A 72,089-nucleotide genomic window follows, 5' to 3' on the forward strand; every position below is an offset into this window, starting at 1 on the left:
TAGCCCCTTATCTGCCTTCCTTATTGGAAATGAATAAATGACTTGCACAGTGTGTGGCATTGTGTGGATTTGTAGAGAGGGAGGGATGGGAGCTAGGCAGCTGCAGATTATAGCTGGAGGTTAAAGCTGAAACTCAGTGGCCCTGCTGCTGTTTTAGTTCCATGTGTCAATGGGAAGAGTGGTCATGGCTGTACTATTTTTCTTACATTCTCTTAACTTAAAAACTCCCTTGCTTTTCATGAACTGCAGTATTCTTGATTTTGCATAGCGTGCACCATAGTCTTCAAAATACTACGGTTGTTTTTTATACTTTATCTCTCTCCTTTATTTTGTCACTGTTAAATATCTGTCAAAATTATTATGCCACAATGATGATAACCAAACCATAAAGTAGCTTATCAATAAGGTCCCCTGAGCTGCAATGCCATTGGTAATGCAATGCATATACTAAATCAAAATGGAACTGGGTGCCAGTAAATGATTCCAACATTTACACCTCATGTTTTTTGTAGGTCAATGGACTATTGTTTCCAAAGTGTAATAGGAAAAGGTTTAGTAAAAGTTAATACTTAGCTGAGTTAGGAAAACAGCACATACAGCAGTAACAGCTGTTGACAGAACAACCATTCTAGAAAAGTTGCAGTATGTATCTGTCAAATTTAAAGGAAAAAAATCTGAGAAGGCGTTCTGAGAAAACATGCACATGTCAGGACAAACTTGCTGAAAAATGTCAGCGAAACCTAGGCAGTAACCACAAAAGCAGCTCTAGAAGGAATGTGAGGGTGCTTCTCCTTAGCTTCTGAAATGATACATCATATGTAAAGCAGATGGAAATATTTTCTTCTTTATTTCAAGTATTTGTACTAAAAAAACAAACAGTCCGCCTAATCCCCACCCCCACTCAAAACCAGACCATGTTTTTTCCACTGTAGTATAAACATAAATTACTTCAGAGCCTGCTATTATTGTGTAACTCTATGAGATGTAAATGGAAGTCAATTGGAGACTTCAGTAGAAAATGAAAAATGCTTAAGCTGCCTTCTTGGTTGAAGGGAGCAAGAGAAGAATTATTTTCCTGTGTCCCAGTGGAGTTCTGCACTATTTAAACCCAGCTTCTCTCGGTGGAACCAGGGAGTATGGCTTTGTCTCTTCTCAGTGTGAAAAGTCTTGAGATTCTCACTAAAAATTGAACTGAAACTGTTTTGTGAACACCATTGAAATGCTGGGTGTGGGTTGTGTAATGTTAATCGTTACATCTCATCCTTATAAATCAGCTCTGTCCGTTTTCCAGTAATTTGACTACTGTGAAGAAAAGCACAAGAAAATGGTACGCAAGCCTTGGGAGATCAAAAAGGAAATGCAAAGAGGATCCTGAAAAGGCAAGGACTGTTGCTTTTAGGGAAACCAGACATGACAAAGATTGCGCAAGAAATGCAATAAATAGTGATAATGTTACAGTGTTACAGCTCGTGTTTACTTCTCAGCTCAGGTCTTTCTGCAAAGATAGGTCAGAAAAAAAGATACGGTGAAATTCAGAAGTGGGATTTTTTCAGTTTCTTTTTTGTGTGGGGTTTGGGGGGTTTTTTTCCTTCCAATGTATGAGGTGTGTCTGAAGGAATATGGAAGTGGGTGTAAGGAAACAAAAAGCTTAGCCTGGAGATTGGGTTAATTGGCTTTTGGATGAGTTACTGTGGCTCATGAGTATAGGAAAGATAAATTAGAGGTTGAACTGGAAAGGGCATGTCCCTTGAAACCTTTGTTGAACCTGTGTATGAACCAGTGACTCAGAGAGCCCTTCTGAAAAGGTTAAAAGTAAGTGAAGGAAATAGGCATGGAAGAGACCTATTTGTTTAAGAGATGCCATAGAACATAAGAGTTTTCAAGCATCCCCAAGTTAAACAGACTTTTCAGAATGAAGTACATATATCAAATAGTTTTATATAATAAGAAAAGGCATCTGATATTCATACAATATGTGTGGTATGTTCACTAATGAGAAGTGCAGCCAGGCTATGTTCAAATGCTAAGAACAGTGGTTACTGCACTTGGAGAACTTTGTACTACAGAAATCAAAATTCTTGCAAGTGGTATTGGCTGAAAATGGATTTGAGATCAATTCTGAACCTGAAAAATAAAATAAGCTGGATATAGCTTTTTGAATAATAGATCCTTTGACTACACTTACTGATTTATTTTTTGTTGACCTAATTAAAGTAACTGTATTGAATTACAAGAATATATAATTGCCTTATTGGATATTTAGGAAACATGCAGCCAAAACTGTAAAAACAAAGTCATGCAGTGTAAAATGCCGTATTTGTTTTCTTCATGCCTTTCCTTCTCAATGTCAGTTATGCATCTGTCACCTGTGTTGTACCACCTAGAATGTTTCAATTAATTTTTCTACCTTTATGTTAAAGCATTGATATGCATCTCTTGAAATATTTATCAAGTTACTGGAACAAATGTGCCTACTAAGATTTATATAAGAGATAAGCAAGAGTTTGCACAACAAATGCATGTGGGTGGAGACATACACACAGAGTAACCTACTGTGATATGATTAAAATGAAGAATTTCATTACATTTTTAATGAATTAAAACTTTTCTTAGTTTTCAAAGAACTATGGAGGGGGGAAAAAAAAGTTATCAAACTAACTTCCCTTGATCTTTCTTTAGTAAAAATTACAGAGGCTCTGTGGACTTCACGACAAAAGCAGCTTATAGAGCTACAATAAAAAGAAATCTATGGTGCATCCAATATATTTAGACAGAGAAGATGACCTGATTTTCTCTACTAGATGACAGTGATTAATATATGAAGCTGCTCGGAAAGGAATCGCACAGTGTGCTATAAAACTGAAATGATGTACAGAGTGAAAATCACATAGAGCCCTGAGGTGCAAAATGCTGAGAATGCTGAAGTCCTCTTTCTTCTCTAAGAGACTGGGACCTCTAGCACCAGCTTCAGCATTCAGTCAACAGATTAATTCACATCACAAAAGGATAAGGAAGGGAGATGGAGTATCAAATTATGTGAACTTAATTTAAAACAGTTACTTTGGGACTCTGGCTACGGTGGAGAGGAGTCAATGGTTTGTGTTGAAAGTTTTAAAACATGAAGCAAAGGAGGGCATTTTACTTTGTCTGTAAAGTCAAATGCTGGAGCAACTTTTGGGACATACTTGTTATGAAATAGGGACAGGATTCAACCTGTAGGGACCAGAGAATTTGAATTAAAGTCCTACAAATTACTTTATGCAGACTTGTTCTGCAAAAAACAGAGGCAGGAGTCTGGAACCAGTAAACCCAGAAAAATTAGCCAGATTTACTCTGGCATACTGAAAGCAGGAGTTACCACATAGTTTAAGACCTTTTTTTTAAAAAAAACCAAACAAACTCATAGCACTACCAAAACTGTCCTTTATGCTGCCCTGTGTGTCTAAAGTATTGATTCACTACAGTTATTCTGAACAGGAAATGGCATCTATCATCAACTGCAGAAATCTGCTCTCTTTGTGATTTCTGGCCAGTTTCAAGTGTACAAAGGGAAGCTAACTTTTCTAGTTATAACCCTTGGTCTGCTTTTTCTATTTTGGGCAGAGTTGTCTTACTCTATAACTTGGAGAAATCCTCTCCAGCTTCGGTGTGGTATAGCAATCACCAGCAGGTATAGAAGAAAGTAAACCAGAAGCAACTAATCTGAGCTCTGTATCCTGACTGAGAGAGTTATAAGCAAGCTAGTTGCAAGTTTGAGGCATTTTTATAGCCAAAGTTTTGCTTAACTCTTATTTGAGAATGTGCATCTGGGGGTAGAGTACAGAAGCTCAAGGAGAGCAAGACTACTTCTAAGGTTCTTATACTAATCAGCTTAGAATTTCAAAGAAGTTTGGAGCAGCTAGGTTTTGTTAATCCTTTCCCACTGTGCTACTTCAGACAAGTGAGCTGAGAAAAGGACTCATGATTCACCCTTAACTGTTCAAAAGCAAGTGCTCTTTCCTCCATCCCACAGGTCACTCAAGACTCCCGCTTTGAGGGCAGTTCTGCAATACTCACGAGAACATGCTTTTACTCTTTATAAGAAAGAGATCATTGGCACAATGGGTGTAATAATTTTTAGCTTAAACCGATGGAAAAGCATGAAGGAACAGAGGTGGCTTTTGAAGATTAGAAGTAGCTTGATTGTTAAGTGCTACCTTCAATTAGTCTAATCTTCCTTATTCATAGACATTGTTGCATTCTGGGTGGTAAAGTTTAACATCTTGTTGTTTGTTAGCTGGCCTTCGCGGAAACCTTTTCTTTGCAACTTTGCTGAAAATGGGCAAACAGAATATAATAGAACTTGTTGGATGTTTGTAAGTATAGGGCAACACTACCTAACAGCTACATTTAACAAGTATTTGAAAAGTGAGTTCTTGATAATCTCATTGAAATCAGAAGGGTTCTAGGATGGAGCACACAGAATAGCAGTATCCCTGGAGTAGCAGAAGTATTGGAAGGAACAAATATAATAGCGCAAACTAGATTATGTTGCTTAGTAGGTAGGAAATACTATGTTGTCTGTGAATAGCTGAGCAGGTACCCAATATATATGAGAAGGCTTGAATTATCTAGATTTTCAAAACAGCACAAGTTCTCTCTTCTTACAGAGTTTCATCCATCATTCAACCAAGCAGAACTGTGTGATTTATTATTTATTTGGAGCCGATTTTTACATTTACTGCGTTCATGAGATTTTGCTTGGTTGCTGACAGACCTGAAAGAAAGGCAGATGATCTAATGTTTTCCCATGAGTATGATGAATCATTAAAATGAGTTTAAAAAAAAGAAAAAAAAAAAAAAAAAAAGCCCAGCTAATGGATACAAATTACAATGAAGCCATAACATCTCTGGTTCATCAGTTACTTAATTAGATGATTAAACTAGCAAAGTGTTTTTCCCTTTCTCTTAGGAATGAAAATCCAGTCTACTGGTATCTGTGTTATTCACAAAAGTGGTGGGGTTTTTTGGGGTGGTTGGGGGTTTTTTCCTTAAAAAACCAAAAGAAAATAAAAAACCAAAACAGCTACCTACAAGCAAACTACCAAACTGTATAATTCGGTGTTGTGATCAAAAGAAAGTGTTTAAAACTACAACAATGGTTACCAGGCTTGAGTTCAGAGACTCTAGAAGAAGCAAGCTTCAGCTGATTTTGTAGGTACAAGTGCTCGTCTCATTACATCCATTTGGTTATTTTGCAGACTAGCATTATTTAATGCAAATAGTAATCTTGTATTGATCTAAAGAAAGAGAAAACCAAGTATTTTAATGGTTCAGGTTATAGTACTGTTGCCACACAAAACAAATTTGAATTTTGAGGGCAAGGAATTTAAAGAAAAAATTCTTAATTCAAAATTCTTTTTCTGGCTTCAACTTTCAAATGCATAAGCATATTATTTTAAATAAGGACATCTTTCAGTGCACGTTTTGTGGCATTAAATATCTATAGTTTTATGTTACCCAAGTTTTGGGTAGGGGGAAATGAGTGTGAATAGAATTTAATAAAATAACAAAAAATTGGTTTTAATATATTTTCTCTGGACTATGTAATGTGCAGTATGAGGTGCATTGGAACTGCTCCCTACTATAAAGTTATAAGATTAAGGAAAAGCTTTACAAGCCATATTTACAAAATATAGGTGTGAATACTTGAAAAACACCAACTCTGAGTGGTTTGAAGATAATCAGATGTTTAGCAGAACATTAGTTTGTACCATGAAACAGTTCCTTAAAAAATCTAATGCAATCCCTAGTGATCAATATGAGGAATTGCTGAGTAAGAAAATTAAGTTCTCTGTGTATCCTGCTTGTGGTTGTTATGGGAATACTCTGAATGTTTGTGTCTGTGCTCAAATAAAAGTGCTGAACATTTAGAAGGTACAGAGAAGAAGCATGTGTTAAAAAAGAAAAAAAATTAAAGCCTCAAGGAGCTCAGACTGCGTGTTTTTTCTAAAAGAACTCTGCAGGGTGATCAGTCTGCAGGTAGCTCAGTGCAAACAGATGAAACTATTCTTTAGATAGCTGATAAAATATAGTAAGATCCCATATTTGGAAGTTAAATTTAGACTAATACAGAGTCGATGTGAAATATATGATGAAATACATTTTAACTATTAATCAACGATTAAGTATTTTGGTGGATTCTCCATTACTGGAATTCTTGGATTGAAGATGGGATGTTCATCTGCTATGTAGTATTTAGTCCAAAGAGGAATTACTTCTGTTTTATTTCCATTAGAGAAACTCTACTGTTTATCTGTGTACTAAAATAATATTAATAGTTTCTTACAAATATCTCGAGTGAAAGGCAGCTACTGAAACAGGACCAGGGATTACTGAGTCCAATTAAGCATAAACAAATCCATATCAATATTTATAATTAATCTTGCTGATTAGATTTGTGTGAGTTTCTTGTACTGTATTGTCCTGGACAGCTTTCGTATGTTATGCTGATGTTAAGAATGGAGAGAAAGATTGAAAAAAGAAAATAGTCAGGGTTTCTTGTGCCAACATTTTAAATCCTTACAAAAATTTATAGGAACAAGCAGACTGGTGTTCGTTACCTAGAAGGAAGCTCTTCATTTAGATAGAGGTCATGGGTGGATTAGTCATTACATCTGCTTTGATACTTGGGTGTAAAAAAACTCTGCAAACAGAGACACACAGAACAAAGCTTTTAGGTCGACTTTTCTATGTTAAAAGCTCTATTAGAGTGCTTCTCAAGTGCATTCTTAAGAAAAAAAAATAAATTACAAAAAAGCCTTCTGATTAAAAAAATTATTGTGCTGGGTCTTCTGAAGAAATTTGAGTGGATTATTTTGCAAAACTGGCCAATTTCCAAGAAGCAGTTATCACAGTGGGAAAGACTGTAAGTTGTAACTATAATAATATCTCTACAGGCATGATAAATGTATCTGTGATAGGACCAATTGGGATTTCATGGTCTGAAGCATTATGAATTTGTCAGTTCTGTTCAATTGTTTCCAGCAAAGTGACTTCATCATATTGTTCATGTTATTTGGAAAAAAAAAAAAATCAAAATTAAAGGGTTTAAAATTAGATTGTGTACTGACTGCAGGTCCTTGTCCACAATCATTTTCCTATCTGTTGATAGATTCTAGCTGCAATATTCATAATCCATTTGTGGCTAGTCACAGCCCATTAACCATCTGTTCCTCTATTAAGCAACTTTCTTTTTATAATGTAAGTATTTAATTTTAATAAATGTCATCTGATAAGCATTTATCTTATACATAATAAGGAACTGTTTCAAACATGGTCTCTAGGCCATATAAAATTAATATTTTGGATGGACTTCCTTGGATATAAAAGGGAAAGACACTAATAGAATAGTTTGAAAATCTGAAAGTATTTAAAATACAGATTATTGTAAATAAGTACTACTTCTTTAAATTGTAATATGAACAAAAAGTTTTGCTTGCTGAAATATTTGCCTAATTCAACAACACATGAATAGAAAGTGAGCTGTAGAGTGTAGCTTTGGTTTTATAGATTACACTGTACAGCAAAGGTAAGATCTGCTAACAGCAATACTTACTAAACACTTCAAACATGAGGTATAGATGTCTAGTGTGTTTTTACAAATCCATTTACCTGTCTTTTTTGTTTAAGTCGATTTGGTGAACATAATGAAAAATATCAACCAACAGCCGTGAAATTATATCTATGAAGTTTAAAAAGCATAGCATGCAAGAGGCAGAAAATAACAGAATTAAGAATGCTGGAGTGACCTTCAGTTTCAAACTGAACACATGGGCATTTTGATAATCTTTAATTATCTAAACATAAATTATTTCTGACAAATTTCTGAATGAGACAGAACTCCCACAGAAATTCACATATGTGCCAACCTGTAAGATTATGGAGGAACACTTGGGCTTGGCTTGTAATATTTTAATTTTCCAGGAGCAACAAAATTACTAGTTTGCTTTTGTGGCACAATACTTTTTTTTAGTTTAGTTATATAGAATAATAATATAACTCACTTGGGCTATGAATACTGAATATCCTACATGCAATTTGGAATTAAATTTAACAGAAGCTCACTAGCTCTGGTCAGTTTGTGGAGAGCTCTGTCCTATTCGCCCGTCATCTTAACCCAGTCTCTTTTTTGTTTTTCTCAATACCGAAGTCTTCATCTACTTCCTAGTCATCTCTTGGGGGGGAAAAAGTGTTTATCCTATTCTTTTATTCCTTTGTGGTTTGGTTTCCTTTTTTTCTTCCCACTTACTTTGTTTCTTGTTTCTTCATTTCTTTCACTTAGTTTATTGTTTGAAGATGTTCTCCTGCAGCTGCCACTGCAGTTCGTCTGGCTAGTAAAAATCTGAATATTGTCTTCACTCCAGGAAAATGTTTGACTTCCTATTTTACATTCTACACAAAATAGTCAGGCTGTAGAGAAAAATGTCTTGTTATTGTGTTATGTATAAAATAATAAAATTTAGACTAATGAGATCTACTTTAAAGACAAACAATTTGGTTTAATTAAAAAAAATGTCTAAAAGGATTGCTGAAGCAAAGTAGAAAAATTGAACCTTGTAGAAAGGACTGTAGAAAATACGGCATTCATATTCCCTCGGAAGTTCTGAACATACATATATATTTTTAAAATTTTCTCTTGAAACGGAAGAAAAATTTTCTATGGGATGAAATTTCTTTAATATCTTTATCGATGATCTGGATGAGGGGCTTGAGTGCTCCCTCAGCAAGTTTGCAGATGACACCAAGTTGGGTGGGAGTGTTGATCTGCTCTAGGGTAGGAAGGGTGGGCAGAGGGATCTGGACAAGCTGGATCGATGGGCCACGGCCAATTGTATGAGGCTCAACAAGGCCAAGTGCTGGGTCCTGCACCTGGGTCACAGCAACCCCAGGCAACACTATAGGCTTGGGGACGAGTGGCTGGAAAGCTGCCCTGCAGAAAAGGACCTGGGGGTGCTGGTTGACAGCTGGCTGAATATGAGCCAGCAGTGTGCCCAGGTGGCCAAGAAGGCCAACAGAAACCTGGCCTGTATCAGAAATAGTGTGGCCAGCAGGAGTAGGGAGGTGATCGTGCCCCTGTACTCGGCACTGGTGAGGCCGCACCTTGAATCCTGCGTTCAGTTTTGGGCCCCTCACTGCAAGAAGGATATTGAGGTGCTGGAGTGTGTCCAGAGAAGGGTGACGAAGCTGGTGAGGTGTCTGGAGCACAAGCCTTGTGAGAAGCGGCTGAGGGAACTGGGGTTGTTCAGCCTTCAGGAGAAGAGGAGGCTGAGGGGAGACCTCATCGCTCTCTGCAACTACCTGAAAAGGGGTTGCAGAGAGGTGGGTGTTGGTCTCTTCTCCCAAGTGACAAGTGGAAATGGCCTCAAGTTGCGCCAGGGGAAGTTCAGGCTGGATGTTAGGAGAAATTTCTTTACTGAGAGAGTGGTGAAACACTGGAATAAGCTGCCCAGGGAAGTGGTGGAGTCAACATCACTGGATGTGTTCAAGGAACGTGTGGACGTGGCATTGTGGGACATGGTTTAGTGGGAATGGTGGTGTTGGGTTGATGGTTGGACTTGATGATCTTACAGGTCTTTTCCAACCTTAGTGATTCTGTGAATTTCAAAAGCTTCCATGTTTAAAAGTGAAAACATAGCGACCTTGTGATTTTAACTATTTGGACACATCTAGAAAAAGAAGTTCCTATAGCAAAATTTCATGAATAAATGAATCTTGTTCCACTTCCTTTGTGTCATGGACCTTATCCTTCTGTAACTTCTGAATTCATGTATCCAGTCTGGCTGAAATTGAACAAAGGATAAAAGTCTCAAAGACTAAATTCCACCACTTTATATTAAAATAAAGGTCTGGCAGAGAAGAGAAGCTTCCACAAAGATGTTGCTAGAGGATCTTGGTGCTTATTAAAAATTAAATGTTACGGAAGTTTAGCCTTATGCCACAGAGGAAGCCAATCTTAATTTGTTTGTGGCTCATGGAATTACTAGATTTATTCAGCTTTTTTTTTTTTTTTATTGTTGACAGTTGCAGTGCCTTCAGAAAGTCATAGCAAAGAAATCAGATGGAATTTGAAGGAACTATGCTTTCAGATGTGAGACTGTTTAATGGTTTAGGGTCTTTAAATTCTTAAATTTCATCTTGTGTATAAGTGAACTTTCAGAACAAAATCCCAGTAGTTTAATGCTGAATTTTATTTCTTTAAGCTCCTCTAGCGTTGCAGCAGTGAGACATTGGTGTAGTCTGATTTAAAGGTTAATGGCAGCCAGAAAATTCTGGGTTAACAACAATACTAGAAGAAACAAATAATACAATGGGAAAAGAATAGTATGTGTCTAGATTTCAGAAAGCATTCTCTCCTCTGTTTTTCGTGACCCCAGTGTATTGTACTTTTTGGTTTATTAGCATGTCATGTCACCCCCTTCATATTTTTTCATATATACAGTTTTGTGGATGTAAAACATTCTTCTTCCCAACTGGCTGCTCTGGTAAGCTTCAGCTCTCTATTTTCGTGACCAAGAATTTGGCAACAATTTCTCACTGAAGGAGAAAATGTATTCCTAATGAAGCTTTAAAGCTGTGATTTTAATTCTGATTTCAGCTATGTTTATCTTCAACACTGTATTTAAAAGAAAAAGAAAGGAAGTTATCCCCTCTCAGCTATGTTTAGGTAAAGCCAATACATGCAGAAGGAACATGATAAAAATGGAGATAAATATTGCAAATAATTTCAGGTAGGAGAATGAAGTTGGATGAACTCCTGAGTACCCTCCCAGCTCTCTGCCAGTTCAAAGAGGGGGGGAAAAATAGCTGCAAATTGAAAGAACAGAGCACACACAGAATCTGGCTTTAACTGCTTTCGACCTCTGTAAATGTATATATGCTTCTGTTTTCCTAGGCCAGTGAAGGTGGTCTTGGAAAGCTCTGCATTGGAGTTGGGCTGTACAAGCAGTTTGGAAACATAGGCCAAATCTGTAATTGCAGTACTGTGTATTGGAATTAAAATCCATAGCTGATACTGAAGTCCACTTCCTATATAGATTTTATTTCAGAAGAAAGATGTTTTATCAGAATGACATAAAAGTATGTCCTAGTACCAGTTAGAAAGAATGTTGGTTCCAGGCTAAGTCAAGTCAAAATAAAATGTCATATTCCTTCCTTTTTTTTTTTTTAATGTGTATTCAACAATAGGCCTTAGCATCAAATATTTTAGACCACACTCTGAAAACTGAGTATGTAGACATGCACTTATCAATGTCAGGACAGGGACATTGTCTTGAACATTCAATGGAAAAATGGTATGAACCAAATTCAATTTTACATGGATTAATATAGATTTAAACATTTGCCATCTTCTTGCTTTCAGAGTTACCCATTCACTTCAGAGAGTATGATCAAAAAGTTCTCTCATCCTGAACAAAAGTACTATTCATCTCGTACAATACTAAGGGCCTTGGCAGGTGTAAATTAGCTTTGCTCCATTGAATTCAGTGAAACCGTGTCAGTTTTCCATGGTTAGCAATGTGGCCATTTTAACTTACAGAATAGGTTAGGTTCAAAGAGGTCTTCAATCACAAAGTTTAATGAAGAGCTAATCTTTCATCTGATTGCTGCCCTAACTCCAACCTTGGCTGTCCTTCCCCTGAGCTCTATAGGCAGCATCAGTCTCATGATACAAGCAATCGTCTTTTATGGCTTTATATAGCTGTTAAAATCAGGTAGTTAACAACTAAAGAGATATTATTTTTTTCTTCATTTATAGAGTGTTTATAATTTAAGTAGAGTTGCTGTTTGTTGAAGGTTGCTTAATAGACTTTCCCTGGGAGTTGCTATAGTTACACATTGCAATAATTGAACCTTAAAGGTGACATCTCATTTATGTTGAAAGATAATGCATGCAAAGGGTGTGAGTATAGAAGCCCTTTTACTAAATCATTTAAGGTATGTTTAAGAAGGGCCATTAAAAGTGGCAGAATTCCTGGGTTGGTTTTTTTTTTTTCAAGTTCTATTTAAGAAAAACATGCAAGATAAAGGCCTGTTCAATCTTTTTTTGTCTCAGCTATCCAAGTAAAAAGGATCACAAATATTCCTCGACTCCAATACAGAATTTTAAATTTATATTTAAGCTGTGAACGCAATCCAAATTTGACTTCCCAAGAGTGAAGTCTGCTTTCTCTGAAAGTGCTGTTACTCCTAAAGGCTGCACTTCCATGCAGAAATTTGTAGTCATTCACTTGGACACAAGATCATGAAAGAAACAGCTTTGTTGCACACAGTGATGTTCAGAAATAGTTTGACTTTAGCATAGCTGGTATCAGTGACAAGGCTGGAGCACCAGTTGTGTCTCAGTAGGGATAGAGCTGAATTGAAAATGTATATATTTTCCAGGTTTGACTTCTAAGGGTTGCACTGTGTATTATCATCAATATCAAAACTAGGTAGCTGGATAGTGACAAATTGCACTGTCAGTTATTTTTCCCCACCTGAATTGTCGTCATCTACACATCTAGGCAAGTTTCTTTCATACTAAGAAATTCCTGTGCGAACCATCAACTGATCTATTTCCATATTCTCCAGTATTTAGCAGTACCCAACAATACTAAATTATATTTAAGGAACCTGTGTCCTTTAACTTTATACTATTTGCCAGGGACTATGGTTCTTCTCTTGCTGCACTATGCCTGCAGTGTAGCAGTGTCCCTGTAGCAGTAGTCTTAACACCTACTGGTGACAGTGATACTGTGGTACGCTTAATGCTTTGTGTTGCATGTTCGGTTTTGCATGTGATGTCTTCAGATTTGTACGGTGAATTGAATTAGTTATATCCACAAATCAGTTCTTGTAATCTATCTGGCTTTAGTTGAAGTTCTGGTTAAAAACATTCCTGCAAACTTAACAGAGATGACAAAAGAAGAAAAAAATCATATAATGCAAAGAAGCCTGACTTTGTAGGCAACATACACTACTAGAATTTTGGCAGAAGAATGTTGCCTAGAATAAAAGGTTAGGATGGTAAGTATTTCAGTGTATAATTCAGGGCTTGGGGATATAATAAACAGAAAAGTAAGTGGAGCTTTTTTACCAACGTTGCAATTGCTTGAGCCGTTGCTGAGACCGAAATTGCAAGTTTGGTTTCATTTAGCTGTAGTTTGGAAGTGACATTATGGATCTGATGGTGTACTAAAGGACATGACTGTATAGTACACATCATTTAGAAGCACTGTCAGAGCAGTGGGCTTTTCTATCCTTGAAACCTATGAAACTAAAGATAGAAGTTCTGAGGTATGCCAGGTCACAGCTGGAAGGAACAGCAGAGCTGAGATACATTAGATGCTGTTAAAGTTGTGAGAAACATGAAGTACGAGGCATCAATTTATGTTTTTCCGGACCTCTTTCTGCATTCAAAATTCAGTCTCCCACATTAAAAAAAAAAATCATGAAGCTACAACTTGTAGAAATGGGAAATATACAGCTCTTCTAAGAAGAAAATCACAAAGTGTTTTACTGTACTGTTTCATAGATTAAGGGTATGTGTGGATTCTGTGAAGAAGGTAGAAGAAGTAGAAGGAACAAAAGTACATCTTCTGACAGAAGAATAATGGAAAAATAATATTCTTACGTTAAATCTTTATCATTCTGTAAAGTTATTCTATACTCTGAGTCCTATACCTGAACAGATTTTTAAATGAATACAGGAAGATATGAGACTTTTAATAAGGCTGATGCTAAGGTGAAATGATGCACACTGATTTTCAACTTCATTGAGGACTGTTAAAACTCCTCCTTAGTAATGTGGCAAAATCATCTTTTTTTTTTTTACAGCATAACAAAAAGATGGTAATCTATTTTGCTTTGGAATTGGCTTTCATGGATGCTGCCAGAATACAGAGAATATCCTCCTCTTCAGGAGAAGTCTGCAAATAATTTTCTGATTTTTCTGAGTTATGTTTTTTTTGTTACAATTTGAAAACAAATCTAATCGAACATTAGGAGCTCACTGCAAGGGTCTGGCATTTAAAATTTGGCCAATTAAGTTTATGACTTATGTGGAATTGTCTGATTTTATAGAATTTAGGTTCTTGCAGTATTCTGTCCAAAAGATCAGCTTTGGAAATGTTAATCATTGCAGGAAGGTATAGTGATATACAATAAAGGACAAGGAACATGCCTTTAGCATTTAAATCTACCACTGATTCTGTTCAGTGGTCAGTGGAAATTACTTGGGTTTGTTTATTCTTAATCCTCAAAAATCTGAGTTAGTTTGTTTTGTTCAGGGTCTTTTAACAAGTATTGGCAAGTAAGATGCCAGATCTATCAGGATCTATAACCAGGGATACAGGCATGTTCTTCGGTTGAAACAGAACCCAGAACATAATGGTGATCCTTTGCATGGACAGAAAGAGAAGCATAAAACCAACACTAACTTTCTGTGGTAGTGGAGCTCTAATAGGGAATATGCGGTACCCTTGGTGCAAAAGGATAGTCATCTTTTTCCCTAGCATGACTAATGGCTCCCACTGCCTTTTTAGAAAGGCTTTTAAGAGTCCAGTTGACATTGTAAATTGGACCCCTGATAAACATCCCAAAATGGGATGAGAGAGTGGTAATGCAATGGAATAGACTGCCCAGGGAGGTGGTGGACTCACCCTCCCTGGAAGTATTCAAGGAGCCTGAGGACATGGCATTGTGGGACGTGGCTTGATGGGCACGGTGGTGTGTGGTGTGTGTGGTGGTTTGTGGTTTGTGTTTTTTTGTTTGTTTGTTTGTTGTTTTTTTTGTAATGGCTGGACTTGATGATCTTACAGGTCTTTTCCAACCTTAGTGATTCTGTGATTCTGTGAACTGGTATGTCTGGCAATTCCTTTAATCTGAAGGTGTCTATCAATATGCTTTAATTTTGAAACACAGGGCATATTAAGTTTCAGTGTGGTTCAATATTTTTTATTTCTGTTGTCCATTTCTGATCATTTTGGCTTCTGCTAAGTCAGATAAATTTACCAATCGAGGCTGCTCAGTAAGAAATAAGTTGTCAGATGTATCTAGGTGCCTGTTTTCTATTTAGGGTTTGGTTAGCATTGATTTTTCAATGAGATTTGGGCAACAAAATCGGAGTTAATTCCTCCCAGGGATCTGGTACAGTGCATAGCAGAGTACTTTGGCACTAGCAAGATTCTACAGGCATCGGGGCTGTGTCAGTGAAGTCAGTGAGACATACAGTAATTGAAATGCAATTATAAATCAATGAAGAATGCTCGTTATGTTGAAGACCCAGATATGGGACTGCAGGCTGATTACACAGCAACACTTCCTGGCTGGCTGCTCTGACTACACCACAGGTCTTCTGTATAGAGACCAAGAGAAATTTAACCAGATGTTTTGAAATGTACATGAGGAGGAAAAAATGAGGTGTTTCTTATGTGTGTGTGGTTTGGTTTTGTGTCTTTTTTAATGTACCTTTGTTTTAACATATGCACAAAAGCAGGTTGATTAGGGCACTGGAAACCTCATGTAGCTCAAGAAGGAGAAATGCAAATTTCTACACCTTGGGTGAAATAACCCCATGCAGCTGTACAGGCTGGGACTGACTAGCGAGTTAGCAGCCCCGCCAAAAAGTCCTTCAGGTCAAACTGACTGAACAGTGCACTTATATCATGAAGAAGACAAACTGCATACTGAGCTACATTACTGTGTCTAACAGATCAAAAAAGTTATTTTTGTTCACTGTTACTGAGGCTGTATATGCAATACTTCCTGTGTCTTTTAATCTCCCAGTTCAAAAAGCTGGTGAGAAACTGGAGACGATCCAGTGGTGGAATATCAAGATAATCGGAACCAAGAAAACATGAACGACTGTAAGAGGTTGAGAATGTTGGGCTTATTTAAGCTGATGCAAGTTTATTTAAGGGTAGTTGACAGCTACTTGAGGGGGAGTTACAAAGGTCACAGAGACAAACCCATCTTAGCAGTGGTAAGAGATGTGATGGAACGATGGCCATGAGTTGCAGCTTGGAATTAAACATTAGAAAAACTTATTTACTAGTCAGGATTGGGGGGCAGATACGTATGTATAGCATTGGGTCAGTTTACCTAGAGATGTCATGGCATCTCCTTGTTGGAGATTTTCAGGACTTCAATAGGAAAAGCCATGGCTGATCTAACCTAGTGTTGTGGATAGTTTCTCTTCAAGTAGAAATCAAACTAGGCGACCTCCAGAGATCCTTTTCAGACAAGTCTTTTATGACTCTGTGAGTGGCTTGAAGTTCTTTCCCCAGCTGCAGAACTACATTTAAAAAACAAAAAATACCATGCTGGGGAAGTTGTCAGGAAGGTAAAAATGGGTGAGGAAAGAGTAGCCCCTCCCTATGTCTGCCCCTCAGTTAAGTAGTAGTACCCAGAGGAGTGCGTTCTTTTAACCAGACAAGAAACAATGTGTATATAACTGACTGGCTTTACTGTATGTATTTTGAACTGACTGCTGATTGGCTGTCAAGGGGTTTGCAGGCTGCTGTGGCAAAACACACATGGACTGAGTTCTGCCTGCTCTTCCCTCTGAGATGGCAGTCAGTTCATGTACAGGTGCCACATGACTTAGGACAACTTATATCATGGAGAATTTTACCCTCTTTCAAGATTTTTTTTTTTTTTTTTTTTAAACTGTCTGAGGGCTGTAAAATACGTGTGAAAGACAGGGAGTGCATGCTTGGTTGTTGCTTATTCCAACAATTTTCTTGCTGTGGAACAGGTGGCTTTATGTTACAGTAATTTTGCCTTTGAATGTTGAACTTCCTGTTCTGAGAGAGAAAAGGATGAGTGCAAATTTCCACTTCCCTTTTTAATTAAACTCTATTACATTTTTGTTGAGGAAAAAAAAAATCAAAATCCGGTAGGCTTTTTTGCTATGTGTCTCATTAATCTAGGGCAGGCATTACTTTGTTTTAACAGTTAAGGGAAACACAGAAAATGTTTACTATTTATATACAGTCAGTTGCAATAAAATGAAAATACAAGTTTTTCTGATGTTTACAATCTAACTTTTCTCTGAAGGCTGAAGCTAAATGTGTGATCAAAGGCTCTCTGTCAGCAATTCTGCGACTGATATTTCTAATTGCACAATTAGTTTAAAATGCTTTTAGCTTTTATTAGGTTATGTGTTTAGTGTTTTGTCACCATAAAGACAAAGCCCAGCGAGAATCAGATGACCAGCGATGTCTGGAGGAACGCTTGTAGCCTACTCCTAAGGCGTTAAAGGGAGAGCAATTAACCCCAATCCCCAGTGTGACCCACCAAGAGGGCTCCATCAAAGAAACTCCTTTCCCAGAACACCTTGCAGACTGCAGGGAGTTACTGCCTACAGGGGTATAGGAGTCAGTATGGGATGTAAAGGGATTTGGGGATTGTGTAACACTTACTATGGGATATTTGAAGGGGATGGAGGGAATGTGTGAAACTAAGTGTGGGATTCTTAGGGGGAGGAACAAAGGCAGACAAAGGGAAAGCTCAAGATGGATCGAGGAGGAACAAGCACGGGAAAATAGAAGGAAAAGATATAGGAGCCAGTTGACTGTGAGCAGATGGCTGGTCAGCACATTTGTCCAACTATGCCCTGTGATTGATGACTGTAGTGTGTCCTGTCTTCTTATTAAACTCTATTCTTAATTGTTTTCCTGGGTGGTGTATTCTGGATGTGTGCGATACTAGTGAGATAATGAAGAGACCACAGATGCGAGAGTTAGCTGCTGCAGGGACCATAAATCCAAGCCAGCTTCCAGAGAGACCAGGGGATCTGAAAGTCAGCTACAGGCAAGACCATAGATCCGGACAGCCTACTGGAGATAATTGTTGGTGGAGGTGGGTGTGTATGTATGTGTGTGTGCAATGAGAAGAGACCTGAGTATCACCAATTGCAGTGGGGCTGCAAACCCCAGGTGCTTGTATGTGCAGGTGTCAGCAGCTGGGGAGACTAGAGGCATCTGGGGCAAGCTACTGGATAGACTTGAGTGTCTAAGGCCAGCTACCGGAGTGATGCATACTATCTGTTTTTTTTTGTGTATATATTTCACTAGCTGACTTCAGTACTGAACAGATGGAGAGGAGGAAGAGGACTGGCCCATCTGTGCTGTTAACAGTTGTGGGAGTGCTACATTTTTTTTTCTGTGGGTTCTAATAAGGTAATATTTTCTGCCTGTAATATCTGTGTGCCCAGCCATGTATGTATGTGTGTGTATGCACATATGTATAGTATGTGACGTGCATGTTTGCATGTATTTGCTCTCAGCCTCTCTGCTGGCCAAACCTGGGGACATGTAGCTGCAACGTCATTGCATCTATCAGTCTACTGTTCGGGGTTTTTTTACAAGATACAGGACGGCATAGTAAAAATAACAAACCCATACTTTCCCAAGTTTGAAATAAGTTAAAGTGAAAACAAAACCCCTCAATATTGTGAATGTTTAAAAATTAAATACTAGTCAAAGACAACTGGCAGAGTTTGAGACTCCTGGAAGTTTTAAAGGGGAAAAAAAAAAAAAGTCAGCAGAACAAGAGGAAAAAGAGAAGTCAAAATCAAATATTCATCTATTTCCCCCAGATATATAGACTATTTAAGAACATCAGAAGAATGGGGTGGGGGGAGAACTTAAATATTTTTACATACCACATGAAAGGGAAATCTTAGACATTCTAAAATATTGCTGTAACGTTATTTTGACTACATATTAACCAGCTGTACTAGGAATAAACAGAGGACCAGATTATGTCTTCCAGAGTCTGTGGACAGATGAAAGTTTGCCATCAGAGATGGGAGTGGAGAGTATAGCTTATGTTCTCAGAAAACATGGGTAGTGCTTGATACCTGGTGGAAAGTTTATCATGTCGTTTCAGCCAACTAGCTGTATCTGTAAAAAGCCAGCGAGGAGTCAGTGAAGTTGCCTGTCAGACACCACTGGGCAATGAGGACCACAGATGGAGAATGAATCAAAACGTATTAGACTTCCCCAAATGTGTGCCTAATGGATACACTTTTATTTGTATAAAAGACTCCAAAAGCTCACATCACAGTTCTTCCTATGCTTCTCCTAGTTCAGATTTAATGACAAGCTTTTTATTATCTGACAGTGATACTGGGAAGTGATTCTCTTTGCTGGTGCAGACTTTAGCAAATTCATCCTTTCTGTGTGAATCAATTTCAGACTGACACTTTTGCTTGAGAGTAGTTTACTTTGAGTGTTTGCTGTTGGAAGTTCATAGATTGTTTGCACCTCCACCATCAACAGCCATGTTAACCAAGCAGTTTTGTTCCTATCTGTTAACAAAAAGCTAAGAAAAAAGGCAAACACTTCATTGGCTTTGACTTCCTTGACTCCTGGAGTCCCTTCCTTTCTCTGTCCAGCTCACTTCATGGTCTTGGTCCCCTAGTTTTTCACCTTTTGGTATAAAATGGAGAGCCTTGGCTACAGGGCTAATTCTATTTGTTGGGGGTTTTTTTCATGGACTCAAGCTACAACTACAGGTTCAACTCCATGACCTGTCTTTCCAGAATGCATTAATTGTTTGTCAAAGTCATGCTTAAAATATAGTCAAGGACAATTTCAGAAATATCAGTTATTGCGTCCTTCAGGGAATTTAGCCCTATGATATACTGGTGAGCAAATTCCACTAGTAACTTGGGAATTTGATCTCTTATAATGAGGCAATTCCACTACTAGCCTCTCTGATAGCATAATGAGGCAATTCCAATACTAGCCTCTCTGATAACATAAGCACTCTCAGATCATATTCCAGTCTGATTCTAAGATTCTGTAGCAGATTTCCACCATTGCATTAGCACGTTCTACTTAATCATCCTTTTCCAAATGATATTGTCATATCTGGATTCTGTTATATCTATTATGCCTAGTTTCTTTGTAGTCTTATATGTCATTAAGACATAATGTTGACTCACTGTCTCTACCTTTTTACTGGCTTCCCAGGGCAGAACAGATCTTTCAGAATCTCCATTCTGTCACAATTATTTCTCAGAATGATTTGTCATGAAAAGTTACCATGAAATTCATAAGAAAAATTTTGGCCTGTACACTTGACTCACAAAATTCTAACATAATGCTTCCAGTTACGTGACTTAGATTTTACAATGTCTGCTATTTTACTGTCAACCAGTGCTATAATAAAAAGCACAAGTGTTTGAAAACTGAATAGTTTGCATACGTGACATTAAAATTGATATTGTTTACTGAAAGTATTTTTTTTAAAAAAATATTATCTAAGTTTCAAGTTTAATACAAATGCACTTGGATTCTCCAGTTATGCAATTCATGAGAAGTATTAACAGTATTGTACTGGTAGCTAATTTAGCTGAAGGCAACTGTGTAAGTGTTTAGCTCAAATATTGGACAGGAATATGATTTTGCTAATTGAGGAATTGTTTCTTGTCCCGTTGAAGTTAATAGGAGGCTTACATTGAATTTCCTTGGATCATGAGCAAACCTAAAATGTTGTTATACTTCTTAGAAAAGTCCTGATTCATGTTTTGGCACCATGTAATGCTTTTTCTCTGCTTGTGCTGTTTGTTTGCCAAAGGCAATAGCTGTGCATCTACAACATTATTTCAATCAAAGCAGCAAACTCACTTTTGCTGGTTATGCACACCTCTTCTAGAAGGAATTGCCCTGCATCTCTCTAATATCTGAGTGCCTACACAATCAAGTAAACAGAGCTTATAGGACAGTCTGTCATGCAATGTATGAAGTCATCTGTTATAGATTTAGAATTTGCTCTAAGTGTTTCATTATATTGTTAGTCTTGTTCATTATTCTTTAATTAGAAATTTCTTAAATGTCTGTAAGATTATGCTTTCCTGATGCAGCCATGCCACATGTATGACATATATTTCACTTTATTCTTCTCATGGAGAAACAGAAAATTCTAATAAATTTTCATACTATGAGATTTTAAATTATGAGTCTCATTTCTTAGTAGGACTTGCTGGAAAGAGTGGTTTTGCAAAAGATTTTGTGGTTAAAATGAAAAATAAATGCTGGAGGGTAATGAGGAGTAAGGTATTTTCAAATTTCTGTGAAGGAAAAATGAGGTATTCTACTGATTCAGGGCAATGATGTACACTTAGACATTATTCATCTTTCAGTGCTAGTAGGCAGTGGTGTGTTATGCAGTTCCCTTTTGCCTCTGGAGCAGAATGTCATGGAGAAATCAAGAAACCTTTCTACCAATTTGATTATTGAATTTCATGTTACTGCAGTGTGCAAGTTTTGTCACAATGGCATTTGTAGCAATAAACAAGTTCAAATTATTTTGGCCAGTTCTTCTAGTGAGTGAAAATAATCATGTGGTTTGAAAAGCCAGTTCCTCCATCAAACTCAAAACCAGTGCTTTTAAATGAATTGCTGTGATTTAAGCTTGTATTGTGGGTTACATTTTGAAAAGTGTAGAACTGCATGCTTTCAAAAGGGGCTGCGGGTGCACAGATGCTTATCTTTCACTGAAGGATAATAGGATTTATAACTGCGAGTCATGCTGGTGCCTTATAAAAAGCTTTAATCACCACTAGAAATACTTGTGTTATCTAACTTAGCCTTGCTGAGACGATGACATAGAAACCACAGTTTCAGGGTGAAGAGCAGCAACAGGGTATAACCTGATTAAATCTGTTATGGTGTCTGGTGACTTGTATATTCCTTCACCCAGAAATACAGTGGTAAATCTCTCTGGAGTCAGGGGGCAGTCAGGTTTTTTTGCAGCAACTTGCCTCAGTCTGAGCTTGCCTACACCAAGAAGGATAGGGTCAGAAGTGTACCTGCTTGTTCTGATTTGCAGTGTGGACAAAATGATGCTGAAGGCAGAGTGGAAGGTATTGCTAGCATCTTCTCAGCTGGAAAGCAAGCTCCAGTTCACATGTACTCGTGCTACACTGCCACTCTGGCCCTCAGAAGGGCTTGTTAGTGGCACAGCTCTAGGTGAGACTGCAGCTCGCTGTGCGCAGTGCTGGAGCGACTGGGTTTTAACCCATGAATGCTAGCAGCACTGCCAGCTGAGGCCAGGGCCTGACTGGAAATGCCCATCTTCCTTTCTACTGCTGGGAGACACCAGCCTCTCTGCGCTATTCTCCACCACTGAGACTGTCTCCCCGTGTGAACCAGGGCAAGGAGGAACCTTGTGCTGGGAGACAGTCCTCCCATTTGAAATCAGTGCCAGCAATGTCATACTGCTCTATTCCAGCAGTATTGAGCAGCTCAGCTGCTCTGTGGGAGCTACAAGCACAGTAGTGTGCTCCATCTCTTTCACCTAGCACATACCAGTACTCGCCACCTTTGCCTTACAGCTGAGACTTATGCGTACTTGAGCAAGTGCTCCTTCACCAAGCTAAAGCTAAGTTGTCTGTAAGGTAGTGTTTGCTACTTGGTACTGCTACATTTAGTCTGAGCAGGACAGGGCCATTTATACAGGCTCTGATACGTAGGCTCAATCTGTTGAAGGTATCTTTTTCCAGCCGCTTGGGAACTTATGAACAAGAAGGTATCCTGTATGGGGTAAAAGACTGCCGAATTTAGCCTGGGGGATGGAAAGCTATTTCAGTGTCTCAGAACAAGCTTTCAGTCTGTGAAATGGAATTATAGCAATTGTGGATGCTAAAATGTTTGGCAATACTGTAGTGCAGGAAAAGAATGCCACTTAATGTGATGTACTCAACAGGGGAAGCAGAAAGAGTAATGGGAAAAGAATTTGAATTTACATGACATAGTCCATCCTATTTTGGCACATGGTAACGAGGAAATGCAGTACTAAAGAATTGTGTGGATCTACCAAGAATAGATACTGCTTCAACTGAGCAGTTTAATTGCAAATAGATGCTATGCAGGGGTATACAGTGCATGGAATCATGCTAAGAGTGGATTACTGTCCCATTATCTTTTTGGTTTCGTTTGCTGCTGTTGATTTAAGAGAGTCTGGTAAAACCCTCTGGAAGGATGTGGGAAGTTGCTCTTTCTCTTTGGGAGCTACTGAACTTGCTTAGGGTGGAAAAGGCTTAAGAGATTAGAAGGTAAGGCTAGAGGAGAATTTCAGCTTGCAGTTGGAAGCCTGTGCCCCATGCATATTGAGAAACTGCTGCAGGCTGGGAACCAACAGCTGGCAACATTGGAGATGGTAGGAGCTATCCCAAGTGGCTGCAACTCAGAAAAAAAGATCCCTGAGTTGGCTGGAAGAAAGGCCTCCCCTCCAAGGCTGCAGTGTGGAGTGCTTGTCAACCCTCTTTTGTTTTCCCACACTGCTTAGACTTTCCTCTATGTAAAAGTTTAGAATTTTTTATTTAAAGAAGCTTTTGGGCTTTTGTGTTTGAGGGACCTTTCAGTCTTTTGGGAGAGGTCCAGTCACAGTCATCAGTAAACATGCCACAGCCTAGAAGCCAAGTCATCAGTAAGATTGCTTGTGCTAACTGTGTACATGGTGTGGGCAAACTTCATGGTTTCTAAAGCTTTGTCATGAAGCACAAGTCTGTTGGAGGCAATGAACCTGAAGTTCAGGCTCTTTGCCTCAGTTATAGACTAGCACGCGATGCCTGGAACTAGAATTTAAGTGAAGACAGTGATGAGGCAGGAGAGTTGTAGGCAGGGGAAGAGGCTTTATCTGTCCGATTTACACCTATTTCCTGCTGCTCTGTTATAGCTCTGCTGCTGTACATGATCCCAGTGGAGCTGAAACATGAAAGCCATTGAAGTGGTGAATATGAAGGATTAAAACACTCTTACATGTCTCATTAAACTGGCATCGTAAACAGATACATAGACAGGAATATTGGAGAGGAATGGCCTCCATCGGTGATGGAGGGAAGACATAGCAGGAGAGCTTTCTGGAAAGTCTGCTTTGTAAACACTTCTTGGTCCCTCAGCCTCTTAAAAATTATTACGGCAGTACCAGAGCTAAAACAATGAGTCCTTTTTTTCCCAAAATTATAACCTTCCCTTGGCTTGAGACCCTTAAGGCAATTGTTTTTTGTCAGGGCTTGACAATTTGTAGTGACATTCATTGCAGATGTTCATCTACCCATCTACAGTTTACCAGAATCACTGACAGCAGTGAGCCTTACAACTACTGCAGGTGCCCATTTATCCTCATTGCTGAAAGCTATCATTTACTATTCAGCGCAAAAGAAGCAATGTGTCCAGATGAGAATAGTAGAGTTCTAGCCATTCTGCGAAAAATTTATGGTTATCAGCAATCTTGTCTTTAACTGGGAGAGATTTGTGGTGCTACAGTTCCCAGTATTACTAATGAACAAGTCTGAGTATTTGTAGAAGTGTTGATTCATGCCCAGAAAGCTGGATTATGGCAGTATATAATGAAAAATGGGAAATATATTTCACAGATATCTTGACAGCATTTTCTTTTCTCCCCATTAGAAAAAGAGAGGGCTATTTCTTTAGCTGAGATGTCTTCCTTCTTTTGTGTTAGTCCCTCCCTCCTTGTCTCGCTGCCCTTCCCTCCTCCCTCTCATCTGCTTCTCCGGCTCTTCTATCCTCTCTTCCCTCCTTCCTCCCTCTTGAGTACCAACGCCCCATGCTTTTCCCTTAAAATTTATATGATATACTAGGTATCATTTGTGTCTAGTTTAAATTTAGCTTCTGGGGTCTAGTATGTAATGCAATAATAAACCCACATATTGGCTATTTTGCCAGTTTTTACTAATACTGAATCTATACTAAATTATTGCATTTTGAGCTTTGATTTTTTTTCCTCATACTGCTATTGTACTTGTTTTCTATGAAAGATATGTTATCATTTTCAAATGCACTTTGTAGTGTAGATTTGATTTCTTATGGTTCATATTACAGGATTAATTAATTGTTGGTTAGTGTTACGTACTTTGAATACGAGGTTTCTCAAAGAAATTTCCCTAGGTTGTTCTATTCAATCATCTAGTTTATAGTAAGCAAATTAGTTTCCATCAAAAGGATAGATAAGTTGTATAAACATTTGTTCCACCTCCTCTGTCTTGCTTAGTACATGGTGGGATTGCATGTGCTTTCATTTATTCAGGAATTATCCATTTACTTGTGACCTTCCTGCATATTTGTCAGACATTTTAGATTCTGGGTCCCATCACCAACAGTGAAGTCCTGCACCTCCACGTCTTTTATGTGAGCCTTATTTTCTAATTCTTTTCCAAGTGTTGCCAAAAATCCTGTATTGTCTTAAGCCTTGTACGTTAATGTGCTAACAAAGGAAGTTTAACTTGATGTTTATTATAAAACTTAGGGTGTTTAAACAGTAGCTGTACTTGTGGTGGGGAGCTGTTCAGCAAACACATCCAGAATGTGAATTCAGTTATTTTCCTTTCTAACTCATGTAAATCCACATATTATAAATGTATACTGTGTTTTTCGCCTCCTTAAATTGACATATAGCAGTGGTTTTCTTCTTACTTACCTTTACATGTAAGGTTTCATTAAGATAATATTAGCTGACAGTTGGATATTTGTGGTTGCTCAAAAAAAGTTCATTCTGTACATCTGAAATGTGACAGGCTTCAGTAAAAAACTTTCAAATCCTATGCTTGCCCTTTAGAAAGAGTTGCATCCCTAAGATCTAAGGCACAAATCATCAAAGTTAATTAGGCCTCTAACTGCCCTCATTTTCTAATGGAGTTAAGGGCTTAAATTACTTTCAAATCCACTCCTAACTATGACAAATTTCAGTCCAAAATGTGTAAGGCTCTCTATAGCTAAGAAATTTGGTTACAGGGAGTATTAGCAACATTTGGCTGAGAACAGCCATGTTATGCTAAGTAGCTTTCAAACCCTGAAGCAAAGAAAATTAAGTTAGGTGCAGAGTTTGTTACAGGATGGAGAGAAATGAAAATAAGGAGAGGATGTATATCAGGGAAAATTTGTAATGCTAGGAGTGAATATAATGTGAATATAATGAAAGCCCTTTGATTTGGATCTTAAGTGCTGTATAATAGTTAGAAAAGCTATGGGGAACTGTCCTATGTCTACAAACAAATTGACCAGACTAGCTAATAAGCTTGTTCCATATCCAGTTTCTCTGATTAGATAACAGTCCTGTAGATCAAAGAAATAAATTTGAACTTCATGTTATGCAAAATTAGACTAGTCACTAAACGAAATTAAAAAAATAATATCTGGTTTTAGGGTGGTCATTAGTCTAATGCACTTATTTTTATTGTGGAGTACAGACCTTGATTTCCCATGTAATACCCTGGGATGCCCTTTAGCTGATTTGCAAGCCTGAGAGTAATTGTATTTTAGGTAATACATTAGAATGGAAAGAAAGATCTCTCTTCTCTGGCAGGTTTACATTTTTGCAATTTAGAAGATAGTTTTTATCCTTTACCTAAGTAAGCACACTCCACTCCCAACAGCACAGTACCAAGATAAACTGATTCACAGCTATTGCCAGCTTACAGCCGCAGGACAATTGCTGGTGATAGGTTAATTTCTAATGTCACTACCCTGAGAGGCTAAGGGGCACTCATGCATTGTATATCTTGTTACTACATCTTGATGTGCAGTTTCCATGCATCTGGCATGGTATTGTTTAATTTTTTTATTCCAAACAGCTACTAGTTTCCTTCACCTTATTGAAACCCCAGATACTGTGATTTTGATTTAAGCGTAGCTTAGCAATGTTGTGAGCACAAGTTGGTGTAATGTAACTTGTTTATTGTGATTCCTGTATTGACTCTTTTCCAACTACATCTCAAGCGTGTATGCATCAGGAGTAAAGTAAATTCTTCTCACAAGTTGCTGTCTTCTGTGAGCTTCTAAAGTGTGCAAGCAAATCAGCAGCCATCTTTAGTTTATTGAAAATAAAACTTAGAATCTGTGTAATCAATCTTCAGGTAGTGGAAAGTACCTGTGGTGGTGATATCTCGTAACTTCAACAGGAAGCACAAATCTTTTGCTGAGTGTATTGGAAATAACAATTGGGGGAGATTTGGAATGATTGTAGCTGTAAAAGCAGTCTTACAAAGAGTACTCAGATGCTCCTTTTTAACAATATATGCCTGGTGCTAGGTATCTGTTTTATGCAGCTACATGAGGATTTTATATTTAAGATACTGTTTTTTTCAAGTAATATTGAATTTTGCAGTCATTTCTTACAGGTGACACCAATTTTTTTAGATGTTCATATCTGAAACTCCCAAGAAATTATTTATGTAGTGGCAATGCACAGAAATCTAGTATCTCCAGAAATGCTTCAGTCCAAGTGGAGATATCAACGTGTAAATTAAGGAAGAGCAAGGAAGTGCAGGGAGAAGCCTGCATCATTTTGGCAAGCAATAGGGTTCCAAGTAGAATTTAGCCTCTTGATGCTCAGGCATCTCGATCCTCATCAAGATGCCTGAGCATCAAGAGACTTTATTAGCTAAGGCAATGCTGACCCTGGGGTGCAGGTGGAGGGCTTCTCATCTGATTTTAATTTTTCATATTCACAGAAACTCTGCTTCATCACTCAGAAACTTTGAAAGAAAAGTGGGAAAAGCAGTTTTCAGATTGAAAGATTTGCAATGCTAAACTAAAATTTTGAGGGAATTTAGAAGGTTAAACTTTCATAAAAACAATTCTCCTTGCTTTCTGCTTCTTGTATTTATTACACTTCCTGTGGCACTTGCCCTTAATATTACATGTAGTTCTTCCTGAACTTGAAACTTGAAGCTAAAATACTCCTTAAAGTAAGCATTAAGCATGCCTGTTTTTAGGGTGTATATCTTCATGTTCCAGTTTATTCTCAGCCTTTAAAGAAATACATTTTTATGCAAATTGAAGAAAACCACTCAAGGAAAAAGTTCAAGTGTATCTAATGTGTTTAAATATTGATTTATTTTCTACCGCAATTTTTAAAATGTGCCTTTCCAGAACTTCGAGGTGCATGCACAAATCAATTTAAAAGCAGACATAGAATCTTGTGTGAAAGCATGGAAAGGGAATCTTCAGAAGAGCTGTCAGTCTGAGGAAGACTTATTCTCACTAGCTAGCTGAGAAAGGTATGGTACAATATAAACTAAATACCTCCATTTGTGTTTTCCTTTCATAAAATTGCAATTTAAAATGGAAGGTCTTAATTACATTTGGCAGGTAGTAGAACTGTATAGAAATCCACTGCTAAAGCTTGGTAGCCTTTTCAATAATGTATTTTCATTCATCCAGTATAATGCAGTATAATTAAATGGCTTTTTAGACCAACAAAATATTTTGCTTAAAGGAATATTTTATATTGAGGATAATTCAGTGAGGATAGTATGTCAGGAGAAGATGTAAGCTTAATTCATTATCTCAATTCAGAGTGGAAGAATAGCTGTACGACTGCAGCTGTTAGGGTAATGTGGGGCTAGTCCAAATGTCCTTGTATACAGAGGCCTTTTAGGATTCAGAAGATAACTGGCATTTAGGGTGGAAACTTAATCTTTGCTCTGGAAATACTGACTTCATCCAGAAGCAAATGTTGAGAAAGCTAGGCAATGGTTACGGTGCCACTGTGCTGCATGGATTTTACTTCCAAACTGTGGCTTTTATTGTTCTAGATCAGATATTCTGTTAAAATACATAAGATTATTTTGTCAAAGTTAAGGTTATGGAAATTTCAGTGCTATTACCCATTAAGAAAAGGTGTAAAAGTATTTAATTAAACCAGTGCTTTATTACCACAATTTTAACACAATTTGTTTGATATGCTTTATTACCTCTTGATGTTAGATGATATTCTGAAATAGCTTAAAGCTCACAGTTTAGCTGGTGGTGAATATCAGGAGAATATCCACGAATGTACTTTTTCTGTGACACATATTTATACAGCCCAGAGTCACTGTGCTGATGATTGGCATATACACGTCAATTATGTCAAGCACAATGATTTCCGTATCACTGAATAACATCCCTGTAGATCTCCCATTATGTACCCCAAAAGCGACAATCAGTGCACTTTATGTGAGGTTACAGGTTTCCCACGGCATAATATGCAGCTTTGGGAAATACATCTTGATTAGCCTGTCTCTAGGATTAGGTTCACTTTTTAATCCTCCAAGGCTGTGTCTACACTGGTAATCAGAGTCAACGAGCATTTCCAGGCACTGGAATGTGATTGTCTATTCCATTAAACTATTCCCATGTTCCCTAAATGTAAATTAGCTAATCCCAAATAGTTTCTTGGCACAGCTCAGGGTTTACATCACTCCAAAGGCGATTCCCAGTGCTCCGCTAGCCTGCAGCAATCCCTGTGGAGGAGACTAAAATAATTTACTATCATAGATCCAAGCTATTCCATGCTACTTGTACTTAGGGAAGGTTCCTGGGCAAACTTAATTAACTAGTGTAGCATGGACATAGGTCTGACAGTCTTCCTTATGCAAGAAATTGAAAGTGAAGGAAGTCCTCATTCTGTGCAAACTTTATCTTTTCTAGAAAGCATAGGATCTAAATGTGAGCCTTTTATACCTTTTCCATTACTTAAATTGAACTAAACCTCTTGTATATTCCTACTGTTAAAATATAAAAATGATCCTTTTAAACAAATTGCCTGCAGAGTGCAACAACAATAGCAACAGAGAATAAATGGACCCCAAACATAATCAAATCCAAACTCTACCACCTCTATCATGTAATGAAGTATAACTGGTGAAATCAGTTTGATGTTAAACCATGCTAACTGAATGGCATGAAATAATACTATTTGGATCAGAAGAAAATGAAAAACAATAGATTCCTTGTGCTTTTTACTCACAGAAAGTATAAGGGTTAGAAGAAAATCAAAGCTTCCTTCAGAACATCCTAAGCTGTGGGAAGTGCAATTCTTACAAAATCATTCTGACTAGAAAACTCCTGTCCAGCTCTTCCTGTGACGTGTATGTACCAAATACTTGTCCAATTTAAATTCATAGTTCAAAATCTCTCCCCCTTCAGAGCCTTTCTATAGATAAGAGATTTTCAAAATATCAATAAAATTTATTCATGCTGCATTATCTGTAGTTATTACTGTGGGATTAAGGTTTGGGGTTTTTTGGTAGGCTTTCCTAGGATAAAAGTAAAGAGCAGATGATTTAAAGCCAAGATTACCATTAATATATGTGAGTGTTCGTATGTGTATTTATATGCAAATTCTGCGTGTTAAATTATGTGTGTGTTTATATTAATTTAGAAGAATGTATTTTAAACATCTAGATATTTTTTTCCCTTCCAGGCCGGAAATGTAGCTATTACCATGCAGTGATCTGAACAGACACCTAATCGCAGATCTTCTAAAAAGATACATAATTCTTTAAAGATGAATTTTGTTAGGTTCAGGAATAAAGAAATGCTTTATATCTACATACATGTATAAATAATTGGATGCCAGTAGATGGTGCTCACTGTGTAGTATAGTCCCTGGGGTTACCAAGACCAATAAAATTTGTTGTTGTGCAATGACACTGACGTCTGTGCAACTCTTTACAGCTACTCTGAACAGATGGCACGAATGTTCTGTCTAATTTAGTGTGTAGTACTAGCTTGAATACAGATTCATATACCACATAAAGATTTTTGAGGGAGTCTTTTTGCTGGCAAGAGAAAGAGATTGCTACCACTCTTGTGGGTGACAGCTTGAAGTAAACATGGTGGCATAATAAGTAAAGGCATATTGGGAGGGATTCAAAGGAGAAAATATATGAAGGGACACTCTTGAAATAGCAGATAACTAAGGTCAAGAAGAAGAAAATAAAAGATACCTACAGTGGGTTGAGGGGAGAAAAGAAAGTGATAGGCAATGGGTTGCAAGATGGAAAGAAATACTGCTGGAGATGGGAAAATAACATTTTGAATAAATTAAATAAATTTGCATATGGAGAAGAGACATGAAGAACAGAAGATATTTAAGAAAATAGAAAGAAAAAGAAGTTAGTGCTAAGAGAGAATAATAGGTGCAGGGAAAATAGTTAATATGGGAAAAGGCAATATGCAATTAAATGACTATGTGTGTTACAAGGAAATAAATATTGATCTTTCGTTCTCGCATGTGCCAATACCACGTTGGTGTAAGATTTGAACAAGAAGAGTGAGGCTTGAATGCCTAGCAGTTCTTGAATTCAACACACTGACTTGTGTTCCCACTTAAAAGTTTGAGAATATTAAATTTCTTTGGTTATTCTGATTGGAATATCTCAGGGTAGGTCTATCTAGGGCATTGCTTTGTGCCTGTCTCCTAGCAGGCTGTTGTATTTAGAGGCATATTTTAAGCGGTGCTGTTGTCTCTGTGTGGTAATTTGCTATGCTGTTGCCTTTAGCTGTGTTGTCAGGCCCAGTGACACTGCCTGGTGTCGAACAGAAATGGTCTGGTGACTGCACTGTGCCACCAGACACGTTCTTGGACTAATACTGCCTGCCCGGTGGTAACATTAATAGGCCTAGTACATGGCAGATGGAGACCGCTCCCAGTTCATTCAGCAGGTCTCACTGTATGCTTACTTTTTCTATGGCACAGGTGTAGTCAGAAGGGTAGTGACGGGCCCAGAGGACTTCTGTGCAGAAAGTTCCTACTGAGAAGGGGGAAGTAGAGAGAGAAATGAGTAAAGGCCTTCTTGCTCTCTTTCAGCAGTTCACCAATAGATGGTGGCAGAGATCCTTCCCTAGACCATCCACAGACAACCTATGGTTCTGCTTCCCAGTCCTGTGGGGCTGAGGTCATGATATAAAGGCAGCAAAGTATCTTTCAATCATGGCATTGTGGAACAAGTGATGAAAGAGAGGGAGATGGGATCCTGGAGAGCAACATTACAAGATTTTTAGAATGTCAAAGCTATTTGTTAGAGCTGTGTACACTGCAGTAACTTCATGGAGAGGTAAACCTAACAGAATTTCTGTTTAAGACATCAGTTTTGTACCTAGAATCCTAAAACTTTCACTGTTTAGAAGAATAATGGTTAGAAGTTAAAGAAAAAAAGATAAATGATAATTTCAAAACTCTTAAATTTAATGCAGTTTTGTTTTAACAGCTGTTTCCATCTATGTCCTGCTTTATATGAAATGAAATTAAGCACCTATAAAAAGAAACTAAAAGAAATGTAACTACCTATGAAGCAAATCAAACTGTAAAACATCATTAATATTGCTTGTTAGAAATTCATTTATTAGAATATCTTTAAACCTACTACTTTATCTACCAACCCATTATTTATCTTTGGTTTTTGTATATATCTTAAAAATTGTTAGCATCTAAATTTAGTGAACACAACTGATTACATATAAAATCATAATGCAAAACAATCTGATATATAGTTCAGACTGTTTAAGGTACATAATGGTGTTTAGCTTTAGCATCCCCAGGGACCTTAGTGGTAGACACAGTGTAATCCTGCTCTGAACATGAAAAGAATATTCCAAAGATATAATCTATGATTTCTCGTCTTTGAGCAGTTTCTACATCTTACTAATAAGTCTCTTATTACATTATTAATTACATTTAATATATTGCAATTTTTTTTACATTCTGTTATTTATTTTAACTGACTTACTGGTTTTGCAGAATTTTGTGCATTTAGAGGTTTCACACAATTATTTCATAAAAAGATAAGTTAGCATGCACTTACCACACCAGTTAAAATAATCATAGAATCATAGAATTGTTTAGGTTGGAAAAGACCTGTAAAATCATCAAGTCCAGACATTAACCTAAGACTACTAAGTCCACCACTAAACCATATCTCTAAGCGCCTCATCCGCACGTCTTTTAAAAACCTGCAGGGATGGGGGTTCCCTGGGCAGCCCGTTCTAATGCCTGACAACCCTTTCAGTGAAGAAATTTTTCCAAATTTCCAATCTAGAACTCCCCTGGAGCAACTTGAGGCCGTTTCCTCTTGTCCTATCACTTGTCACTTGGGAGAAGAGACCAACACCCACCTCTCTGCAACCCCCCTTCAGGTAGTTGTAGAGAGCAATAAGGTCTCCCCTCAGCCTCCTCTTCTCCAGACTAAACAACCCCAGTTCCCTCAGCTGCTCCTCAAAAGACTTGTGTTCCAGACCCCTCACCAGCTTTGTCGCCCTTCTCTGGACACGCTCCAGCACCTCAGTGTCCTTCTTGTAGTGAGGGGCCCAAAACTGAACACAGGATTCGAGGTGCAGCCTCACCAGCGCCGAGTGCAAAGGTACAATCACTTCCCTGCTCCTGCTGGCCACACTATTTCTGATACAGGCCAGGATGCCGTTGGCCTTCTTGGCCACCTGGGCACACTGCTGGCTCATATTCAGCCGGCTGTCAACCAGCACCCCCAGGTCCTTTTCCACTGGGCAGCTTTCCCACCGTATCTGCCGTGTTGGCCTTCCCCCTGATTCTGACCCACAGACACTCAACCCTATTATCACCATTGTTAACCTCTAGACAGTTAAAATACTCCTTGACATACAGGGCTACCCCATGGCCTCTCATTCCTTGCCTGTCCCTTCTGAAGAGTTTGTAGACATCCAGTGCAGTACTCCAGTTGTGCAAGTCATCCCACCATGTTTCCATGATGGACACTATATCATAGTTTTCCTGTTGGACAATGGCTTCCAGCTCCTCCTGTTTGTTGCCCATGCTGCGTGCATCGGTATAGATGCACTTTAGTTGGGGTATTGATCCTGCCACCTTTTAGGGGCGTTTATGGTGTTTATTTGCTTAAAACAGTGCTGCAGCTGTCTGGCAGCCTGTTGTAGGCCGAGTTATTGTTTTGAAGACCTGTAACTAGCAGCCTGGTCACCCTTTAACTTAATCTAGGCTGGTGTTATGAAACAGAGTTGGACACCATCCTGCACTCTGCAGAGACGTTTAGGTGGGTGCGTGGTGTGAAGTGCCAGTATCTGGGCTGGAGAGAGTCTGACTCCTACTTTATCTCTGATGCAGTCCATCTTTCACCAGTGTTCCTTTCATTAAGGATGTAAGTACTCCTTTTGAAATCAATGGGACTATTCACACACTTAGTCAGGCATGTACTTCAGGTAGATTGCTGAACTGGGACCATTCTGCACCATCTAAATGACTATACACTCTTCAGGACAATGGAAAATCAGTGTCTCAGATATTTTTAAAATGACTCAGAAAATGATTATATTTTCCTTCAACTGTCTTCTAGTGAAAATGAATGGTTTGAGTAAAATATGGAGAATCACTACTCACAGCAGTGGAAAAACAAATATGAAAAAGTTTTCTTGTATCGTTTTGATGATGTTACACTTGATTTGTGATGCTGTACCAATAAAGTTAAGGAAGTGAATTGTTATTCTAGCATTGCTTGTTTGGAGTACAATAGAGAGACTGATTTTCTGTTTATAAAGTGTTTGAAAGAAAAATAAGTGGTGATTATTCATGTTTCATTCTTTAAAAAGTCAAATATAACACAGGAGAAAATTGTGCCCCCTCTGTAAATCTATACACATGCTGATTTTCAGTACCACTTTTCTTTCCTAAAGAATGTACATCTCAGTCTGTACAGAGCTCTGCTCTGATTTCTTGCAATGGGGACTGTGTATTAACTCTTAACAGATAAAATTTGATGTAGTAAAAACTCATGGTGTTTTCACAACATAAATGTTTTGTTAGTAGAATAAATAGCAGATCAAACATAAACATAGCTTAAATCAGAGTTCACGACTATGTTAACTTAAACCAATCAAATAATTGTTATCAATGGTCCTTGACCACCCTTTACCAAATGTAGCCCAGTGCAGTATGTAACTGGAACCTGCGGAAAATAGCATAATAGGAAATATCTGAAATTAAGGACAAGCGTGGTCTCTCTGTATCTATTGGGCTCAAGGTATGGTCTCTATTGTCTTGGGGTAGCAGACTTTACTTACTAGTTATGTAGGCCTGGATTTTTATGACTCTGCATTCATTTTCCTGTTTCATTCCAGCCTCTGTAGTTTTCTCATCCAGCAAATCAACATGCATAATTGCAGAAAGGTCAGGTTTTGTTTTTATTTTTCTTCAGCAAACATTATCTTTCTATTTGTATGATTTTGCTTGGTAGCGAATGCTTTCCATTATAGTAGACAAATTTTTATTTATAAAATCCTCTCGACTTGTTGAACTGCTCCCACCTCTCTCCTTAATTTTCCAAATACAATTAGAGGTCTGGATGAAACGAATCACCTACCTTGGCAAAAATTCAGCCAACTTAATTGCCAAATTCAAAGACTGACTCAGTGGGGAAAAAAGGGTATATTGGCACACTTGATTTAAAAACAATTCCAAATGTGGCCATGTGTGGTATTATTTCCAGCTGAAACTCTGGAGGGTGATTAATTAAAATGTATTGTTGTAAATCTATTGTGATACGCTCCAATACTAAGTGTGCCAGGCCCCACCGTGATTTAGCATATGTATTCTAGAAGAGAGTAAATTATTAGTGGTCTCCTTGCATGGCCTTCTACAGGGAGGAGAAAATGTGATAGAAGCAGTAAATGTCTATCTGCTATTTTTTCTTTTCTTAGCAGTGGCCAAGCAGTAGCAGAAGAGGAAGGAGCAAAGACTGCTAACCAATATGTCTGGATTGAGTCAAGAGGGACTGAAACTTCTGTGAAGTGGGATCTATAGCACTTCCATTAACTGATAAGAAAGGAAGGAGGGCAGGTCAGAAAACATCCTCCTTTTTTCCTGTGTATGTCTTTCTGCTCTCAGTATGCCACCTAAGAAGGTTGTTCTGGCTGTGCCTGAATTTTCTGCAATACCTTTCAGAGCAAGAGTCCAGTGTTCAGGTTTGGGAGAAGAGTGGGGTGCACCAGCTGTGGTGCCCTGGGAAAAGTAGGTGCCTGCTGGTGGAGGTGTAGGGTCATGGGCTCTGCCAGTAGCAGAGGTGGCTGAGACAAAACAGGGAGAGCTCAGCAGCTTTTGCTGTTATGGAGGGTCTGTGTTTGGGGATGTGGGGATGGGGAAAAAGGAATAGGTGAGAGAAGATTTGAAGGGAAAGGAAATGGTAGCTTTGGAATAGTTAGGAGAGGCAGAGAAGAAGGAAAACTGAAACTCAAGGAAAACTGAAACTCAGAGACTCTTGGTAAACAGAGGTGGGGGTGAGGGGAAGCTTTGGGAGGAATGAAGAGATTCTCTGCAGTGGATGGGAGACACAGGGAACAGCTCTCTAGTCAGACAAAGGGACAAAAGGAGCAAGTTATTTGAGCATTCAGGTAGAGGGGCTTGGAATGTCACCTGGCTTGTCCTGTGGCAATATGAGGCTGTTGGTAGTATCTCTTTCACTCCACCTTATCCTCTGCAAGAAATATGAAAGTGGTAAGTGAAGAAAAGAAAACGTCTTTCAAAAACACAATAGGTTTCCTAAGGTAACACAGTTACCTCCACATCTACTGCTATGGTGCAGTCTAGCCCCCTACACATTATTCTCACCCCTTTCTAGAAAGCAGACTGTTTCATTTTGTTTTCCTTTAAATGTGTACTTTTGTGTTTCAGTAATCAAGAAGTCATTTTTCAGTTAATATGCAACTGTCTGTCTTCAGGCCACACACCCTGATCTGGGCACAAAAAGTTGACAGCACCCCTAATCCTTGAAACACCACTCACTGAAAGTTTCCCACTGAATTCAGCTTAATGTTTCTCAGGATGTATACGCACAAGCCAGTAATTTTTAAAGGTGCATGTCCAACCTGGAAAGCCAAGCCACAAGTAGTAAGCATAAGAGTGTTTACAGGATGGATTTAAAAAAAAGAAAAAAAGACCTTGCTGTCAGAACGCTTATACAGAACAGGTTCAAAATAGACCTTCAGTTTTCAGTAGGTTTTACTAGATTTTTCTTTAATAAATGTGAACTAAAATGTTTTAAATATCTTCTCATCTTTTTACTTTTTCTTACAGCTGCTTCATTCATACTTCTTCTATGCATAAACATACGATGAAAAAATAAACATATGATTTGGTAATTGCCAGAGGGTGTCTTCATTCTGATAGCTTCCTTAGAGGCTACATTCATCTTCCACCATTTTTATATTCACAAGCTAAAAGATGATTGTAAGAGCTGTTTCGACTGTGAAGAGAATGATCTCCCATCTGTGGCAGTATACAAGTGTCTTCTTATAGAAGGGTTGTTTGGGGTTCTTTCCGGATAGATAGATACCAAGATGTGTAGGTTTATCGATGAAACATCCAAAACTGAGGAGAGATTGTAGCATAATTGCACATCTTCCACATTCTACGTAAGAGATATGTTTCAATAGTACTCCACCTGCTCTTGGGTATGTTTAGTTGCCTATGAAGATTTCATCTGCAGTTTCTTTGTGAAGGGTATGCGTATAGAATATGACATTAAGTTCCAACATTTCTGAGCTTCATTTAGCTCTGTTACTCATTAGGAAAGCAAGATGCTAGTGTCTGCTCATCTTTACAGAGTTTAGATATGAGACAAGCTAATCAAAATAGACCAGAAGGAGAAAAAAATCAGTAGAGTATTTAACACTTATCTGAATTCACTGTTAATTCCACTTATCTTTTGAATAATTATGAACTGTGTAGACAAAGTGATGGATAATATTGAAGAGAAACAGAACAAAACTATCCCATATACTTTCTTGTACAGGTCTTTCAAATCTTTTCCGTTTCTATATACTTCTCTCCTTCTCAGGAAAGAAGGAAAATAGCATTACCCAAATGTTTCTTTTTTCAATAGGGGAGGTTAAATTGCTGATCTAACTGAACAATAGGTGAAAAAATAATATTCTATGATCACTACTTTAGGGTGGTAAAAACTGGTGTAAGATCATTAATTAAAACTTGAGCATCTTATTTTTACATATTAACCAACACCTGCATATTCACAAATGCAGTCCAAACATTTTAATTTTCACAGTATAGTGCTGAAGCAGGGACTTCAGGTTATCAGTTTACAAAATCTGTTTCTCTGATGAGACTCTGAGTCATGTATGACATGGGTAGCAGAAAAGAATTTGGAGTAAGAATATAGCAACAAAGATTTCGTTGTCCTTTTTCCCTTTCAGTGTTTAGTGTTTTTCATTCCAGCTTTTTTCCTTAAGTCAGTGAGCTTATTGTTTTGATTTACAAACAAATTATGATAGCCTAGGTAAGGCTTGGAGAGAAATGTAGATTACAGGACCATTAGGGGAGGCAGATAACTTCAGTTGACCATAGAAATCAGAAATATGTTAGAACCTAGTGTCCCTGGATGTGGGGGAGCAACGGTGCAGCCATTCAATATGAAGCTTTGACAGACACTTAGACAGGAGAATCAGAATTGGGACTTCTGTGTAGTCTGAGATGAGGGGGTTTGCAAAGTTCCTGTGTTTTTGGAAAGCTGGATTTCAGCTCCAGGGGAAAGCTGAGGGACACCTTTAGCATTTTGGAATGCATCTACAAAAATGCATGTGCTCTGTTTCTGTCTTCTGAGACCTGAAGAATTATCTGTTGTTTCTGTATTTTCTTTTTTAAATCTTTTATTGAGCCATTAGAATACATAGTACGGACCATGTTTATATTTAAATGAAGGCCCCATAACTGATCACTAATCTTGCAAACAGACAAGCTGTAAAAATGTTATCTGCTTAATTACATATGCTTCATGCGTCAGCAACAAAATCTTAAGAGGAGATTGTCTGCAGGGCGGTGAGGCACAGTGAGAGCTCTTGAGTATCTTACTGATCACAAACTGTACTTTTTCTTCCATGGTTGCAAATACAGGATTCTGAATTCAGTGATGTTAACCAGATTACTGTAGAAAGAAAGGACAAGTGTGCAATCTGGCACTTCCTGATTATTGTTTACTCAGACACAGATATCAGAAAATCACTTTATAAGAATAGACTCAGAACAGATTAGAATCAGGAAAGCACTTTAATATTGTTGTATCTAATTTTGAAAATTAAATGAAAGGTTTCACATTAAAATTCTGAATCCATATTTAGATGGCCACCGAAATCCCTCTATTAAAGCTTTCATTAACTAACTGTGAATTAGCCTGCTCTCAAAGAGATGCTACAGTTAATCAGTAATACTTACACACATCTGGGTCTATCTTGCAGCAATCAACAGCAGTTCAGGCAATGTTTAAGCTCTTCAGGAATCTGTATTTTTTGGAATCAAGACCTATGTCTTGAGTGGTAAAAGCATTGCGGGGGGGAAAGAAAAGTGTAATTCTGCTTTGTGTGCTTTTATTTGTAGACATCTTTGCCTTCTTTTTAAGACTGCTACTTCCGTTGCTAGTGCTGTTAGCCCTGAAGACCAGACTACCTCGGCTTCATCACCAAAAGAGAAAGTCCCTTTCTTTTGACTGAAGTGAGTATCTCCAGTTGTTATCAATCTTATCTATGATGAGCAACCTCTGGAGAGGCAAAAACGTAAGGTCTTGCTCATGGTGTAGATAATTTTATTCCATCCAAAATTAAGTGTGCATATCTGCTACTCTATTCTCACATCTATGGAAATGCCTTAAAAAAGTATTTCTCTGAGGCTAAAAAAAAATCAGAATCAATAGAGCAACAGGTTTGTTGCAGCATTAATAGTGACATCTAAATGCATTTAATACAAGGTAGAATGTTGGACTTCCCTGACACTCTTATTTGCCTATAAATATCAATAAATAACTTGGTACAAATTACATTAAAAATTGTATGCTGAAAAAAATGTATGAGCACCATTATTTTTACATGTAGTCACAAATGTATTCTACTTTAGCAAATGATTAATACGAACAATTTGGATGTGTTTTCAGTTGTAAAGGCATATAGAAAGTATCATGCAGCTGATTAGAGTGGAATTAGCTGCTCTTGGAAGGCCAGCGGGACATTATTTCACAGTTGCCTATAAACTGAACACTCCAGTAAATTGGCAAAAGAATGCTTACTAGCCTAGAATAATTACTTTTGAAGATCTGAAGATATTGGGTCCTTTCAAAACCTGATCTGTACAAAGTTTCAAGAACTAGTGCCTTTACAAGTAAAAATCAGTGTTTTAAAAGATAGGCAAAACTCAGCCTGCCATATTCCCTGCTCACTTGTGCCAAGTATATTGTTCTCTGCCAATCTATTTCCTCAATACTGTTTGTTGGCTGAGGGAAGGTGACAGGAGCAAGGGGCAGAAGTGATGGAGCTACGGCAAGACTGCATCAGTGCTAGTGTAAATTAGCTTATTAATCATGGAGCCACAGTCTCAGTGCTGTAAGTATTGGAGAAAATTAAGACTTGAGGCAGATTCCCATCTTAACAGGGGGTGAATTGCTCCTTGGAAGTGACTTTTCCTGGCTAATTATACTGGGGAAAATGAATAAGACTGGACATTTAATTAGCAAAAATTAGGTGACAAAAATTTCATCCTAGGCATAGAATAAGAAGAAAACTGAAGTAAATGGGGGAAGCAATGATTTATAGTAAGGAAGCAAAACAAGAAAAAAAGAAAAGGAGACATAAGACAACATATTCTTTATTGATTGGAAGCTTTCTTTTTACTTTCAATGTTCTTCCATGATTTTTTAATGTAATTTTCATTTTATCAGCAAAGTAATAATGCCTGATAACTTAGGCCTTCAAAGTCTGCCACCTGCCACAGTTATCTAAGGAGGATAAACTGTGCATAGGGGTCAGTCCTAACGGGACAGCTAGAGGCTGGGTTTGCTATTGGGTTTGTTTAAAACAGCACTGGTGTTGCTTGAATTTGTCCCTTGTTTGACTCTGGTTCCTGGGTAGCTGTTGATTTCTAAATTTGGCTGGGTCTGGGTCTGCTGCAGTCTGAGCCTGGTGCTCCGCTAAAGAGGAGCTCCATGGAAACTCACAGCCCTAAGGGTTTCCACTGTTTCTACAGCTTGAGATTGATACAGATTAGAGCAGAAGGAGGGTTTTACCCATACAGGGAAACAGACCAAGTCACAAATGAGATCATAAATTCTGGTTATTTATTTAGGCTTTATAATCTGATTAAAAGCAAGATTGAAATGGTCAAGTAGTCTTTGTCACTGGTAGAGATGTATTCTTCTTGCTCTGTACTCAGTAACCAGAGTTTGATTCTTATGGTATTCATGGCAGGGGAAACAACCCAGACCATTCCAATTAGATACATGCGTTAGTTGTTTTGGGGTTTGGTTGGGGGAAGGGGAGGAGTGTTGGGAGAGAACTGTCAATTTTTGAGCCACCATTGAATCTTACCATTAAGGCAGTTGAAAGAGATGGTCCTAATTCTCAGAAGGATCCATTCTCTAAGACGGCAGAGGAGAAATTGTCAGTGGCACCTGATTTGGATATATAGCAATATGACCATACAAATCGAACTTCCAGACTTCTAACATATTTTGGAGGACAGATCTATTTTAAAGTCAGTCACACTTATATGAATTAGTAAACAAAAACTGTTAAGAGGTTTTGAAAACCGCTTAATAATTATGCTTGAAAAGAGTAAATTTTATTATTGTTGTTCTGCTTGATCCATGAAATAACAACATTTTCCCATGTGGGAAAATTTCTTGTTGAGGAAAGCTGCAATTAATAGTGTAAGTAAAAAAATTTAGAATTCTTTTTTTCCAAATCCTTATTTGACCAGATCTACATTGAAGCATAATTTGATTTTACTATATGGCATTTTAAAGCCACATTAGAATAGTCAGAGAAACCAAATCTTTGGGTCTGGCACATTTTCAAGTTGTTTTTACTTTTGTTATGCATACCTCATCCCATTCTAAGAAATTGAAAGTGCGATTAAATCTAATTAAAAAGTGTTTAAATACATGCTTCTCTCTTGTTTGTTTAAAAAAATAAAAATAATGGAAAAAATCTTATGTTACTTGAGTCTACACTATTATGGTATTTTTATTCCTGCATCTCGTGCTCTAAGATTCAATCAGTTTGACAGATGCTCAGCGTGTAATTTATTTATAAAGAAGAATTTTCAAGGAAAAGTTGTTATTGCAAAGTGACATAATGTGTTTTTTTTGGAGCAGGGGATGGCAAGTAAGAACTGTGGTAAAGATTAATCCTGCTTGTTCCATACTAGTTGCTTTAATAGGTTCTCTTTGAAAAGCTAGGAGGTATAAATCCAGGGGAAAGTATGTGTGAGCTACTGATAAAGTCTAAGTCATTGGTATTGTTATATGGAATGATCTGCCTTTGAAGATTAGAGTAAGCCAAAGTCTGCACAGTTTTATAACCTTTAGTATGGTCTATACAACAGGTTTGGTTTTTTTTTTTTTCATTATTTGTGTTACAGTTGTATTTAGACTCCAACTTAGAGTAGGACCTTACTTTGCTATTTTGCACTCCAGAAATGTGTAGCTAGTCATTGTCCCAAAAGTCTGCAGGCTAAATAGAGCAATAAGAGGCTAGAAAGAAAGTGGAGACACAGCTCTGATGTGATTTGACCAAGGTTACAAGGCAAGTCTCTTGCTAAAGACAAAACTCTTTTGTCCCAATGGAAATCAAGTTTTTCAGAACAAAACAGAAGGAAAACTCCATCTCAAAAGCATAAATTGCTGGAATCTGGGAAAAGCAGGAAAAAGAAAGAAATATTAAAGGTCTTCTTATGCATTCATGTATACATCTACCCTATAAGCCTGCAAAGTAGCATGAAATAATCTGATTTATAGTGTTATAAAAATGCCATAATTATTTGAAGGCATAATCGATTGCAGCATTTTGGTGCTGAAGTGGGGAAGTTTTTAAAAGTTGTATGTTGTTGTCCAGAATTGGTGGCGTTATCTGGATTTCCTGTTCAGGGATTTTATTTATGATTTCTTTTTAGTAAAGGTAGAGGTGATTGGGGAAGAAAAATTCAAGATACACCACAAAGTAAGGTTGGGCCATGGGATTAAAAGAAGAATGGGTGTTCTAATTTTTCAGAAGTCTTCATTATAACAAATTATACATATATGCACACATATAAGTATATATACACACATGCATAAAAATATGTATACACATATACATATATTGAAGGTATGCCAAAAATTGTATATTTCTACAAGACATTTCAAAAGTTCAGCTAAGCACAAGAGAAGTGTATTAGCATGACCAGAAAGACTTTAAAAGAACTTCTGCTAAACTGCTCAGTAAAAACACAAGTAGTACAGGATTTCCTGGTTTTGTTACAATGCCCTGCTGATGTATAAACAAAACATAATGTGAGGATGCTATAGTAAATTATTGACCTGAAAAAAATTCAGTAATGCTTTTAAATTCACCATTCCACAATTCATAGTAAACTCTAATTGGAGATGGTAAAGACTTGGCAGCAAATCCAATGCAAATAATCCAATTTCTGTGGTGTTGTTTTTTTTTTTTTTCATTCAGAAAGAAAATAAACATAGGTTTGGTAGAGGTCTGAAATAAGGAAAAAAACTGTGATATCATCCCAGATCTCTGCTTTTTCCCTAATTCTGACTGTTCCTAGAAAAAATGTTTATCTGCTCTAAGTGTCAAAATGGCACTTGAAATGATGACAATTTGACAATGAAATGTCTTCTACCCAGTAGTTAAATTACTGCTTTCAGTAGTATGGAAGAAAAATCTGAGGATGAAACCTAGCTCTGAAAAATATCACAGTGTTCCAGCCTTTTCATAAAACTCTGTACATTGCTAAATATTGATAGTATGCTTCAAATATGAATTTCCAGGGAAAAGCCACTTCTTTTCTGTGAAGTTTGCACACCACGGGTGTTACTCCGGCTGTGGTTTTCCAATGGCATCATTCTCTTTTGCATAAAATGTACCTTCATTGCTTTTCTTCATCCTGAGTTTCTTCACATCAATCTCAATTCTTGTGACAGAAGTTAAGATTAGTGCTTGGTGTGTTTGCATGGATGAACTGGTTGATATCCAAGAAAGTCCTGATTAGCTATATAGATATACATACATATATAGAGCTAATCTATAACATGCTTTCTGGTCTCTGGCACATGCTGTTACGTGCCAATGTCCAGAGATATAACTCAGGTCATCTTTGATTAAGGTGTCCTCACACAGGCTGCATAAACTCATATCAAGGCTTATAAACTGTGTGGAAGTTACTGTCATTTAGCAGAGAACATCTGCGTTAGACTGTCATTGCCAGATCTTCCATATCTTTCTTTGATAATTTTCTAGAGAAAGAGAACATCTTTCAGCCTTACCATCACAAGATGAAACCATCTTGTTGTGAAGAAATGAGTTTGCTTAGGTTTTCATGCCTGCTATAACGTACACCATGTACTTATAACTTGTTTTTTTGGAAAGCAGTTGGCATTTTCAAAGACAATAGTCATAGGTTTCTTGTAGAGGAAATTCCATTTTAAGGTAGTATTGACAGTATTGACTGTTGCGAATGAGCGGTTTAGGCCGCTTAAAGAATTACCATCAAGGATATTGGCAAAAGCAATTTTAATAGGAGTCTATAAATATGGGACTGAACAGAATTCGATGTCAAGGCCACTCTATTACTTACTAAAACATATAAAGGAAAATCAAATTAGAATCGAATCAGACTGATTTATGCAGAGAGACCAGAGAAACTAAAGGGTAAAGAAGACCGTCCCGTTGAGTCAATGAGGTTCAGAATGGACCCCCTTGCTTTCTCAACTTCTCAGAGAGGAGTTTAGGTGTGGCTGAATCCAGACTTAGCCTCAGACTCGGTCAACGGTTCATGTCTAAAGGAAAGGAAAGGAAAGGTACAAGGGACAAAGAAATCCTCCTGTTGAGTCACGAGGTTCAGAGAAGACCGGCTGGGTCCACTACTAGTCTCAGACTTGGACAATGGTTATGTGTAGTGGAAGAAATACAGATTAGGGAAGACCCTCCCGTTGAGTCTTGAGGTTCAGAATAGACTCCCTTTCTTTCTAAACTCCTTCTCAGAGAGGAGTTCTGGTGCGGCTACTGGGTCAACGGTTTATATCTAAAGGGTTATATGTATTTAGCAGCAATCTAAGTTTCATTCACAGTGTAAGGTAAATCATAAAATCTTAGCAACGCTTAATCATGGATAAGTTTAACATTTGCAAAGTGAGTTGATAGAATTTACTACAATCACAACAGTGGCTTGATTACAGATTTGGAATGATAGTATTGTACTTGCTATTAAATACATAAATTGATTCACCCACACACATAGAGACACAGAGATAGATATATATGTCACAGAGATAGATATATACGTATGAAAAGGTATACCTGTTAAAAATGGCTTAGCATTTCTCAATGGGCCAGGGTTGAGCCTCAAGGAGGAGAGGGTTTTAGCCCAGGTTTGTAGCCAGCTTTTGGTGGTGGTCCTCCAAATTTCACAAACTGGAGAGTGTGAAAATCTGAGAGGCATTGCACTCAGAGGGAGATGCTGGTCACAGCCTGCTGCGGTCCAGGAGAGCTCAAAGGGTCTCACTTGGGATTGCTGTTTATAGGTTCGTGAGATGATTGGCTTTAGTCATCAGCAAGTTACTGGAAAGTTACTGAAACTCCAGTAACACTGGTACCGTTCCACTCGGGCTACGGTCCAGGTAAGGGGTGTTCCAAGGCTGTCAGGGGATGACTGATTATTCCCGCTCTCGTTACCCACCTTGAGTCCAGTAATAGGAGTGCTTGGTACAGTGAGTGCTGCTCCCCACCTCAGCCATGCAAGAGTTTCTGGTATGGTCAAGGGATGGTTAACTGCCCAACTCATTGCAAAAAGGCCAAGGCCTAGCTGGAATTCCTGAGATCGTAAAGAGGCCCAGGAAAAGAGGAGGGGGGAAGGAATGCACCACCACAATACTGTGCAATTATAACTTGTTTTTTTGGAAAGCAACTGGCATTTCCAAAGAAAATAGTCATAGGTTTCTTGTAGAGGAAATTCCATTTTAAGGTAATATTGACTTATCTGAATTACTTGGCTTGGAGCAATTATCATGATATTGAGGTTCAGTATTCATTGCAATATTTCCAATATTTTTTCATTTACGCTGGGGTGGAAAGAATAATTTCTCTGCCCATCTTTGACAGTTGTCTTTTCTGTCCTAACAGAAACAGGGAACCTAACACAATGTGTAAATAATGTCAGTAATGTCAAAGGACAAGAAAAAAAAACAAGGTTCAATTTCATATGGAATATGTTCTTATGAGATTACATCATCCATTCATAGTTAAAATAAACTATACCGCATTGGAGGAAAAAAGTATGATACTTCAACAAAGATTACATAAAAGGTCTTGTGAAGATCTCAAATGAATCAGCATTAGCTCTCATGGAAGCAAATCAGTATATCCTTATAGTCACTGTGAAAGATTCAACTACTGCTATCAAAACAAATCTATATTAATTTATTCAAGTGCTTACAGTAAATTTTAACAATTCACTGCAATTGTTTCCTTCTAAATCAAATCACTGAAATTGGAATGCTTCAAATTCTTGCTGCTATATACAGACTTAAATCAAGGTATACTAGAAAAAGATACTTAATATTTTCAATCTTAAATCTTTCCGTTAAATAGCATTTTCGTCAGCAAAATTTTTCCACTAGAGATAAATGCTTTAGGTCTTTCTATCTATCTGCATTTCTTTCCTGTTAACATTGCTGAGATTATGTTGTTCAACAAGGAAGAAGAGCTTAACTGTGGAGTTTCCTTTCTTGCAACAGTATAAAAGAATATAACTGGTATTTTTACACTTAAACACTGAAGTTTCTTTTTTTGTTAAGAGTATTCAATAAAGAAATGATCAAAATATTTCTATATTTAATGAGTATTGTTAATACGTAACTGGATTGTGTATTCTAAACTGAACCACTATGAGGTTTTGAAAAACAGCTACCCTTTTATGTTTGTATACCTTTCAGTTCTTGTATTATTTTTTCCTTTCTGAGCGTTCACTTTAATACCTTAAGCTGCATGTACAAAAGAGAAATATTTAGCTGCCTTCAGCCCTAATAACTGAAGGACAGAGTCATATAAAAATATAATCCCTCTGTTCCCAGAGGCAGTGGTCTGTATAAGGCTTTGGGCTGCATTCTTAGCAGAAAGGGGTTTAGCTTGTCAGACTGAGGGTGGCAGCAAAGAAAAGCCTTATTTTTAAAGGGTCATCTGTTTATTCTTTTTTGCCAGTAGTACCTACATTCTGTATATAGTTGCAGAGAACCTTAGTTTTATTGTGATGCAACAAAGGCTAGAGAGAAAAAAGTTTGGGGAGAGCATCTGAAATAGTTTGTACATATTAATGATTTTTAAATAGGAAATGATTGTTGAATTTCATCTGCGATCATATTGCCCAATCTTGAAAGGTCCTTCTAGAGCTCTTCACAGTCAGCCTTCATTTTTATGATCATGAATGATGTAATGTCAGGTTTATCCCCTCACTACTCACCTCATTTTCCTCATCATTTTATGAATACTCTTGACTGCAGAACTGAGTGGGCATTCACTCTTCACTTTGTGAAAATTGCTTTTTAATTCCTATCTGTTGTTATCCCATCTTCAACTAGTTATTTATTCAAGGGAGCGTTCTTTTCCTTATGTTGCAACAGCTTAGTATTTTTTAAAGATTTTTTTAAGCACTCTGTGGAAATGTAATTTCACAAAACTCACTAAATTTCCTCTTGTTCTATGCTTGCTTACTCCTTTAAAGAACTCCAATATATCTGTAAGGCAGGAATGTCCTTTGCAAAAGCAGCATTCCTTGTATCTGTCTTAAAACTCCTGGACAGCAGTTTAAGTTTGTTTATTCTGCATGTTGCCAGCCAACAATGAGAACAGTTTCTTTTTTTTTCCACTTGCATCACCACTTTGAGGGTTTTTTTAAGACTGTTTGGTCTTAAAAAGGCTTTTCCTTTGATTACAATATCTTCTCTCCCTGTTCCTTTTTCTCTATGCCTTTGTTTGCCTGTTTTCAGATTACCTACATAGTGGAGAAAGCAATAGATTAATTGCATCTACATTCTCCATTGTCTTTAATACCAATAGCAGGGAATAACTCACACAGAAAAGTAACAGGTCATTATATTCCCTTATCTGACTGCAAGTTAACTGGCTCACAGTGAAGTCCTTAAAGAAAGAGAGCAGTTACTTAAATGAGCTCTGTATTTAATTTCTTCTTGGTCAGTCTCCCATTATGCATGCATGTCAGGTTTTCCACAACATCAAAGGAATACTGATCCATTTAACAATGCAATACTCTATAAAGCAGCTGTCACAGCAGTAAAGACAACCATTTTAAAATCTGAGTTTGTGTATGCTGATGTGAGTCAGTAGTCTTTCAGCCCATTTTGTAGGGTTTAGTAAGCATAACCTCAAGTTATCTTTAACTGGTGAGACTGCAACTGTCTCTTATACTATCCTACCTCTCAAGAACTCGCACAGAGGTTTCATTTAATTGCTGACCTTGCTTTGTGCTCTATTTGGAGTTCTTTGCATCTTAGGAGTCTAGGGAGGGAGTTGGAGTTGCCAGCACCTCAAAGGTTTGGGCTTAAAGTAATACTTTTCATTCTCTGAATTTACCTTTTATTCCCTGGTGATGATGTTAGTCAGTACTGAATAGTCAGTGCAAAGGTGTTGTACGAAGCCAGTCTTACTTTGTTTTCCTTCTCAGTTGAGAAAATATTAGTAGCTGAATGCAGAGCCTGGACAACAGTTGATCAGTCATGCTGTCTCCTGCCAAACTATACCTCAAGCTTGACAGAGAACAGTTAATTAACATGCATCTGTGAACAGGTATTATCCATTTTCACTGATCCAGAAAGTATGTGTTGAATGGGTGAAGAAGTGACAGAAAACATATTCCAGGTTTGTTTCCTCCCTGACTCCCTCCCCTTTTGCATCCAATTTAGTGAGTACTATTTTCCTAAATTCTAATTCTTTGTTTCATTCATATATTTTTTAGTAACTACTAATTTGCTAAAAAAATTACACAGAATGTATCCTTTATACATATCATTGGGTTACTAGGGAGTTCTGATGTATTTTGTGACATTCTTAGGGAACTAAAAAATGCCATAGGATTTAATGAAGAGAATATTATCATTAATGTATTCTTAATTTGGTCCCTGTTTGGTTTTAATCAGAACTGTATAGTTATTGTAGCACAGTATATTAAATGAAAGTCTGCTGGGTACTTCACATTATAGCACAGTGGGAAAATATTATGAATTTTCATAAAATAAATTTTATTTGATTCATTAAACTTGTAAGTAGTTTACTTGATTTCTTTTGTTAGTATATTACTTATTTATCACATTTTCAATGAGACCTCAGGGGTATCCTTTCATTAATGCAAATTTTATTTGGAATAGAACCATTTAGTTTTACTCCAGGATAGGCTATTCCTAAACAGGACCAGATATAATGGGATATGTAATAGCAGAAATGTTACAGGTACCTTCAGAGCTCTGCTTCTCTGAGTACAGTATCTAGAACTTCCACATACAGAACAGGTTGAATGAACACATGCAGTTGCATGACCATATGTCTGTGCTGGGAAAAAACATTTCTCCAAGTCACGAAAAAGAGAAGGAAAAATTGTAGCCAAAAAAATGTTTGTCACAAGTAGCTGTACTATCCTATATATTGTTGCACCCAGTCTCATCAGATAAGCAACATCTGGCCATGCAAATGTTGGTTTGGGAAACCCCTAGGATATTTTGAGGAAAATAGTGTTGTGATTGTGACTGAACTGTTATTGAACATGGGACTGAAACAGTATGTCTGTGTAGCTTTAGAGTTTATTTTGCTTCCTCTGTAGCAAATACCTAGAACACGGCAAAAGTGACCCTGTCCTTAAAGTCATGGTGGAAAGAAGAGGGAAAAGAACAAGAAGCCCCCAGTCATTAAACCAGAGAAGAAAAAAACTTATTGCTAGAATACCTAGACATTAATCTGATATGAGCAGAGTATGGCGGCTATAAAGGAGGTGTTTATGGTCTGATGGTGCCATCAGTGCCAGGTGACTTTCAGGTTTTTTAATCCCGACATTCTTTCCCATATGTTGAATTGCTGCTTAATTCAACTCTGTACCATTCTCTCCTTCAGGCCCTTTGCATCAGCATCCCTCTATTTTCCCTGTTTGCTTCCTTTCTGTGTTTTCATAGGCTTTTTATTTCTTCCTTTTCAGTTATTTCCTCCCTTTCTGTTTTACCTTCATCTAATTCCTCCTGTCCTACCAAAACCTCACCTCAGGAAATAAACAATGTGCAAAGCTGCCAAAACAAAACAAAAAAGAAATCACACACTCCTGTGAGTCTGCCTTTGACATATGCATGTGAGAGTGAAAACCAGGTGGTCATACATTTCTTCCTGTGGAAATGCTGTTTTGCTGTTGACAACCAAAACTTTGAGCAAAGCAAGCATTGCTTGTACAAATCTTCATGGAACCTCAGTTTCATTTTTTTCCCAGTTAAAAGCAAGTGATCTGTAATTGTTCTTTTAAAGCACATTCTTGCTAAGATAAATTAAATTCTTCTTGGCAAGCATGTCTATTTTTTACATGGTGGTATAGACTTAAGTTGAAAGCAGTAGTTAACTACAGGAGTTAACCATTTCTACACAGTTTTGTGGCATCTGTTATCTCCACTGTAGTGGTGGAACAGCTATGGAAAGTAGGCAAACCCCAACATACTTTTTCTTCAGGAAATGTATCAGTCATTGATAAAATCAAGCGGGTAGCTACTGGTTATTTGAGTTTCACTTGTGGAGGTATTCAGCAGTCTAAAAGGGAGAGAGCAGACATCTGGATGCCAGTAAGGCAGCCTTCTGGTTTTGAATGGGTTCTGCTGGATTGGACTGGACTGGACTGGAGTGCGGTTCAGTGACAAGAGCTAGCAGAGATGGGCTGCATTGGGCTCCCAGGTGAGTCCCATTAGATAAACAAGCATAGTGAGTTAGAAGTCAATCGTCTAGCAACCTACACAGGTTGGACAGTGGCTATTCAAACTGTTAATTGGACTGGGCAGTATTAAACTTTGTGCTTAGGTTCTAAGTTGTTATAATAACAATAACATCTCCTGGTAAAGGCTCTAAGTTATTATAATAACATCTCCTGGTAAGCATGCTTGTGGCATTCCCTACATAGCACAGGCTGCTAGAATGTCTATTTCAGTTATTTATGAGATCATAGTATTTATGGGATCTTTGCTTTGCCAGGGGGAGTTTATGTTGTCCATCAACAATAACAATTTTCAAAACTTTTGAGGTTTCTATCTTAAACCAACCCTATAATGAAAGAGGGTTGAAGGGCAAGTTCTCTAACTGGCATGGTCTACATGTTGAATGGATTCCTATTTTCAGTCTCCCTGAGTGAAAAACTGGATAACAATAACTAATCTTTCAAACTCTGACAAAAATTTATCACACAAGGTTGACTTTCTGTGGCCATTAGAGCTGTAAAGTGCTAGTCTGAGCGTATTGTAGTGTAAAAGGAAGTATGTTGTTTCTGTAGATATTTCATACTGATCAAAGTTCTCTGCCTTGAGGGATTCAGTTATTTAAGTGATTTTCAGTGATTTTTCATTCTGATAGGAGATATGCTGTATTGCTATTGTCCTCCTCCTGTTTACCTGTACATAACGAAGGATTTAGAGCTGTGATATTTCACTTGTATGAGATAGCAGTTTGTTCTGGAGACAGTACTCCTGGACTTTTTTTAGTCTTTATTACTACTTCTTAATAAATATTAGATGCAATCTGAGACAAACCTTACAGAATATGTTAATTGTGAAGACTAAACCAAAATTAACCTTGAAAAGTAACATACAAAATAACTCTTAGTGACAGGTAATAGTTTATTTGCTGTTCTATGACAAGTTTTACCTAAGCCTGACTGTGAGATCAGGAAGGTAACACTTCTGTTCCTTCATTTCTTATTCCAAAAAGCATTTAGTGCTTTCGCGTAAGTATTAAAAAAACGGTAATGGTTGCTGGAGTGACGAGAGAAATAACAAAGGAGGTAGACATAAGAAGCAAATGTTCTTACAGAGGCAAAAAAAGGAAAAACGCTGTCTTCATGGTGTAACAGAGAAAATATTCAGAGATGGATCTTCCGTTGATTTATGTCAACAAGATTCTGTTGGGTTTATGGGTCTGGGTCCATTTATCCTTGTTGAGGTGAACTATGAGATATATTTTGGCTTGACTAGATTATTACTTCACCGTAAGAATTAATATCTCTAGAAAACTATCAGATTTTATTTAGAAACAAATGAAAAAACTTGGTAAGAAAATATATATTCTTAGTCAAAATAGACTGTAGGGTCTTCATTTTTGTGGCTCTTTTTGGTAGGGTCTTTATTGTCAGAGAAGTAATGTCTTCCAATGGCATCTTAGTATTTTGAATAATCCCTCAGCTGAGCCTCACTTCACTATAAGTTAATATGCACTACCAAATATAGGTTTGTACATGCAAATAATTAAAAATGATTGCTGTAATCAGAGAGCCAACTGCATAGCATGCTCTCCCAAGAGTTAGACATGTGCGCATGTTTTTTACATATATAAACACTTAGGCATTTATTTTATGTATCTATAAAATATTCACATTTGGGCATCTGTGTATACAAATGATTTCTTATTCAACAAAAAAAAAAGTGTGAAAAAGTCTAAAGGCAATTCTTCATACAAGACATAGCATAGTAGTAATATCGCTTCTTTTTTATTTGAGTCCAATCCTTCAATCTCCTCATTTAAGGTAAGGTTATGATATTTGATAGCAAGTAAATCAGCTTTTCTTAAACTCATGCTATATATCTGTGGCATTCAGAACTCCAGGAGATACAATAATTTAAGTCAAAAACATCATGAAGCTTGTAATAGAAAGCAGCCTTGACCTTGCCATAGGTGACATACTATGACAAATAAATAGTAGGCTTAGAAAAAAGAAAATAAACACACAAAATACAGATTCTTTAATATTTTAATCTTAAAGACAAATAAACCACAACATTCATTCAACTTTTAGGAATGTTCTTTTTACAAGGCTTTCAAGTTTTCAATAGCTTTCAGATTCATAGTTTCAGATTCTTAGTTTACTTTTTTAACCTTCAATTATGTATTTGAACAACAGCTTGACTTCTGCTCTCTCCACCAAGTTGAGCAGCTAATGCTGTATCTCATGGTGTTTAGCAGTTTGGAAGTTCAGACTGCCACTATTTATGTGCCTAAATATGATTGATAGTAATCCATTTTTACAGTTCATGTGCTGAAGGCACTATTTGTTCTTTTGTTTCCATTTATGCACTGTTCTGTTCATTGGTTTCATTCAGAAGTCACTCAAGAGACTCTCCCTGACTTTCCTAATTTCTAGAAGGCCTAACCCTTTCCAGTGCTGAGTTAATAGTAACTGCTGGTGCTCAGCAGGTCTGAGGACTGAGTTCAAGGGCTACAGCAAATGCTTTATCCAGATACACATAGATATTTAATGAGTCCTGTGAACCATACTTCTGTGGAGTAAATATAATTCTGTTCCTCACTAACATGTGCAAACTGCAGGAAGCATTTCTTGAGGTGTGGTAGACATCAGGAATTTGCCTTTCTGATGAGTTTTTTCTTTTGAGCAAGAATTAATGGCATAATGGATATTTGTCCCCTTGTATAACTGTAAATGAAGCTGCAAGTAAGATTCCTGTATGCATGAGGGAACTCAAGAAGTTACAAGAGGGGTGAATTTTACCTTCTCCTCCCCAAAATACTTTAAAATAGTTAAATAAGAATCTGCTTCAGGACTAGAAGAAAGTAGTCAAGTTTTGATGGAAATAAGCAGAAAAAAGAGTAAATTACTTACTTGACTTTCAGTGTTGTATTTATGTACTACCTGAAACAGGTTAAAAATAAGAGGAGCCATATTTCAATATGCAATTTGCACTCATTGGCAAAGTTTTCAGAACTGGTAGGAAAAAAGAAAAATAAATGAAATATTCTATTCTAAGAATCACCCCAAAGGAGGCAGGGAGGTTACCAAAGCTTAGGCTTTGGTCTAATTGGCTGCTTCCTAATAAATCTTTTAATTTCCTTAACTGGTAAAGATCTAATTTTAATATCTTCCTGTTTTGATATTTACAGGAATATTTGTTTGGACTCTTAGGCCCTTTAGTGAACTGAACAACCATTATTTGAGTTTGGGATTTGAATTTGAGAGAGGTAAGCCAATTTTCCATAAGAATTGATAAGAACAAACGTTCACTCATTGCTCAAAGTAAATCTGAATTTGCTGATGTTGTGGGTTAACCTTGGTCAGTAGCCTGATGCCCACCCAGCAGCCCAGGGCGGGATGCATGACAGGGAATGGAGGGGTTACAGTCAGTCCATAACCACACTGCCACTTCTTCCTTCTCACATTTTTGCTGTGCTCTAGCATGGGCTCTCCATAGGCTTCAGTGCCTTCTTGAAATACCTAACTGCTCTGGTGTGGGGTCCTTCATGGGCTGCATGGTCCAGCATGGTCAGGTCCGTGGGCTACAGGGAAATAACCTGCTCTACCATGGGCTGCAGGGTCGCCTGGAACATCTCCTCCCCCTCCTTCTTCTCTGACCTTGTCGCTCACACGGTTGTTTCTCACACTTTTCTTCTTCCCCCTCTCCCTGACTGTCATTTTGCCCTTTCTTAAATGTGTTATCCCAGAGGAACCACACACATGGCTGACATCCTTAGCTTTTTCCCATGCTGGGTCTGTTGCAGAGGAGGCTGGAACAGGCTGTGTCCAGGACAGGACAACTTGCGATCTCCTTCCACATAAGCCACCTCTGCAGCCCCCACATTGCTCCAAATCTTGCCACCTACACCCAGTACAGGTCATGTTTCAGAAATGTATTTAGTTTTTCCGGCTTTTGCAGCCATTAGAAATTGGATATGCAAAGTCTTTAATGACTTCAAACTGCATGGAGTTACAAGACTCCATGAAGTTTGGGTGCACTCTCAGTCTCATGTCCTTAACTGCATTGAGTGAGCACAGTTTTCTTAAATTGAGTGAAGCTCTACCGGCTTACGTCAGCCTAAGGGTGTTTTCAATGCTTACAGGGATGGCAACTTGCCAACACCTACCATTATGAAGACCTGTTTAAAATCAAGAATCAACTTCTCTTTTCTGCCCATTTCTGATGATTGAAAAAGTTGAGCATTTAACTCAGAATTACTAGTATATACACTTGGTAGGTGGGAAACTCTGGTACAAGCTTCAGCTCTAATTGGAGCAGGAAACTGCTACAATACTGTGGGTTATTTTGCAGTGGATGTCTTTCCTTCCCTTCTGTAGCTGTTCTACTTTTTATTAGAGATATATATTTGTGTATGCATAGAAACAAATAAAAGGAGAGACATTATTTGACAAGATGTTTAGAGAATTTACATGTTGCCAGGTCTTTGCTATGATTTTGGGTAGATGCCACAATCAGTAAAATGTATTTTACCTTCTTTATCATGCGTACTGATTTTACATAAATTCTAAGGAGAAAGAATGTCCTAAGCCTGAGGACAAATCATTCTATTAGATTTTTTTAATTTAGTGTGGTAAAAATGGACAAGAGACAGAGCATTATACATAGGGAATGACTCTTTATTTCAATTTTTGTAATTGTCAGAGGCTTTGTGAGGTTATTGACAGCAATATAGGACACTTTGAAGCAAGTCCACTATTAAAAATACAGTTGTTGGAAGCAGTTGTTAATGAATAGACTGTTACCAACATTTTAAACCTAATGAAAGAGAAAATAATGTAACACGAAGAACAAGAGGAAGCAGGATGTTATAGTGAGAAAGGATTTCTGTCTAAGCTGAAATCGTTAAACTCTGAAATCTACCTTTTCAGGGTCCTTCATTGTAATCCATTATATTTCATTCCCCTTTGGTACCACAAAGATGTCAGTTTGATGACATATTACACATAACAATGTCATTACATTGGCATAACATGACATCTGGGACTCATTTGAACTTTTAAAAACTTCTAATCCCTAAAATAAATTAGGAACTGAAGACTTTTCAGACATAGAAAATAAGTCACTTGTTAGAAAGTATAAGGTTCTCCATACGTTTTGGAGAATTACACTTTTCTGAGCTTTTTTTTCTTTCCTTTTTTTCCCCTGATGCATATAATACTCTTAGCGGGAAATATAGTCCACAGATGTCCAGTTTGTTTAAAACACCTTTTCTCTCTTTTCCTTAGTCTTGCTGAAGTACTAAGACCCACTGTAGATGACAACTCATCTACAGATTTTAATTAAATATCTCAGAACCAAACCAAAATCTTTGCTGTAATTTTGACTAGAAAAATTCTTAATCAGCCTCCTAACTATTCTCACTTTAATTTTTTTCTTACCTTAAAGATTTTGTGGTCACTCTTACTCATCTGTTGAACTGTTTTGATCCATTCCTTGCAAGACTGGAAGTCTGATTTTAGGCAGCTTAAATCTTGGCCAAAATTGTTTTTTCTTGTAATGTACAGGTATACAGATACATAAAACATTAAAATACTAGTATTAAAAGTATGGTGTGGTGTTGCTTCTACATAATGATGATCCATTTGTTGAAGATGTAATACATTTTGAAACTTCGAATGACAGATATTGAGAAACAGGTGTAGTCAGCTTTTGTTTGTATTTGTAGAAATCTTACTGTTATCTCAAGCTACTCTTTATGCCATTTTATCTGCGTTGATGTTGCTTAATGGCTGATTTTGAGTATTCAGAGAGACACATAGCAGGCAGAAAAGAGTGGACTAAGGGATTTGGGAAGAATTGAGGCCAGATGCATCTGGCCTCGTCGTTTCCAGACTGCTCACCATCTGAATTTGCAACTGCAACCTTTGAAATGTTGAAAAATTGTGCTATTTGGCTGGGAGAGAGTTAATTTTCTTCATAATATCTAGTTGGGGCTGTGTTTTGAATCTGTGCTGGAAACAGTGCTGATAATACAGGGATGTTTTAGTTATTGCTGAGCAGTGCTTACACAGAGTCAAGGCCTTTTCTGCTTCTCACACCACCCCACCAGCGAGTAGGCTGGGGGTGCACAAGAAGTTGGGAGGGGACAAAGCTGGGACAGCTGACCCCAACTGACCAAAGGGATATTCCATACCATATGATGTCATGCTCAGTATATAAACTAGGGGGAAAGCTGGCTGGGGGACAGCTGCTCTGGGACAGGCTGGGCATTGGTCTGTGGGTGGTGAGCGATTGTTTCCATTTGCATCACTTGTCTTTCTTGGGTTTTATTTATGGGGTTTTTTTGTTATTTTCCTTTTCATTATATTTTTATTATTATTATTAATTTTATTTTATTTATGAAACTGTTCTTACCTCAACCCATGAACTTTCTGACTTTTACTCTTCTGATTCTCTCCCCCATCCCACTGGGGCAGGGTGGAGTAAGTGAGCAGCTGTGTGGTGCTTAGTTGACAGCTGGGTTTAAACCATGACAGTCCTTTTTGGCGCCCAATGTGGGGCATGAAGGATTTGAGATAATAACAGATTCAACAGAGCATATTAGAAGGGATTTATATCTGTTAACAGTTGTGGGTCAAAATATTAATTTATCTGTTCTCGACATTAGTTTATCTGATCTGCACCATGCTCTTTTTTTTGCTGTACCTGTTAAAGATTGGTGTTGGCTTTTGCAGTTTGCTGTGTTCTGCAGTGATTAGTGATATTTTGCCTGGGAGATTCATTATTAAAACACTGATCTTGAGCTTGATCTGGTATTTGGTCTCTGCACTGAAGCCATTACTGTACTTCGGGTACCATCTCATGGAGACAATTATACTTCTTCCTCTGAGAGGTTTTTTGTGGAGGAAATACAGAACGGCACCCATGTTACCTTCTTCTGTGATGTTGTCGCCCTTGTTACAATGACTTCTCAGTGACTTGATGTCGTGGTTTAGTCCCAACAGGCAACTAATCACCACACAGCCGCTCACTCACTCCCCTTCCTCAGCTGGACAGGAGAGAGAAAATATGACGAAAGGCTTGTAGGTCGAGACAAGGACATAGGAAGATCACTCACCAATTACCATCATGGGCAAAACAGACTTGACTTGGGGAAATTGGTTTAATTTATCACCGATCAAAATCAGAGTAGGATAATGAGAAATAAACCCAAATCTTAAAAACACCTTCCCCCCACCCCTCCCTTCTTCCCGGGCTCAACTTCACTCCCGATGTTCTCTACCTCTTCTCCCCGAGTGGCGCAGGGGGACAGGGAATGGGGGTTGTGGTCAGTTCATCACATGTTGTTTCTGCCGCCCTTTCCTCCTCATATTCTTCCCCTGCTCCATCGTGGGGTCCCTCCCACGGGAGACAGTTCTCCACGAACTTCTCCAACAAAGGGTCCTTCCCTTCTTCATGAACTGTTCCAGCATGGTTCCTTTCCACGGGGTGCAGTCCTTCAGGAACAGACTGCTCCAGTGTGGGTTCCCCCATAGGGTCGCAAGTCCTGCCAGCAAACCTGCTCCAGTGTGGACTCCTCTCTCCACGGCTCCACAGGTCCTGCCAGGAGCCTGCTCCAGCGCAGGCTTCCCACAGGGTCACAGTCTCCTTTGGGCATCCACCTGCTCCTGCATGGTGTCCTCCATGGGCTGCAGGTGGATATCTGCTCCACCGTGGACCTCCATGGGCTGCAGGGGGACAACGTGCTTCACCATGGTCTTCACCACGGGCTGCACGGGAATCTCTGCTCCGGCGCCTGGAGCCTCTCCTCCCCCTCATTCTTCACTGACCTTGGTGTCTGCAGGGCTGTTTCTCTCACATATTCTCACTCCTCTCTTCTCCGGCTGCCGTTTCCCAGTTTTTCCCCCCCTTCTTAAATATGTTGTCACAGAGGCGCTACCACTGTTGCTGATTAGCTCGGCCTTAGCCAGTGGCAGATCTGTCTTGGGGCCAGCTGGCATCTGCTCTATCAAACACAGGGGAAGTTTCTAGCAGCTTCTCACAGAAGCCACCCATGTAGCCCCCCCTGCAACCAAAACATTGCCATGGAAACCCCATACACTTGAACATCCTTGGGTAGTTAAAATACTTCTATTGGTATTTCTTAGAAATATTGCTTCGGTTTTGTCTAAGGTTAACAAGTAATTCAGGAATATGACACAGTCTCCAGGAGACTATGGTCATGGGTGGCCATGTGGGAGAATATGGGCAGGTATCTAGAGAACTTCTCACCTCCAATGGTCTGGAACTTTACTCCCGAACAACTACAGGATCCTGATATAATGTTTGAAAAAAAAATGCCGTGGCTACTCCAAAGAGGCACAACTTACTGCACTGTTCTGGGCCATGGCCAGTATCTACTAAACACTGCTTGATATCATGCAGCACCCTCAGGGAGAAGAGAGGGAAAACAAACCAACAGACACTGTGGCTAAACCAGGCACTTTATCAGTCGCCCCAATAACTAAAAAGAACAATGGAAGTGGAAGTCAACTCATTTAGTAAGGGATAAAGAAGCTTCTCCTAAGAGGGATCAGGAGAAAGAATAAGAGGAGGCAGCCTCTTCTGCAGTAGAGCAGTTGCAAGAACAGGAGGAGGAAGAGACTGAGATAATCAATGAGACAGAAACCACCCGCTCCCTATCCCTAAGTGAGCTGTGAGATATGCAAAAAGATTTTAGCCTTCAGCCAGGTAAGCTAATTCTCAGCTGGTTGCTTCGATGCTGGGATATTGGGGCCAGTAGTCAGGAATTAGAGGGTAAGGAAGCCCGGCAGCTGGGATCCCTTGCTAAGGATAAGGCCATTGACAAAGGGATTGGAAAAAAAGGCAGGAGTCCTCAGTCTTTGGCAGTGACTCCTGTCAAGTGTGAAGGACAGGTATCCCTTCAAGGAAAAACTTGCAAATTCCCAAAGCAAATGGACCAACATTGAGGGAGGCATCCAGTATCCAAGGGAATTAGCTGTGTTGGAGGTGATCTATAATGACCAGGCATACAAAGACTCGGATGCAATCCAGTGCACACTGTCCATGTGGCAAAAGTTTGTACGAAATGCAGTGACGTGATACATCCACACCCTGGTGATAATGAGCTGGACAGACACTGAGACACCAACTACAGACGAACTGGCCAGACAACTCCGAGAATATAAAGACAATTTTGCTCCCTCCATGTGCGCCTGTGTCTTGGCTGTGGACAGATACAGACTGACCCAAAAAATGTTCGAGCAAGCCGAGAGGAGGAGGTTTTCCTCATGCACTCCAACCAAAGCCTCAGCTATTAAGAGTCAGCCTTTTCCTGTTCAAGCAAAAGGGTACCTGTGGCACACACCACGTGCAACCCTGTGGTTCTTCCTGCGTGACCAGAGGGAAGACATGAGGAAGTGGGATGGTGGACCTACCTGGAGACTAGAAGCTCGGGTGCAGGAACTGCAAGGAAAAAAACAACCAAAAAGCATCCATCCAGGAAAATTACTGCTCCAGTGTCTGTTGGGTAGAGTAGAAGGGCTGACTGTACTTTTGATCCTGTTGAAGAGACTTCTGTTTTGCACTTACAAAAACCAAGTAATGAAGACTCAGACCAGGAGTAGAGGGGCTCTGCCTTCAGCCAGGTGGAGGAAAGGGACAATTGGGTTTACTGGACTGTGAGGATTCGATGGCCTGGCACATCAGCCCCATGGGAGTATAAAGCTCTAGTGGACACTGGTGCACAGTTTAATACCATCAGATATCAAGGCGGCAGAATCCATCTGTATTTCTTGAGTGACGGGAAGATCCCAAGAACTGTCTGTGTTGGAGGCTGAAGTAAGCCTAACTGGGAATGAGTGGCAAAAGCACCCTATTGTGACTGGTCCAGAGGCTCCGTGCATCCTTGGCATAGACTATCTCAGGAGAGGATATTTCAAAGACCCAAAAGGGTACCAATGGGCTTTTGGTATAGCTGCTTTGAGTACGGAGGAAATTAAACAGCTGTCTAGCTTGCCTGGTCTCTCAAAGGATCTGTCTGTGGTGGGGTTGCTGCAGGTTAAAGAACAGCAGGTGCCAATTGCTACCATGACAGTGCACCGGTGACGATATCGCACCAATTGAGACTCCCTTGTTCCCATCCATGAGTTGATCTGTCAGCTGGAGAGTCAAGGAGTGATCAGTAAGATTCATTCACCCTTTAATAGTCCCATATGGCCCGTGAAAAAATCTAATGGAGGGTGGAGGCTAACAGTGGACTATCGAGGCCTGAACAAAGTCACACTGCTGCTGAGTGCTGCTGTACCAGACATGTTAGAACTCCAATATGAACTGGAGTCAAAGGCTGCCAAATGGTATGCAATAATTGATACCGCCAATGTGTTTGTCTTGATCCCTCTGGCAGCAGAGTGCAGGCCACAATTTGCTTTCACATGGTGGGGTGTCCAATACACCTGGAATCGACTGCCTCAGGGGTGGAAACATAGTCCTACCATTTGTCATGGATTCGTACAGAGTGCACTGGAACAAGGTGAAGCTCCTGAACACCTGCAGTATATTGATGACATTGTTGTGTGGGGCAACACAGCGGAGGAAGTGTTTGAGAAGGGGAGAAGAATAATCCAGATTCTCCTGAAAGCTGATTTTGCTATAAAACAAAGTAAGGTCAAAGGGCCTGCACAGGAAATTCAGTTTTTAGGAATAAAATGGCAAGACAGGCGTTGTCCTATCCCAATGGATGTGATCAATAAAATAACAGCTATGTCTCCACCAACTAACAGAAAGCAAACACAAGCTTTTTTAAGTAAGTCCTTTCTTAAGTAAGCCCTCTGTATCGAGTGACCCAGAAGAAGAACGACTTTGAATGGGGCCCTGAGCAGCAGCAAGCCTTTGAACAAGTTAAACAGGAGATAGTTCATGCAGTAGCACTTGGGCCAGCCAGGGATAACGGACCTATCTGGAGCCTCTGGCAGAAAGTGCCTGGAGAGACTCGAGGTCGACCTCTAGGGTTTTGAAGCCGGGGATATAGGCAATCTGAAGCTCATTATGCTCCAACTGAAAAAGAAATATTAGCAGCATATGAAGGAATTTGAGCTGCTTCAGAAGTAGTTGGTACTGAAGCACAGCTCCTTTTGGCCCCTTGATTGCCCTCTACGCATCACGCAACTGATGCTACATGGAGTAAGTGGGTTGCACTGATAACGCAACGGGCTCGCGTGGGAAACCCCGACCGCCCGGGAATCCTGGAAGTGATCATGGACTGGCCAGAGGGCCGAAACTTCGGAGTGTCACCAGAGGAGGTGACTCGTGCTGAAGAGGCCCCTCTGTATAATGAATTATCAGAGACTGAGAAGCAGTATGCCCTGTTTACAGATGGATCCTGTCGTATTGTGGGAAAACATCAAAGGCGGAAAGCTGCTGTGTGGAGTCCTACGTGACAAGTTGCAGAAACTGCTGAAGAACAAGGTGAATCGAGTCAGTTTGCAGAGGTGAAAGCCGTTCAGCTTGCTTTAGATATTGCTGAACAAGAAAAATGGCCAGTACTTTATCTCTGTACTGACTCAGGGATGGTGGCAAATGCTCTGTGGGGGTGGCTACAGCAATGGAAACAGAGCAACTGGCAGCACAGAGGTAAGGCCATCTGGGCTGCTGAATTATAGCAAGATATTGCTGCTTGGGTAGAGAACCTGGCTGTAAAAGTACGTCACGTGGATGCTCACATACCCAAGGGTCGTGCCACTGAAGAACATCAAAACAATGAGCAGGTGAACCAGGCTGCTAGAATTGAAGTGGCTTAGGTGGATCTGGATTGGGAACATAAGGGTGAGCTATTTATAGCTCGATGGGCCCATGACACATCAGGACATTTAGGAAGGGATGCAACATACAAATGGGCTTGTGATCGAGGGGTGGATTTGACCATTGATGCCATTGCACAGGTTATCCATGAATGTCAAACATGTGCCATAATCAAACAAGCTAAGCGGCTAAAGCCTTTTTGGTATAAAGGACGATGGCTGAAATATCAATATGGGGAAGCCTGGCAGGTTGATTATATCACACTACCACGAACCCGCCACAGGAAGCAGCATGTGCTTACAATGGTGGAAGCAACTACCGGATGGTTGGAAACATACCCCGTGACCCATGCCACTGCCCAGAACACTATCTTGGGCCTTGAAAAGCAAGTTTTATGGTGACACAGCACCCCTGAAAGAATTGAATCAGACAATGGGACTCATTTCCAAAACAATCTCATTAACACCTCGGCCAAGGAGCATGGCATTGACTGGGTGTATCACATCTCCTACCATGCACCAGCCTCCGGGAAAATTGAGCAATACAATGGACTGTTAAAAACTATACTGAAAGCAATGGGTGCTGGGACATTCAAGCATTGGGATGCACATTTAGCAGAAGCCACTTGGCTAGTTAACACTAGAGGCTCTGCCAGTCAACCTGGCCCTGCCCAATCAAAACCCTGTGCACTGTGGAAGGAGATAAGATGCCCGTAGTACATATAAGGAACTCATTGGGAAAAACAGTCTGGGTTATTCCTTTCTCAGGAAAGGGTAAACCTATTCATGGGATTGTTTTTGCTCAAGGATATGGGTGCACTTGGTGGGTAATGCAGAAGGATGGGGTAGTCCAGTGTGTACCTCAAGGTGATTTAATTCTGGGTGAAAATAATCCATGATTTGAGTTGCATATTATGGCAATTGCTATAGCAGGAACTCACTGTTGCTAGCCAGGCTAGGAGCAAAAGGAGGAGTTCATTGCAATGTTAAACCCTACAACCTGGTCCAAAGGGACCAGGGGTGGAGTTTGTAATGGAAATACCTTTAAATTGTTGAAACCCATAATTTGAGTTGCATGTTGTAGGAATTACTACAGCAGAAATCACCTGAATCAATGGAGGACAAGCCTTAGAAGAAGTAGTGCAAGTGCAGCAGTGACCCGACCTGAGCTGGCTTTGGTGCCCAGTAACTCCATGCAATACAACACCTTTCCTGTCCTGAGTGACCACCGTAACAGATGGACCCCAAAGTCATGGACTAAATTAACTCAGTGGACATTTTGTGGACATTTGTGGATATTTATGGACATTTTACAGGCATTTCACAGGGGTAGTCCATAAACTAAGGGAATGATATATGTGTAATATATCAATGGATGGGAAGGGTGATGGTAGGTAATGAGACTGTATTGGATAGTGTGCTACCTGAGCATGACATAAATGGTATGGAATAAGGGGTGGAGAATGGGCTGATTTTGGCTGGGATAGAGTTAGTTTTCTTCATATTAGCTAGTATGGTTAGGTAGCATAGTAGAAACCACCTGCCTTCTGGTTAGAGTCACCACACTGGGACCAACCATCCTCAGGAATAGAAGATGCTTATCTTGACCCTTCTAGGCATGTTTTGCTACTGAAGCAGAGCCTCTTCAGGCAAAATATAGTTTCATTTGCTCAGCAAGGAAAGGCAAGGAAGTTTGATCTCTCTGTACAGTAAGTGAAGAAGGGAATTCTGTGGAACAGGCTCAGGAAGAAGACAGATTAAGCTCCTGCACTGAATTGCTTTCTAGAGCAGTATCTTCAACAAGGATATCTTATCTTTGGAGTGCTGCCTGGCTGCTCTCTGAGATTTAAAAGGCATGGGGTGTTTATCAGTTGTTCCCATGTTTTGGAAGTTGCAGAACTTTGGAGCTTGCCAGTTGCATGCAGTAGTCGGTTTTGGGACAACACTTGAATGTGTCTATGTAGCTTCTGCCACATTTATTCTCTTGGCAAAGGAGCTGGTTGATATGTGTCAGAATGGTGGCCAGCTGCACATTAACACTTAGGCATTTTGGATATTAGGGGATATTAGGGGATTGAAAACTGAATGTGAAGCTGGCAGTACAAATGTAGAGATTTTTTTGGTCCTCTGGAGCTGGAATTCTGGTACAGACAGTTTGCATATTTCTCTTACTCGCAACTTATTAGTGAAGCATCCTCTACATGTGTTTTGCACTTGAATGTGAATACACTTACTTATCGGGAAATGTATGTTATCTCTGTACCTTATAATAATGAGATAAAATTAAAAGGCAATTCTATTCCAAGTAGTTGTGACTGTATCATATACCAGGTTATATTTTTTTTAATTCTTAATATTAGAATTTTTACTCTGTAGTGCATTGTAAAGTTCAGCAGATTTCAGGAAGATTCAAATTTTTAGTCTCTTGGCTTTATGAATAGATATAAAATGTGTATTCATTTTACAGCCAGTATTTTAATGCTTCTTACAGATTTGCATGATGATTCAGCTCAGTTTTATCATTTTGCTGAATTAGCATAGTCAGTAAGGAAATAACACTTGTTTCAATCAAAACCTATAGTCTTTCAGATTTCCAGATCTGCTTGAAGTAACTGTAATATGTGTGCAAAAAAGTGAAAATCAGTAGCTCGATGAATGCCTTCAGCTACGAAATTTGTTATCTAGTATTAGAATAGCTGCAATCTACTCTACTTATAGCCTGCTTGTTTTGCAGAAATATTTCCATGGGGCAGACCATGTATGTAGTCTCTTCTGATGTTTTTACTTACATGTGACTGTTTCTCAGTTAGCAGCCCATATGCTTTGGCAATGCATGGGGTATGTACTTCCATTATTTTACATTTCTTGGAAAGGGCATCTGCAAAAGGTAGGCTATGGGTGTTCGTTTTCACTTGAGGAGGGATGATCATAGAAGCACACTGATGTTTTACTGTGCAGTTTATGTTGATATATTGCCCACTTTAGAGTTTAAGGGATACGTTCTCAATGTGAACAGATGCTCCAGATACCATGAAGTGAAAGGAAGCCTTATCAGAGCAGACTCTTCTAGAAGCAACCAAATTAAATCAAACCATTATTCCATTCTATATGATTTGAAGGAAACTGAAATTAAAAGCATTATCCAAATAATATTCTGTTAGGATTAAACTTCTTAAAAAGTAGACAGCTGAGCATAAAAATCTTTTTTCTTCAGATACCTGTGCAAATCTATAGACACCTGTGAATTCTTTTTAAATGTAAATGTCGGTACACACAAACCGAGAGGAAGGGTATGTAGAAGGAAAAACAGTCTGTGAAAGATTCTGGGGGAAACTGTTCCAAATGAACTTCAGGTTGCATGGGTTTGACTGAGCTGGAAGGTTACTTCCTAGTGTTGAGACACTAAGAAATCTTTTAACAGAATTTGGCAGGGATCTAAACTGAAGCTTCTGGTACACTCAACGTTTTCTTAAGGGCAATGAGTAAATAAATCTTATATATGTAAAGCCAATAATTTCTTCTTGGTGTCATTGAAATCTTAACGGTCTAATCAAAGAATATTAATTTTTTCAAATTTGTTACAGAAAAGTGAAGAAAAAGCAATTGAACAAAAAACCTGTATTGTAGAAAAAACAATAATAATAATACAGTAAAATTATTAAATGTGGACTTCCTAGTATCTACCCCTTTCTTTGCTGTTGTGTTCACCCTTCCACTGCCCCTTTGGGTTCTTACAGTTGACAGCTTCAGTTGGGCATGCAACTTGTCAGGATGCTTAGTCCATTGCCGGGAGCAATATGATGTTAATGATAATTGCCTCCTCCTCACTGTAGGATCTGCTTAGGGTCATTTTTATGCATTTGCTAACACATGATGCAAACTTTGCTCTTTCTTTGTGGGTCCATATTAAAGCTGAATTTACTATATAGGAAGTGTTTTGCATATACTGGATACTTTGTTCTCTTTCTTCTTGTTCTCCTTGTTACCCTTGGCTGGTTTTGCCCAGCTCCATGTCTGTCTGCATTCCCTTAACTGACCATAGTCGAGTTGTTTATGGCTCTAGGCTCCCTAATGCCACCCTGTGTCGCTTTTCTTATCATCCCATGCTTACGCTCCTCACATTGCATCCCAAGTCCCTGCTTTCAAAGCCTCTGCTGTCATACCAGGCCTGTATTTCTCTACGTTCCACCATTATGTTAGAGCCATGAATATTTCGTTCTACACAGAATAACTACTTGTTACGACTGTTTGTAGAGGATTATGGTTATACAATACAAAGTTATGCAAAAATAAAACAAACTAGGCATAACCACCTAGTCACTGGAAAAAAAATGCTGTTATAACTAAACAAGCTAAAACAAAGCTCCAGGCAGGTCAAGAAAAGTTCAAAGTAACCGTGACAAAAGTCAATTCTGAGGCCTTGGAACATCAGTACCAAGCCCATGGCCTATTCTAAACAATACTGTATTCAGTGAGCTATGGGGCTATATTGCCTTCTCCATAGGGGGGCTGAAGAGGGAGAAGGTAGTTTCTGAATTCCAACAAAGGATTTTCAGGATGCTCTTTTTATGTCCTGAAGAGACAGAAATCTTTTACACATTTTTAAAGTCTGGAATTTTTTTTTTTTCCTGAAGTATAGACATTTCCTGAACTTCTTTTGCTGGGATGAAATAAACTCTGTACCAAGCAGGTTTTGTTTCCTTAGCAGTGGTGTTCATATGCCTTACTTGCCTTCTGATCAGAATGGCTCTTCAATTTTTAAAACTCTCATTTGTTGATATATTTTGCATGTAAAACAGTCTTTTGTGAAATATTTTATACATCACACAAACCACAGTAATGAATGTTTATATAAGATGTTGCTTATCTATAACATCTTAGAAAAATAAGTAAGGCAAAAGCTATAAAGTTGGTTTTTTTAAAGCATGTAATTGGCCTATCTGTATTTACAAGCATGTGTAATTACTCCCAGAGAAGTTTTAGTCAGTCTTTGAATGATGAAAACGCAGACACCATTTGAAACTCCTTTAATTAACATGAAAATTTTTTGCAGTGTATGCACCAAACATCTAAACCATAATATTCTCCAAGTACCATATATATAAGAAAAATGTGTGTGGGTTTCTTATATTGGGCAATGATTCAAGCAAAACTGTAATGATTTGAAGCTGAAAGGGTGCATTATAATTTTCTAATTCACTCAATAATCAGTATTGAAAATTCACTATTTTGGGTGTAATTCAGCTTTAAGGATGATTCTTCCTGATTCTTCTTACCACAAGAAATCAAAATCCTTCACTCTAGGTACAAACAATGGCCAAGTCAGCAGCACAGCATTTTTTTGCCCGTGCTTTCCACCCAAAAGGTGCGGAACAGTTGCAAATCAGTTTTAGTGTTCTTGGTCATCTATCTCTGTACACAGGGTTTAGCCAGAATAGTTACAGTAAGGTGAGACTGTTCTCAGTCCCAAACAGAAGAGCTGGGCTTTTAGCTTTCAAGATATATCCCACAATTTATACTTCCAGGTTTATCTCAAAACATATGCTTTAATTAGATACACAAAGACTATACTACCATCTTCAAAGCACTGCAAGTAGGACATGAGCTGTCTTGTTGGAAGGAAGAGAAAAATGCCTCAATTTTGCAAGCTCACCTAGATTGCAGTAGGGTGATGTGTAACCTGTTGATGCAGAGAGCAGTTATCTCCATAACAGACTTTCCACCTAGGTCCTTGTATTGGTTTATGTTTCTGAATTGGGGTTTGAGTTGAAAAAAGTAAAACTTTTATATATATGTATATATATTTATATATAGTTAAACAGCAAATATTTCCTTTAATCTTCCTGTCACCTTGCAGTAGATGGATGATTTACATGTTTTCCTCAAAAAACATATAAATACATAGTTAAATGCTCAAGCAGTCTTACCGACTGAGGGAAATAAATTTGGTTTTGCAAAATTTCCATGAGTGCAGCATAGGAACATCCAGGTCTTGAGGTTTAAAATCAAATCAGATAAAACAGCATATTGTCTTATTTAGAGATACTGCTTTTCTTTGAAGCCAATAATTTTAAAACATTAAATGTTCATATGATGAAATACCTTGCTACCCCTTTTTTTCTGTGACTATATCTTTTTAAAATGAAGTATGAAAGTTAATGTTTAAAATATTTGTAAATGGCATTTAATTTTGCACATTATACTGAATAATTTATTACTGTTATGCCCCCCTCTAACTAATTTCAAAGCAGAAACAGCAAGGATACTTCAGTCGTTTTCTTTAAAGAGCTAAAGGGTCCACCATCTCTCCTGCATCTTCCCCTTGAAGTCTGACTTTATAAGCTGAAAACAAGGTGGGTGATAATACTATTAAGTACTGAACAATATCTGAATTTTAAAACTGTTTTAGAAAACACATTCTGTTTGCTGTTTTATACCAGCAACCACCTGCAGGCAATAAAAATAATAAATAGTAAATAAATTTTTAAAAAAGCATATGCTGAAGAAGTGCTGTAACTACTTATTTGATTTGACTTTGAGAAGACATTGGGTAGATGGCTTACATAACTAATTCTGTTTGCCAGATCTGCCAGGTGAGCTGAAGGCAAACATATATTAAAAACTGAGACTTTAGATGGTATAACCTTATCTAGCATTTAAATAAGAACTTCTTGCCTGAAGGCCTAGATTTCTCCTTAATTCTGCTTTTATGACTGAGTTGAAATCACAGTCTTTACTCTGCATGCAATGAATTCATTTTTGCACTGAATGCTTGGGGCCAGCTTATTAGGTTTTTTCTTAATTTTATTAGCATTCCTTAGATATTCACATTATTCACATTTATTCTTCCCCCACCTGTTTTTTTTTTTCTCTTAATCTGAACATTAAGCCCCCTACAATCTTATTTTGGAGGGTAGAAGAGTGAGGGTTTTTTTAGTTTTTTCTTTCTTTTTTTCCTTTTTTTCCCCCCTGGCGTTCAGGAAAGCCTGTAGGTTGCAGCCAGTCAGACTGCATTTTATTACACAGTTACCCTGAGAGTCTCAAGTGCCCACTGGGGAACTAAGAGCACTCAATGAAAGAATCATGTTGAGATGTGTTGTGGCAGCAAAAAGAAATAAAACATGCTTTGCACACCATAAAGTTAAATTGATCTTCACAGTGACAAGGGACAGCAATAGATAAGGTCACTGAAAATTTTACCTTATTTAGAGGTGATGTGCAGAAGGCATATGTTAGTATGGAATTTAGCATTGTGTCTTTGACCCAATGTAACTAATCATCCTCCCTCTCTATGCAAAGTATTGACACGAGGCTAAATTTGATCTGGGGTAATGGAGGCTCCAGCATATCCATGGTGACAGATGCTAGTCTTTTCACCTTTTTACACACACATGTACTTCTCAGTCAGTATCCAGTTAAAGTTGCAAATGCTTCTGAGCATAACTTGTTTTTGAGTTATGTCCAAAACATGCTAAATTTTCCCAGGTGAACGTCTGTGAACATGAGTCAAAATCCTTATTAATTTTAAAAAAGGATGAAGGGCATTATGGACTAGGCACTAGATTTCACCAAAACTCTCCAGGGAAACTTGAAAAGTGCAAGTGTTCTAGAAATATATTTCTTACAAGGAAATCAATATCCCAGCTTATAATTTATATTGTAGAAAACCCCAAATAACGCTCTTCAGGAACTAGTATTTGACTCCTATTTCGGTTATAACTGATCTCTTGAACACTTGCAATTTTTCATAGACCACCTTACAAGATGTGAAACAAAGCACAGAAAGAAATGTTAAAGCTGTGCTGTTGCCTATTTAATGGCTGAAAGGATTGCAAGTAAAGAAATAAAATTCAGAAAGTCTGTGCTATAAAAAATATGTGTGAAAGAAGTTTTATTAATTTTATGCAAAAAATACATTTGAAAGATCAGAAACATTCTTGATTTTCACTTAATCCTTCATTATAGGCCATACGTGGTGAAACATTTTACAGCTAAACTTCATGCATATGTTGAAGTCCTTATTCAGCAAAGCACTAAGATCTTGCCAAATTGAGGTTGTTGCTACCCTGTAGTAAATTCTGTGTCCCCAGTCCTGGAAGATATTTAAATTCTTAATGCTTATTGATTTCACTGAAGGTTATTTGGTTACTACAGTATGCTTTCAGTGTGCTCACAGAAAGCCACATTGTTAAAGTAAAATTGCACTTCCCTACATCTTTGTTTACAAGCAGTGTATGCAAAACTTTATGTCCAGTTTAGTAAGTGTGGAGATGGTTTGCACAACTCACAGCTGCTCATTAGCAGTCGGATTGCTTCATTTGTTAATGTATTTTGGGGTAGAGCTAAAATAAGCATAGGTGAACAGGCACATTTTGTATTTTGGCTCTTCATCATTCTGTATAAACATGTATTCTACTCTAAGCAAGTGCATTTGCTTCTTACGAATTTGAGGAGTCTGTCGTGCCTGTATGTCCAAATGTCATGTGCTGCACAATTTTAACATTGTGCAAGCTGCTTGAAAAACTAAATGAATATACTAATGAATATTTTTCGCTTTGCATTATGATTTTCAAATCTTTATTTAAAAGTAGGCCACAGAATCTTCATTTTATTGAAGTAGTAGAGCAGATGATGTCATATAAACTGTAGAAAGAATGCTTACAAAACCCTCTCTTATTTTTTAATATGCACAAATTTATTCTTCTGCCCTTTTCATGGCTCTGTAAATTCTGTCATTTACCACAGTGATTTCCACTAGGAAATGAAGTAAAAAAAAGCTGATTTTTCATCTGATATGAAATGAGCAGTTTATTTTCTAACATGAATATGCATTCTACTGAAAAGTATCATCATTTAAGGGTAGTATTTTAATCATATGGAAGTTTCTTACTCTTACATTGATGGAGCAGATCTAGTTTTCATTTTTTTTTTTTAAATTTTTCTTTGTCATCATTAAGAATTTAAAAACTTCCATATTTTAATTTTTAGTGCATAAGTAAATCATTAATAAGTTCAAACACAGTTGTAAGTTTCAGAATTTCACACAAAGGTTCAAAAATGTAAGAAAAATATATTTTTTTAATGTTACTGATGATTTTAGCAACGGGATAATCTAAACACTTCAGAATAATTGCAATAGCCTGCAGGACTGTTTGAGATTATGCAGAGAATGAAAGTGTTTGTCATGGGCATCTATGACACATTTAAATACTAAATATTGGTACTTAGTTCTGTGTTTTATGCATATGCATTTAATATCTATCCTGTTTAGGAAAATTTTTGTTTCTTTTTTTGCTTTATTCAGTGCTGTGACCATAGATCTGTTTAGTACTTTCTCACTAAGTAGATTGACTATATAGTCGAAAACCAAAATGGCCTTATTTATGACTTTACATTATTCTATTAGGCACAAAGGATTTACAAGTAAAAGAATCTAATAGAGGATTTTGGCAGTGGTTTAGATTACAGAATTTGAGAAATAAGATAAAAATCCT

The sequence above is a fragment of the Gavia stellata genome, chromosome 3 (genome assembly GCF_030936135.1).
Source record: "Gavia stellata isolate bGavSte3 chromosome 3, bGavSte3.hap2, whole genome shotgun sequence".
Lineage (NCBI taxonomy): Eukaryota > Metazoa > Chordata > Aves > Gaviiformes > Gaviidae > Gavia > Gavia stellata.